The 72,089-nt window shown below is 42.2% G+C and overlaps 1 pseudogene; it reads right to left on the bottom strand.

The window, feature by feature from the left end:
- Positions 1 to 54,493: 54,493 nt before the first annotated feature.
- On the bottom strand, positions 54,494 to 56,406 carry LOC149408081 (coumaroyl-CoA:anthocyanidin 3-O-glucoside-6''-O-coumaroyltransferase 1 pseudogene; annotated as a pseudogene).
- Positions 56,407 to 72,089: the final 15,683 nt, after the last annotated feature.

Genomic DNA, 72,089 nt, shown 5'->3' with positions numbered 1-72,089 from the left:
ATAAATAAAAAAGATATAAAAAATATATTGATGAGAGAGGGAAAAAATATTAAAGGCGGAGGGAAAAAATAAAGGATAATGTATGTTATCGATATAATATAATATTAGCAATTATGATTATAATATACATAAAAAAATTATACAAAATATATTGATGAAAGAGATAGAAAAAATATAAATAAAAAAAGATACAAAATATATTGATGAGATGGGAAAAAAAATTTAAAAGTCGAGAAAAAAATAATAAAGACCGGGGGAAAGAAAAGAAAAAAATATATAAAAAAAAGTTAAAAAAAAAGAAAAAGAAAAAGAGGAAGGAAATAAATTAATATACATAAAAAAAAATTATACAAAATATATTGATGAGAGAGGGGAAAAAAATTAAGGGTCGGAAAAAAAAATGATAATATATGTTATTGATATACTATAATATAGTATTAGTAATTATAATTATAATATACATAAAAAAATTATACAAAATATATTGATGTTTGGAAGGGAAAAAAATCAAAATTGGAAAGAAAAAAAAAATCAAAATCGGAAGTAAAAAAAAAAAAATCAAAATCAGAAGGAAAAAATGGCTTCCACGTGTCGCTGCCCAGCGGCACCAGGATTCAAGTTGAAATAAAAATATATACAAAATATATTGATGAGAGCGGGAAAAAAAATCAAAGGTCGGAAAAAAAATGATAATATATGTTATTGATATAATTATGATTATAATACACATAAAAAAAAATCCAAAAAAAAATCAAAAAATTATAAATGATAATAATGTTAATGGATGTTTGGAAGGAAAAAAAAAATCGGAAAGCAGAAGGCAAAAAAAAAAAAAAAAAAAAAAACTTTAAATAAGTGAGAATGGATTAACTAGGTTACGCCACGTGTCGCCGATTGGAGGCGCCACGTGGCGGAACCTGGTTAAAAGCATTCTCTCTTCTAATATGTAAAATAATGGAGGATCATTTTAGTGAGGCATAGATAGCATTGTAAAACAAAATGCCTAATGAAACACGTCTAGAACCAAATAAATATTTGTCAAAGTAACAAGTTATTTTGGTATCAGTTTTTTTTTTGTTTTGTTTTTTGTTTTTTGTTTTTTGTTTTTTGTTTTTTGTTTTTTGTTTTTTGTTTTTTAAACAACAACCATTGGTCCACTATAAAAAAAAGTACTTAATCGAATAAACAAGTGATTTTTTTTCTTAAATTCCCTAAAAGAACCCCATTTCGTGACTCTGAAGTCACGGAACAATTCTATTTCGTAACTATAATAGACTTTTTTTCATGACAGAGTTCTCGCATTTCGTGACCAAAAGTTGTCACGAAAGTCCCAAATTTCGTGACACAGAGGTCACGAAAGTCCCAAATTTCGTGACATAGAGACACGAATGTCTAGAATTTCGTGACACAACAGTCACAAAAGTAAAAAATTTCGTGACACATAAGTCACGAAAACGATCCCAATTTCGTGAAACAAGTTTTCTTTCGATGCTTTTGATTTCATTTGTGACGTAAATACATACTTCTAGACTGTTCAATGAGTGAATTTTGGAATAACAACCTATAATATATGATATCAATCAAACTTAAGATTAAAGAGAAGTTGGATGCACTCAAAGGATTCGCTTGGATCACGAGACAACGACATGGAGTAATGTTTTACAACGTTTTTTTTTATTTTTTTTAAAGAATTTGTTATGTCTTTCCATGCAAGCTTGTTTCCATGTTTACTAACATGAATGTGATATTGATTTAGAAATCTTAATATTTTTAATCTGAATTATGTTTTTTCTAATCCGAAAATAGGGTGTTTTTTTTTTTTTTTTTTTTTTTTAAATTTTTTTTATTGTGTAATTGGTTGATGTTGTTGAAATTTGTTATAGATTTGTCATGGTTATACTTCATTTATTTGTTTTGAATCTTTTGATCATGATTTTGAGCTCATGTTATTTTTTTAACATTTAGTTATGGTTGATGTATGTTTACTCTTACTATGGGTTATGTGATATTGCATATTGAAATTTAATATGAATTTAGAACATGTGTTATGGATTAATGGAATTAAATGTAGAATATGTGATATGTAATTATGGAATATTGGAAATAAATTTTGAATATGTGTTATGGATTAATGGAATTGCTTGGATCTGATGTTTGGATCTGATGTTTACTGGACACCTTGTGCCAGTACATTGCTTGGATCTGATGTTTGAAGACATCGAAAAGGGAGACTCAGTAAAGGGGACAATCAAAGCTGCGAGGGACGCGACAAAGTTTATCTACAACCACGGCGCGGTGTTGGCCAAGCTACGAGAAGTGGCCCTAGGTGAAATCATCCGTCCAGGGGCAACACGATTTGCTACGAACTACCTCGCCCTAAGAAGTCTTCAGGAGAAAAAAACGCGTTGAGGTCGTTGTTCACTAGTCAGTGGTGGGACGACGACATATTGAGCCCAACGCCTGCCGGGATATCCATCACTGAGACCGTTTTGAACCCACGGTTTTTGCAATCCGTCGATGAGTTGTGTTCAATTTTCGAGCCTATGTACACCACTTTTCGATTGGTTGATACCGAAGTGCATCCGATGATGGGTCTATTGTACTACGTGTTCCACGAGATGAAGAAGAAGTTATCGGCGCTCAACGACAAGAAATGGGTTCTCGACATCGTGGAGCGTAGATGGACTAGTCAGATGTGTCATCCATTACATGTTGCAGGTGAACTACATTTTGCAATAATTCATTAACATTTTCTTTTTTGTAACACGTGCTTCTTTTGCAGCTTTCTTTCTCAATCCAAAGTTGCAATATAACGCGGACGTAGTAATGGATAACACGCATATGGCGGCTGTCACAAAGGTGTTTGATAAGCTGCATCCGGAGTTAGATGATGCTTCACTGGATAGAGAGGTATAATCTTGAACTCTATATTATTCAATGACTTGTAAAACCTGTACTCACATCGACGTTATCCATTATAGTTGATCGCATTCTGAGAAGCTAGAGGGGACTTCGCACAAAGAAGTGCTATCTTGGCACGAGGGACGTTGTGTGCAAGTAAGGGTTACATATACTGTTATATGAAGATTATGCCATGAATTCTAATGAGATGAAATTATATGACTTATTGTGACATTATTACAGTTGAATGGTGGGAATGTTATCGGAGCACTTTCGCCTTGATCCACACCAAACAAAGGAACTGCCTAGCATATAAGAGGCTAGAGAAGCTTGTCTTCTGCTCGTACAACATGAAGCTGCAGATCAGAGAACTGACCCGGATCCACGACAACTCGACAACCCCGATAGAACCTTTGGATATCATTGAAAGAACTTTAGAGCGTTCGGGGCATGATAATGAAGGAGACGATGAAATGCTTCGGTGGATTGACTCAGTTTCACTAGAAGACGTCAACCACCCGGATCCGACGGTAGCTTAAACGGCCTGAGAGCTTGGACTTGATCCAGAGCGCGTGTTAGAGGAAGAAGTTCTTCCTCAACGAGAATCTAGCCGCAGTTCTGATTCCGATGACGGTGAGGGCGGTGATGGTGGATGGGGTGGTGGAGGTGGAGGGGGTGATGGAGGTGGAGGGGGGGTGGTGACGATCGAGGTACCTACAGTGGTGGTGGTGACTATGGCTCTAGTGGTGCTGGTGTTAGTGGGGATGGACGTGGAGGCTCCTACAGTGGCGGTGGTGGTGGGGGTGGATAAGTACCAAGTGAGGAATTCTATAACTGTTTCCACCGGACTTTTTTTGACACAGGTTATGGGGGCGGCCATGGTGGAGGAATGAATGATGCCATGTCATTTACGTCTAGCAATGACGTTGATGATTTATCGACCAACTTCGGATCGGTGACATTTACTCCTCAAGACATGGGGTACCAGTATTATGAAGGGTCTTCCTCTTACCGCAACAACGACTATTGTCCACCACCACAAATCATCATGACCCCAGTCCGACCGCAACAAGGTTATCCCGCATACTCTTTATCTACAGGTATGACGCAATGGGAATACGACAACCATTTGGAGACGTACCAAACTACATACGTTCATTTTTTGAGTTGGTACAATTATTGTATGACCGTTAGTCGAGGGATATTACCCGAGTAGTCATTTTTAGCCTATGGTATGTAATAAAGATATTCTAAACTATTTTCTTTTTTAGCATATGGTATGTAATAACAATATTGTAAAAAATATTTTTAGTCATTTGTTGTTCACTGTATAACCCCTCGGAAGTCCGATATTTGCCGGTAAACCACATCGGTTACAGTAAGTTCACCGGCACGGTGTACCCTAAGTTTCACTGGATACCCTGGTAAGTCAAGGGCTTCTTTCGGGAACCCATCAAAATCTGAGTCTCGATAAGACATCGGTAACGATATTTGATTCCTTGGTTTAGACTATATCATATTATGTAAATTTTAAAATGATAACATTAGAAGAATAAATGTTTGAAGAAAACATTGTAAGATATAACCTCATGCCACTGGTCCCCTATAAAGTACTTAATCGAATAAACAAGTGTTTTTTTTCCTAAATTCCCTAAAAGAACCCCATTTCGTGACTCTGAAGTCACGAAACAATTCTATTTCGTGACTGTAATAGACTTGTTTCATGACAGAGTTCTCGCGTTTCGTGACCAAAAGTTGTCACGAAAGTCCCATATTTCATGACACAGAGGTCACGAAAATCCCAAATTTCGTGACATTGAGGTCACGTATGTATAGAATTTTGTGATACAACAGTCACGAATGTCCAAAATTTCGTGACACATAATTCACGAAAACGACCCCAATTTCGTAAAACAAGCTTTCTTTCGATGATTTTATTTTATTTGTGACGTAAATACATGCTTCCAGACTGTTCAATGAGTGAATTTTGGAATAAAAACCCTATAATATATGATACCAATCAATCTTAAGATTAAAGAGAATTTGGATGCACTTAAATCAAATTCTCAAATCTCGTACCCTACGGTGGGAAAGCAGATCCCGCCTATCACATCCAGCACTACGAAACCTGGATGATGATGCAAGGTGTCACTCCTGGGAACATGTTTCAAGCTTTCTGTCTCACACAGAATCGGCTTCGAGTGGTTCATAAACTTAAGATCGAGAAGAATCTAATGATTTAAAGAATGTTCTGACATGTTTCGCTCCGTCTATTGTTCAAAAGAAGACCAAGATGTACTTGTTGTCCGCAAGAGAGTGGCTAGTCTCTTAGAAAACACCTCGCCCGATAAACAGAAGAATCGAATAAGATCGACCGCGTTGACAAAGATGACGTAGTTTGTTGGCATTGGTGCCCACAAGAAGAGTAGTAGTTGTTACTTATATGCATTTGATGTAATAAAGTCTCACGAAGACTCTTGCTTGTAACTGCTGAATAATTAATAAAGAGTTGAAACTTTCATTCATTCTTCCTTGTTTATTTCAAGCTTTATGATAAACCTTAGTCTTTAGTCCTTAAACTAACCTAACAACAAATGAAGAGTCAAATAAAGATTTGCATGAACAAACTCTTCATGGTTTGCTTAAAAACAGTATATTCACAAACTCTTCATGCTATTGATATCAGTATGATTGTTAGGAAAACCTATGATGTCTGGTTATGAGACATAGAGAGTTGGAGACTCTATAATTCTTCCTAGGTATCTTCTTAAGATACTGAATTGACGAGTGCATTTCTAGAGACATTGTAAGAGCAAAACTATTTAACCTCTTCTGTCTCAAAGTCACTATGTATGAATTGCATCATGCTTACCTAAATCTTTAAATGACACATGTAATTTTATAGCTTACATATTCTCATTTAAGAAAGTCAGAGTTCTAGATTCACTATGTGATATAGACAAGACCTATTGATGATGTACTATGTTATGAAGATGTCATGAACAACTTTGTGAAGATATCGTAGATATGGAATTCATGTACGAGATTGCTGAAATGCAATGTATATCACGTCATGCTTTGTTCCTTGGAATGTGAATATATGAACTGCCCAGTGTCCAAATTGAGTCATGATTCTTTTGGATGAATCAATGTGACTTGTTAGGTCCTCGTCAATAGATTGTTTCTAACTTCTTCATAAGTGACAAATGAGTTGAGAAAATAACAACTAGAAGGGTAAAATGGTTATTTTATAAATCCCATCTAGTTGATGATATTCATAAAGGGTAAACATAGATAATATTCAATGGATCCACTCATCATTAATTAGAATTTTGAGTAGAAAATATGTTCATTTGAGCCGAGAGATTGTCAGTGTCAACTCTTTAGTAGAGTCGGTTGACATTAAGCTAGAATTTGGAAAAAGTTTGTGAACTTTTGTGTCCAAGTATGCTAGCTCAAGCTTTGTTCATTTGGATCCATGAGGTCACTACCACAAGTCATTAGAGTAGGATTCGTTAAACTAGCAGCTAAGTCAAAACAAGTTTAAGTGTTGAACTAGACGAATTTTACTAAAATTGTCTAGAGGGTAATTTCGTCCATAAGGACATAAGATGGTATAAATATCAAAATAAGATTTTGGACATTGTTATATGATGACAATGTAAATGGATCCACACGGCCAACATTGGTATTTGGGCCTTGAGGATTGAATTTCATTTTATGGAATTTTATGTGAGAATTCTACATGGGCCCTTTTCTTGTATTGTCATGAACAAATAAAGAAACATCTAGAAACATGTTCTAGAAGAAATAATCGTGGCCTCCATCAAAAGAAAGTGAAAATTATTTTGTGCATTGATGTATGAAGATACTTGCCAAAAAGGAAAAGAGGAAACAAGTTTTATAGCATCAATGATATGATATGATGTTGGACGGCCAACTAGAGGGAAAAGGGAAACAAATTTCCAATATTGGTATTATCATCGTAGGAATGGAAAATAAAGACTGTGCTCATGAATATGTGATATTCAATAGTAAAGAAGTAACTACCTCTTCAAGGCAATCCCTTCTCCTATAAATACCACACCTCATTCACAATGTTGAATATAAGTTTTTGAGATTGAGAGCTTCTCTCTAGACTTGGTCGACCCTCTCTCTCTGTTCTTCTTGCTCTTTTGTTTTGGCACCTAGGTCCTCATTAGACCTGGTGTTTTGTATTAGTTCTTTGGCTCTAAGACTAGTTCTTGAGTCATTGTGTTTATAGTGTCCACACACTAAATCCTTTCTAAACTCGAAGACTCTAGTGGTAGAAACTATCGTGGTTACTCGGATTCAAGAAGACACGAAAGAGACAAGCTAAGTGGGGAGACGAGCGATTCAACTTTTCCAAAAGCTTCTCAACGCTCAAGCTTCAAGCGAGGTTGATACAGAGTGAAAGCTCATTATGGTTTTAATTTTAGATTACATGTTCATGCACTTTGTCTAGGTACTAAAATTGTTTTACATGTTCTTAAAGAATTTTTTTATTTTCCGCCGCTTGCTAGAAGCGATAAATCATTATTAATCCTAGATCTATTCAAACACAGTTGTGGCAATCATCGAGGGCTTGGGCATCGGCGAAGATTACTCGACAGCCAAAAGAGCAACAACCGAAGCTCGTCGAGACGAGCCTAGCAACGACCAGGGCGACTCTCGGAAGACAAGAAACAAAGGATTTCAAATTTCCAATAGTCAACCTCCCATGTCCTAGTAGCCGCGACTTGCGGAAGAGTTCAAGGGATACTCCTCATTCACACCACTGAACACGAAGCCGGACCGAATCTTGGCACTAGCATGTTACAAGTTCAACATCCTGGCTCCAACAAAAAAAAGACCCCACGACTAGCATCTGGTCCAAGTATTGCGAGTTCCATTGAGATCATAGCCATTTGACCTCCGTATGCTTTCAACTAAAAAGGCAAATAAAATATCTAATCCAATCGGGTAAGCTCAAAGAGTTTGTGTTGCGTATGATCGGCGCAGTGGACCGCATATCGAGCAGGCCACAACCTAGTAAGGGAGGAGGAATAGCCGCCGCAACCAACCAAACCATAGTTGTTGCAACCATCAATCCACAACTCCGCGTCGTGACCACCATACTAGATGGCCCGGAAGGTGGCGATTTAGCCCAACTATAGAAGAAATTCCTAAGGGTCGCGTCTTAAGAAGGCGCCCCTAAGCAAATCAACCTCACCTATGATGAACCTCCATCTGTACTCACGAGACGATGTAGTTCACTAACGAAGAGCCAAACCGAGTTGTGCACCCGAACAATGACGCAATCATTCTTGTGATATTCAAGACCACCTTGGAGCCTATGAAACTCGGGGGCTACGCCCGACTCCAATCCAAATACCCATATTCGGGTAGACTAGAGAGAGAGTCGTGATCAAAGGCACTATCGACTTACCAATCACCTTTGGGACACTCGAGGACATCAAAATTGTCCACATGGTCCTCTTCCTAGTAGTAGACAAGCCATCGGCATACAACATCATCATCGGCTAGCCCACATTCTACAGACTAAAGGCGATTACGTTTACATATCACCTACTAGTGAAATTAGCGTTGTCTCGCCAAATGATGGCCATTAAGGGTCAAACTCTAGCCGACTTCTTGGCAGAATTCACCTACACTTTCGATATGGAAAGAGCAAAAGATAGCATAACCAATGACTTAATTATTAGTTTAAAAGAAAAAGGTCGATCCGACGTGTCCTGTTTTAGAATTACACATAGACGGAGCATCCAATGCTCGAGGAGCTGGCGTCTACATCATACTGACTAATCTCGATGGAGAAAGGTTGCGGTACACCCTCCACTACAGATTCCACGCATGTAATAATAAGGCTTAATACGAAGCCCTCATCATTGAGCTGGAGTTAGTACGATAACCCGAAGCCAAAAACCTAACATACAGTGTAACTCGCAGTTAATCATCAGCTAGGTTAAACGCAACTATGCAGTAAATGAGCCCAACACGATCGCCTACATGGTGAAGACGAATTTAAAACTTGACGACTTTTCCTTGTTCGAGATCCTCTAGATCCCGAGAGAACAAAACTCTGAGGCTAACGCTCCTGCTCGCCTCGAGTCCGGCATCAATGAAGAAGGGTTAGGAACCGTCCCAATCGAATAATAACCACGACCGTCTGTCTTATGTGACGAAGTCGGAGTAATTTAAGATACGCATCTGCGAACTTGGATGAGCCCAATAACGAAATTCCTACGAAGAAGGGGACTCCCCAAAGACCGCATGTAAGCTAAAAAATTTGAGAGCCTTAGCATCCAAGTACACGCTTAGAGACGACATACTTTACAAGTGCGGTTACTCAATGCCGCTACTCTGATGCCTCAATAGAGCTGAGTCAACCAAGGTCCTCCGCAAAATTCACAAAGGAATCTGCGGTATCCACTCCGCATGACTCTCCCTCGTACAAAAATCTCTCAAGCAAGGCTATTTAGGCCTACCCTGAAGCAATACGCAATGGGAAAATAATGCCTCCGACATCCCGAAACAGTCACCTACCTCACTGAGGAGCATCGTCGTCTCGTGACCCTTTTCCAAATTAGGCTTGGACATCATTGACTGTTGGAATCGATCTAGGGTTTAAGAAAATAATTAACGCTTCGGTAAGCGGCAGAATTTTAAAAATTTTCTTTTACAAGTAAAACAGTTTTTACTAACCTAGACAAAGAGCAAGTACATATAAATAAAAACTATTATGAGCTAAGAAGTTTACTAACCTTTCTTGAAGCTTGAACTTTGAGAAGCTTTTGGAAAGTTCGCAACGCTCGTCTCCTCGCAGCACGTCTCTCTTTCTTTCCTCGGCACCTCGAGCAACCACGATAGTTTCTATCACTAAATCACTCGAAATAAAAGGAATTAGTGAGTGGGCACTTTTAAACACTACGACTTAAGAACGAGTCTTGAAGTTGCAGAGCTAAACTCTAGGTCAAATGAGGACCTAGGTGCCAAAACAATAAAACGAAATTGACTAGAGAGAGAGAGGAGAGGGGTGGCCACAAGTTCTAGAGAGAGAGACTCTCAATCTCTAACTTATGTGGAATGAATGAAATGAGAGGAATGAGGTGGGATATTTATAGGAAGAGGATTACCTTCAAAAGGTAGTTTCCTCATACCTCTTGCACGTCCAAATGAGCTTCTAGAAGCCTTTGGATTTGTTTCCTCATTTGCTTTCTCTCTTAGTTGGCCGAAAATGCACTTTCCTTCTAAAGGAAATTTGTTTCCTCTTTTTCTTTTGGCAAGTATCTTCATACATCAATGCACAAAATAAACTCTCTTTTTTCTCTACGGGGCTGCACGAAATTAGTCTCCCATTCTCTTGGGTTGGACGGCCAAAGGGCTTCTAGAAAGACTTTCTAGATTTTTCTTTACTTGTTCATGACAACATAAGAAAAGCCCATTCAGAATTTTCAAGTAAAATTCTATGAAATGAAATTAATCCACAAGGCCCAATGAACACATCATGGCCATGTGATCTAGGCCATCATATGACCATGTCAAAAAATTTATTGACATTCATTTCATGCTATGTCCAAAAAGACAAATTTACCCTTTTGACAATTTTCGTAAAACTTGTCTCGTTCTTGTTTTGACTTAGCTTCTAGTTTAACTATTCCTACTCGATATGATTTGTGACAGTGACCTCATGGATCCAAATGAACAAAGCTTGAGCTAAACACTTGGACTCAAAAGTTCACAAACCTTTTCCAAGTTTAGCTTAATGCCAACTGATTCCACTAAAGAGTTGACACTGAAAATCTCTCGGTTCAAATGAATTTATTTTCTACTCAAGAATTCAACCTAATTATGATGAGCGCATCCACTGAATATTATCTGTGTTTACCCTTCATGAATGTCATCAGCTAGTCGGGATTTACAAAATTACCATTTTACCCTTCTAGCTGTTATTTCCTCAACTCCTTTGTCGCTTGTGAATTAGTTAGAAACAATGTATTGATGAGGAGCTAACAAGTCACATTGTTTCATCCAAAAGAGTCAAGACTCAATATGGACACTGGCCAGTTCATTTATTCACACTCCAATGAACAAAGCATGAGGTGATATACATTGCATTTCAGCAATCTTGTATACATGAATTCCATATCTATGAGAACTTCACAAAGTTACTCATGACATTCTCAAATGAGAATACTAAGGTGTGAAATGACATGTCTCATTTCAGGATTAAGGTAAGCACGATGCAATTCATACGTAGTGACTTCGAGACATAAGAGGTTAAATGGTTTGTTCTTATCTTGTCTCTAGAAGTGCACTGGTCAATTCAGTACCTTCGGAAGATACCTAGAAGAACTATAGAGTCTCCAACTCTCAATGCCTCATAACCAGACATCATAGATTCTTCTAACAATCATACTGAGGTCAATAGTCCTTTGACCCTTAGATTGCGAATATACGTTTTAAGCAAACTACGAAGAGTTTGTTCATGCAAATCTACATTTGTCTCTTCGTAAGTTGTTTAGTTTTTTTATGGACTAAAGACTAATGTTTTATCATAAAGCATCAAACAAGGAAGATTGAATGAACGTTTCAACTTTTTATTAATGGATAAGCAATTACAAGCAAGAGTCTTCATAAGACTATATGACATCAAATGTACATAAATACACACTACAACTCTTCTTGTGGGCACCATTGACAACATTGACAAGCTCCCAAGAGCACCAAAGCAGTACGAATATGCCATCGTTGCCATCGACTAATTCACCAAATGGGTGGAGGCCGAGCCGCTGGCCAAGATAACCGAGGAAAACACAAAAACTTTATCCGGAAGAACATCATTTGACATCATGGAATCTCGGCCTCGATTATGACCAGAAATGGAACACGATTCGACAACGCGCGAGTACGAGTAATCTGTGTTGAACTCAATATACTCATCGCCATGTCATCCACGGGCCAACGTCGATGTCAAAGCACGCTCTAACAAAATAAAAACGCAAAGAGCGTATCGAAGCACTTAAGTCTCTACCCGGTCACAAATAGGAACAAAGAATTGAGTTACAAGATGGTTCAATACTGAAAGGCTACATCCTTAAAGCCATCACTAATGATGCACTAAAGATGCCCCTAACGGTGTACCATAAGCTGTCACTAACGACGTACATAAAATAACGGCGCACCATAAGACGTCACTAACGATGCACCTAAAGACGTCCCTAATTATGCACCAAATCCATCACTAATGACGCACCAAATATGTACCTAACAGCGCACCATAAGTCATCACTAACAACGCACCTACGACGTCCTTAACGCCGCATCAAAAGAGCCATACACGGCGTAACCTAAGACGCCCGTAACGGCACATCAATACCGGCATACACAGCGTAATCTAAGATGCCTAAATGGCGCACCATAGCTGCTATACAATGTGCACCTTAAGTCGTCCACTAAACCTCACCCTAAGCCGCGACACACAGCACATAGGGCATCCACGTCGCCATAATTGGCGCATCCTAAGCTATTCCTCGAGGTGCACCTAAGTCACCCTACTGAGCGCAGTTCAAAGCCATCTCACACGATGCACCAGGTAGCTACGCACGACACACTCAAAGATGCAAAATATGGCGCTCCACTTTCGTAACACCGCGATAGACCTATCCTAACCCAAATACGTGACATGCTCTCTCGAGAACAAGGATAGGAACCATACAACTGTTTTTGTGCCAAAGGAAAGGGCGACATGCCCAACCAACCGCTGAAAAACAATGTCTCAGGCCTAACCCGCGCAGAGGCAAACATGCCAAAGAACCAATACAATTGCTTAAAGAAATAAGAGCTGAATCCCACCTAGAGCGGAAAATTTACAAGCCAATTGAAAAGAAAACTCGCCTACCAAAACACGCCACGGCTAATCAGGATAAAGAGCACATATCAAAGATCAATATTTGCAAACTTGCTCAAAGATCGACATAGCGATAGCATTCGAACTCGAAAAAGAAAAAATATATCACGTAAATAAAAGGAGCAATGCTCCAAAATTCCTGCAAAGCAATCGCTAAGACAAATTCGTTGAAAAGGGAAAACTCCTAAAAAAACAAGCTCTAAGACATATGTGCTGAAAGGAAAAATCCGAAGAAATCAATGCATTAAACACTTGCGCGAAATAAAAATTGACTACTTGAAGTCGACCAACTCATCCTCTTTGCCACTAGGTCAGGGTCAGCCCCGTGGAGCGGCGGGAACCAAGAGTTGAAGAAGTTTAACGTTATCCCACGAGAGACATTCTCGACCGTGGTAGCATCCCAACACTCTATCGTTGTGGAACATCGCGCCTCCTGGACCCTAACGTCGAAGTTGTCTTGCCTGTCGGATACAAGTTGCACAACCTCAAACTTCTCCTGGGCAAGCCGAGCGACTTCCTCCGCCAAAGAGCCGTGTTTGCGCTCCATCCGAACACGTGCAGCCTCATTCGTCTAGAGTTAGCCCTTCACGATGTCCACCTCGTCCGCACAATTATCTAATTTCCGCTTAAGTTCCTACACCTCGCTGCAAAAAACCTCCAACGTTCGGCTGCCCCCTCGAAAGCCTTGTGCTCCACAGACAGCTCGCTCGCCATCTTTGTGACCGATGACTAAGCACGATCGTACTAGTCACGGACGACTCCCAACTCCATGTGACTCCGCTGAAGTTCCTCACAAAGTCTTGCAAGCTCCACCCTAAAGTGGGGACCCTCCTCGGCCCGAGCTAGCTGAGATTTTGTTCGAGCCAGCTTCTCCTGGATAGGTCTTATATGGAGAATAAAGAGAGAAGGATCTTCTCACCCCGAATAGTGTTGGAATTGATCTAGGGTTAAGAAGAGATTTAACACTTCTAGCAAGCGGTGGAAAATAAAAAATTTCTTTAAACAAGTAAAACTATTTTTACTAACCTAGACAAAGAGCAAGCACACGTTAGGTTGTGCTTTAGTTGGGGTAAAAATAGTTCTTACAGATGAGGTAGAAGCATCCTCACCCAATTTTTCTTCAAGCACAGTTTTGCTTCTATGTTTTACATCTTTCATAAAGTCCTCCTCAAGGAAATGAGCGTTCGTGCTAACAAAAGTCTTGTCGTCCTCGGGACTATAGAATGTGAAACCTTTGGTTTCCTTTGAATATCCAATGAACAGACATAATTCTGACCTACTAGCCAACTTGCTAGTCTTTTGCCTTAGCACATGTGCAGGGCAACCCCAAATTCGAATGTCACCTAGATTTACTTTACAGCTAGTCCATCGTTCAGAAGGAGTATAATGAACCGTTTTAGACCGAACTTGGTTTAGAATGTAAGCTATTGTTTCAAGGGCATATCCCCAAAAGGAAAGAGGGAGTGATGAGTAATTCATTATTGTTCTAAACATCTTCATTAGAGTTTGGTTCATTCTCTCTGACATTCCATTTTGCTGAGGTGTGCCAGGTGCTGTAACCTGAAAAGTAATACCTTCTTCTTTAAGAAAGTCATCGAACTCACCACACGTGTACTCACCATTTCAATCAGATCAAAGGGTTTTGATCTGTTTGCCAGTTTTATTTTCCACTGAAGCCCGAAAGACCTTAAATACGTTAAAGGTCTTGGATTTATTTTTGAGCAAATAGGCAAAACCGTATCTTGAGTAATCATCGGTGAAGGTAACGAAGTATTCGTATACTCTTCGTGCCTGTGTACTGAGCGGACCACGTGCATCAGAATGTACAAGTTCCAGTAATTTAGTGGCTCTTCCACCCTTAGTTGAGAAAGGTCGCTTAGTCATTTTTCCTTCTATAAAAGATTCACAAGTAGGTAGTGAACCTAATGCAGAGGTTTGGAGTGGAACATCCCTCACAAGTCTCTTAATCCTGTCTAGAATGATATGACCAAGTCTTAAGTGCCAGAGATAAGTTAATTTTATTAGATCAGAGGAATCAGAAAGTTTGATCCTCTTTGGCTCCATAATTAGATCATTATCTATTTCGGTGTCTAATAGAGAAGGTTGGTGTTGGAATCGATCTAGGGTTAAGAAATGATTTAATGCTTCGAGCAAGTGGCGTAAAATAAAAATTTTCTTTTAAACAAGTAATACAGTTTTACTAACCTAGACAAAGAGTAATCACATGTTATTATTAAAACTATCTAAAAGCGATTACACAATTACTAACCTTTGTGAAGCTTGAACGTTGAGAAGCCTTAGGAAGGTTGAAACGTTTGTCTCCTGACGCTGCTCTTCTTTCTTCGTTCTTTGAAAACTCGAGTAACCACGAAAGTTTCTATCACATAAATCACTCAAGATAAGAAGGAATTAGTGTGTAGGCACTTTTAAACACGACAACTAAAGAACAAGTCTAAGAGTCGAAGAGCTAAAACACTAGGTCAAATGTGGACCTAGGTGCCGAAACAAAAACAAAAAGAACTAGAGAGAAAGGGAGTTAGGTGGCCATAATGTCTAGAGAGAGAAGCTCTCAATCTCTAACTATCGTGGGATGAGAAAACAATGAGAATGAGGGCCCTATTTATAAGAGAGGAAATACCTTCAACAAGGTAATTTCCTATTCTATAGAATATCATATATTCTAAGCAAATACTACCCTTATATCCCTTAAGTCACACGGCCAAGAGAGCGTCTAGAAGCCCTTGGATTTGTTTCCTCTTTTGCTTTCTCTCTTGCTTGGTCGCCCACCTTGTTTTCCTTGTAGAGGAAATTTGTTTCCTCTTTTTCTTTTGGCAAGTATCTTCATACATTAATGCACAAAATAATTTCTCTATTTCTCCTTTATCTGGACGTGTAACATGCATCTAGAAGGTAGTTCTAGATGTTTCTTCATTTGTTCATGACAACATAAGAAAAACCCGTTAAGAATTTTCAAGTAAAATTCCATGAAATGAAATTAATCCTCGAGGCCCAAATTCCTTAACTTGGCCGAGTGATATTTATCATCATATCACAATGTCAAAAAATTTATTCACATTCATTTCATCCTATGTCCAAAAAGACAAAATTACCCTTTAGACAATTTTCATAAAACTTGTCTAGTTCTTGTTTTGACTTAGCTTCTAGTTTAACTAATCCTACTCGATATGATTTGTGATAGTGACCTTATGGATCCAAATGAACAAAGCTTGAGCTAACATACTTGGACTCAAAAGTTGACAAACCTTTTCCAAGTTTAGCTTAATGTCAACTGACTCCACTAAAGAGTTGACACTAAGAATCTCTCGGTTCAAATGAATTTGTTTTCTACTCAAGAATTATACTTCATTGTGATGATGGATCCACTGAATATTATCTATGTTTACCCTTCATGAATATCTCAATGTCCCATAATAAAACATCATAGATTCTCCTAACAATCGTACTGAGATCAATAGTCCTTTGATCCTTCGATTGCGAATATATTGTTTTAAGCAAACCATGAAGAGTTTGTTCATGCAAATCTACATTTGTCTCTTCATACGTTGTTATGTTTGTTTAAGGACTAAAGACTATAGATTATCATAAAGCTTCTAACAGACAAGGAAGAATGAATGAACGTTTCAACTTTTATTAATAATTCAGCAGTTAGAAGCAAGAGTCTTCGTGAGACTATTTTACATCAAATGCACATAAATAGACACTACTATCTTTCTTGTGGGCACCATTGATAACAAACTCCAACTTGACTCAAAGAAGATGTGAGTAGTCCTTCATGCCTAATCCCTTCCGATGATGGTGGAAGACCTTGTTTGCTAGGGCTTTGGTGAATGGATCTGCCAGGTATTCCACCGTTGAGAACTTTTTCACCACCACGTCTCTGCGCTGCATGATCTCTCAAATCAAATTGTATTTCCACTCAATATGTTTAGAGCGCTTATGGGTTCGAGGTTCCTTTGAGTTAGCGACAACCCCACTGTTATCACAATAAAGGGTCATGGGCTCGTCAACGTTTGGAACGACTTCCAAAGACTTAAGGAATTTTCTAAGCCATACAGCCTCCTTGGATGCTTCACAAGCAGCCACATATTCTGCTTCCATTGTGGAGTTAGCAATGCAAGATTGCTTAATACTCATCCACAAAAAAGCTCCACCATTAAGGATGAACACAGATCCCGAAATGGATTTCCTTGAATCCTTATCCGCTTGAAAATCGGAGTCGGTATATCCCGTCTTAGTCAGGTCAGTACTTGAATATGTAAGCATCAAGTTCCTAGTTCTTTGAAGATACTTAAGAAGATGCTTAACATCAATCCAATGCTCGGGTCCAGGGTTGGATTGAAAACGGCTAACTACGCGAACTGTGAAGCAGATATCTGGTCTAGTGTAAACCATAGCATACATAAGACTTCCTACGACTGAGGTGTAAGGAATTTTTCTCATGTCTTCAATCTCTTGTGCAGTCTTGGGAGAATGGTGTTTAGAGAGTGAGACTCCATGCCTAAAGGGTATTTGGCCCTTCTTGAAGTCTTGCATCGAAAAGTGATCCATCACCTTATTAATATAACATGCTTGAGAGAGCGACAGAGTCCGGTTCTTCTGATTTCAAAAGATTTGGATCCCCAGAATGTACGCCGCTTCTCCTAGATCCTTCATATCGAATTGCTTTGCTAGCCAGACCTTAACCTCGGATAACGTACCAACATCATTACCTATGAGTAATATATCATCGACATATAGTACCAGAAACACAACCTTGCCTTCGTGTATTAACTTGTAAACACACGGCTCATCTATTGACTGTTCAAAATTGAAGTTCTTCACAATTTCATCGAATCTTATAATCCGAGACCTAGATGCTTGATTTAATCCATAAATGGACTTAAGTAACTCACAAACCTTGGTCTCTTGACCTTCTTCCACGAAATCGTCTGATTAAGCCATATAAATGCGCTCGTCAAGATTGCCATTCAAGAAGGCAGTCTTGACATCCATTTGCCAGATCTCATAATCGAGAGCTGCAGCTATGCATAGAAGTATACGGATGGATTTCAGCATCGCGACTGGCAAGAAGGTTTCTTCATATTCAATCCCTTCCTTTTGGGAATAACCCTTAGCCACTAGTCGTGCTTTGAACGTCTCGACGTTCCTATCCGAACCCCTTTTCTTCTTGTATATCCACTTACACCCTACGAGTTTAATCCCTTCAGGAAGGTCTACAAGTTTCTAGACTTTGTTGACATACATCGAGTCCATTTCAACTTTCCTGGCGTCAAGCAAAACATTTGATTCAGAACAAGCCATTGCTTGGCTATAGTGTCTCCATAAGGCATGTACCTATCAGACTTTTGAGTAGCCCTCCCACTACGTCGAAGTACTACTTGACGCGGTTCTGATGAGTTTGGTTGTGTTTCAGTTGGGGTAAGAACAGTTCTTACAGATGAGGTAGAAGCTTCCTCACCCAACTTTTCTTCAAGCACAATTTTGCTTCTAGGTTTTACATCTTTCATAAAGTCCCCCTCAAGGAAACGAGCATTCGACTAACGAAAGTCTTGTCGTCCTCGGGACTATAGAATGTGAGACCTTTGGTTTCCGTTGGATATCCAATGAATAGACACACTTCTGACCAACTAGCCAACTTGCTAGTCTTTTGCCTCAGCACATGTGCATGGCAACCCTAAATTTTGATGTGGCCTAGGTTTACTTTACGGCCAATCCATTGTTCATAAGGGGTACCAGGAACCGTTTTAGACGAAACTTGGTTCAGAATATATGCGGCTGTTTCGAGGGCATATCCCCAAAAGGAAAGAGGGAATGATGAATAACTCATCATTGATCTAACCATCTCCATAAGAGTTCGGTTTCTTCTCTCTACCACTCCGTTTTGTTGAGGTGTGCCAGGTGCGGTAAGCTGAGAAACGATACCTTCTTCTTTAAGAAAGTCATCGAACTCTCCAGACATATACTCACCTCCTCGATCAGATCGAAGGGATTACTGTTTGCCAGTTTGCTTTTCCACTGAAGCCCTAAAGACTTTAAATACGTTAAAGGTCTCGGATTTGTATTTTAGCAAATAGACAAAACCGTATCTTGAGTAATCACCGGTGAAGGTAACGAAGTATTCGTATCCTCCCTGTGCCTATGTACTGAGCGGACAACATACATCAGAATGTACTAGTTCCAGCAACTCAGTGGTTCTTTGACCCTTATCGAAGAAAGGCCGCTTAGTCATTTTTTCGGTCTATGCAACATTCACAAATAGGTAGTGAACCTATTGCAGAGGCTTGGAGAGAACCGCCCCTCACAAGTCTCTTAATCCTGTTTAGACTAATATGACCAAGTCTTAAGTGCAAAAGATATGTTGAGTTTGTTAGATCGGAGGAATCAGAAAGTTTGATCCTCTTTGGCTCCCTAACTAGATCTATATCTATTTTATTGTCTAAAAGAGAAGGTCGAGTGGGATAAATGTAAAAAAGAATATTCTTCATACGTGCATCAGTGACAAAAGAATTCTCAAGAAACGAAATACGAATTCCATTCTTAATAAACTTTAAACAATAATTTTGCTCAAAAAGTCGAGCAATAGATATTAGGTTTTTCCCAAAGGAAGGAACATAACAAACATTATTCAAATTTAAAGTGCGGTCTTCAAAAGACAGCGTTACGGATCCCACAGCCTTCGCAGACAATAAGCTCCCATCACCCCACTTGAAGCAGAAGTTGCCTTCCTCTAAGCTTTTGATTTTCCTAAAACCAGTCAAGGAGCAGCAAATATGGTTAGTAGCAGCGGAGTCAAGAATCCACAATGATACATTATCAGCTACTAAGCAAGCTTCGGTAATAAGTACAATACCTTTTTCCTTAGTTTTGAGGTAGGCAGGACAGTTCCTACGCCAGTGATCAGGTTCATTGAAGTGGTGGCATTTGTCGTTAGACTTGTCCACCTTAGGAACCTTTGGCATCTTCTTCTTCTTTGGAACGTCAGGTTGGTTCTTCTCTTCGGCCTTGCGAGGTCTCTTCTTAGATCCAGAGGTGGAGGCAGTAGCATGTATCTCTCCTTGAGTCCTCTTTTTCTTAGTGAGACCCTCAGCGGTGCGAAGTTCCTTCATAAGCTCAGTAACAGTGTACTCTAGCTTGTTCATGGAGTAGTTCTGCTTGAAGGTATCAAGAGAATTGGGGAGAGTTTCCAAGATCATATCTATTTTGGTATCCCCATCAATATCTGATCAAATGATCTCCATTTCGTTTAGATAACTAATGATCAGCAACATATGATCTTTTACGGGAGTTCCAATCTTTATACGAAAGTTCATAAATTGTTGGACCGGTTGTTGCCTGGCTTGACGTCCTTGCCGTCCAAACATCTCATGGAGATTGTAGAGCATGTCGGCGGCAGTCTCGATGTCACGATGTTGTTGTTGCAACACATTCTTCATTGATGCTAAGATATAGCACCTCGCAATCTCAACATATCGGAGCCAGGCCGCCAGGGCGTCTTTTTCCTCTTGTGTCGAATCATCATTCGTTTGAGGACAGGGGATGGTGAGTACCCATTTGTGCTTGTCGACGGTGAGGACTATGTCTAGGTTACGTTTCAAATCGACGTAATTTTCCCCTTCGAGTTTATTCGAGGAAAGGATGGTTGAGAGAGGATTGAGAGACATTATGTCTATAAGAGTTGAAACAAGTTTATGATTAGTCTTTGGTTTATGATTTAAGTTTTTAAGATTTGATAAAATCCAAAGGTGTTATAAACAAAATGATAATCAACTCCTTTAATAAGTAAATGACACATCATTAATGCTTAGCCAAGATGTCAATACACCAATTTTAACTAGCCACCTTTTAAATTGGTTTTATCACTCACATCCTTTCGCAGAGCCTCAAGAGAGGATTACTAGGGATTGAGTCTAAGTGTGCAACTAACCACTTAGTAAAAAATGTTAACTTTGAAAAAACAATCCCCCAAGAGGAGGCCGTGTCTTCATCGTCTCATTGAGCAATGATCAAAGCAAAAACGCCAAAGAGTACTCTCATTAAAGAGAGAGCCACATGAGTGACTATTAGTCAAACGTTTAATTGCTTCTTTCATTAGAGTTGGGGATCGTGGGTTACAAACGACAAGTGTAACCCTCCCACTTAGTTTTTAGAGCTGGCACATCGTCTCTTATAAGTTCGGAAACAAATTTCCTAGTTATAGAGCGATAGAGTGGACTTCTAGAAAGGAATCCTAGATCTTCATGTTCAAGGAAGAGCAGTGTTAGTGCATAAAGGCACAAGGTACATACTCGGACATTTTCCTATTTTCTATTCAGGAAAGTGCATGAGGGAAGTGTGAACTTCAACTCACTCGAACACTTGAAAGTTTTGAGATTACACATCTTTATTTTTCGGCTCGTCTACGAGGAGAGCTCCCACTCAAAATTTTAAGAGCATATAGATTTTGAACATATGTGATATAGATATAGTTTTGAAAACATTTTGAAAACTTATTTGATTAAGATGACAAAGTATTTTCAAGTTTGAAGGTGAAAACGGTTTTTCAAAATTCAAACTAGTTTTGTAAAAATTCAATTCAAGTAAATTTTTTCAAAAAAACAAAACATTTTAATCTTTCACATTATGTTTATTATCTTATGAAAAACAATTTTGCTCAAGGAAATTTTCTCATTACAATTCTATAACTCATGGAGTGGGGTCGAAAATCCGGAATTCAAAAATTCTAAGAAGTTGGACTTTCGGAACAGTCGCGCACCTCAGAGTAAAATCGCCATAACTGGTGGCTCCAACGTCCTTTTGATATAAAACCAATTGCATTGGAAAGAGGACAAACAGTCCTTTAATTTCATTTAAGAATCATTGAATTTCGAATTCTGAGTAGAGAGTTATTCCACTTTCGCTGCGGGTTGTTCTCGAGATCGAAGAAAATTGGAAATAATTAAAGTTTGGACATGAGTGCAAAAGAATCGAGTGTAACAGAACGTTTTAGAGAGTTTTTAAAACTCTTATATGTGTTTTATTAACATCGTAATAAAATGGTATTAAAGTAAATAACAACAAACATAAAATGAAACGAGTAAATAAACGAAACTAGTAAGAAAATATAACTAGTCACAAAATTACCCGAAATTTCTCAAACTTTAAAAAACACGTTTTTCATTATAAAAAAATAAAAATAAAAACTTTTAGAACTGATTTTAATGTGTTTTAATAACATCCCAAGGTCATAGAAAATCAACATGATTTTTAAATTAAAGGCACGAGCAATAAATTAAAAAAAATCTAAGGTATCAATCCTAACTAGTCAAAAAACGAGTAACCTTTTGAAAATGATTTTCAAACTCATAGTTGCTCTGATACCATTTGTTGGAATTGATCTACGGTCAAGAAAAGATTTAATGCTTTGAGCAAGCGGCGGAAAATAAGAATTTTCTTTTAACCAAGTAAAACAATTTTACTAACCTAGACAAAGATCAAGCACATGTTATTATTAAAACTATCTAAAAGCGATTACACGATTACTAACCTTTGTGAATCTTGAACGTTGAGAAGCCTTAGGAAGGTTGAAACGTTCGGGAACTCGAGTAACCACGAAAGTTTCTATCACATAAATCACTCAAGATAAGAAAAAATTAGTGTGTGGGCACTTTTAAACACGATGACTCAAGAACAAATATAAAATTCAAAGAGCAAAATCACTAGGTCAATGTGGACCTAGGTGCCAAAACAAAAGCTGTTGTCGCTGATTTTTGGACAACTATTTAGGAGCCCAGAGTGGTTAGATCCAAGGCCGGACCAAGTGGTCTCACTTCGGCTCGAGCGTGTCGGACTTGATATCTCAAGTCGTCCCTTAGCTGTCAATGGTGGTTATCTCGTCCTGGTACCTGAAAAGCAAGCAGGAACACGTGAACTACAAAGGGGAAATAGAGGGGGTGCCTCTATTTACCTCTCCGACGCTCAACATTAGTGGGATTGAGGTGGATGTTGAGGGTATAGGTGTTTAGAGGCCAAAGCTTGAGAGAAACGAGCTACGAGTTCGGCAGCGTTTCAGTACTCAAGAATGGATTACCTGGACTAGGGGAGTGGCCCCTGTATTTATAGGCAGCCGAAGGGTGGTTTGAAGACCCCTTGGCCGAGTGAGCAAGGTTGGGTCGGCCATGGAGAGCCGGCCATGGAGGAGGGCCGGCCTTGGAGTGCCGGCCTTGGAGAGCCGGCCATGGAGGAGGGCCGGCCTTGGAGTGCCGGCCTTGGAGAGCCGGCCGTGGAGGAGGGCCGGCCTTGGAGTGCCGGCCTTGGAGAGCCGGCCATGGAGGAGGGCCGGCCTTGGAGAGCCGGCCATGGAGGAGGGCCGGCCTTGGAGTGCCGGCCTTGGAGAGCCGGCCATGGAGGAGGGCCGGCCTTGGAGTGCCGGCCTTGGAGAGCCGGCCATGGAGGAGGGCCGGCCTTGGGGTGCCGGCCTTGGAGAGCCGGCCATGGAAGAGGGCCGGCCTTGGAGTGCCGGCCTTGGAGAGCCGGCCATAGAGGAGGGCCGGCCTTGGAGTGCCGGCGTTGGAGAGCCGGCCATGGAGGAGGGCCGGCCTTGGAGTGCCGGCCTTGGAGAGCCGGCCATGGAGGAGGGCCGGCCTTGGAGTGCCGGCCATGGAGAAGGGCCGGCCTTGGAGGGCCGGCTGAGCATATGGCCGGCCATTGGCCGGCTGACCTTTGGACCGGCGACAGGCCGGCCAAGCATATGGCCGGCCGCTGGCCGGCTGACCTTTGGACCGGCGACAGGCCGGCCAAGCATATGGCCGGCCGCTGGCCGGCTGAGCATGTGGCCGACCGCCGGCCGGCTGACCCTTGGCCCGACCATTGGTTTGGGCCAGCCAAAGGCCGAGGCAAGGTTTCGCCACTCGAGGCCTTGCACCGGTCGCATGGGTCGAGGTGAGGCCTTAGTCCCTGTCGGTCCGAGACGGACCGACAACATTAGCCCCCCGAGTTTCCGGTCGAGCGTAGATTGAGTGGAAACTCAAAATCTACTCTTTATACGGATGCGGCACGAACGCTCTCGGGTTTGCGTCATGAGGAATGGCCGTTGGGCGTCGCGAGGGACGACTTATTGTTTCGGGTTGATCGTGCGCGGCTTATTTTCTCGATCTACCAGTGAGGGCGTGATCGATTAGCACGGCTTTATTGCGTTGTGCGCGTCTTGTTTTCTCGACTTGCCAATGAAGGCATGATCGATTTGCACGTCTTCTTTGTATTGTGCGCGTCTTATTTTCTTGACTTGCCAACGAAGGCGCAATCGATTTGCACGTCTTCGTTGTGTTGACGCAGACCTTGAACCCATTTATAACTCGTTGCCTATCGGCCGACGAGCTGGGCGGCGAGCGCGATGCCACATTTGTGTGGCGAGGCTTCCCATGGACGCTGGCTAGACCAGATACGCCCTGCGGACGCAGACCTTGAACCCATTTGTCACTCGTTGCCTATCGGCCGACGAGCTGGGCGGCCAGCGCGATGCCACATTTGTGTGGCGAGGTTTCCCGTGGACGCTGGCTAGACCAGATACGCCCTGCGGACGCAGACCTTGAACCCATTTGTAACTCGTTGCCTATCGGCCAACGAGCTGGGCGGCGAGCGCGATGCCACATTTGTGTGGCGAGGTTTCCCGTGGACGCTGGCTAGACCAGATACGCCCTGCGGACGCAGACCTTGAACCCATTTGTAACTCGTTGCCTTTCGGCCCACGAGCTGGGCGGCGAACGCGATGCCACATTTGTGTGGCGAGGTTTCCCGTGGACGCTGGCTAGACCAGATACGCCCTGCGGACGCAGACCTTGAACCCATTTGTAACTCGTTGCCTATTGGCCGACGAGCTGGGCGGTGAGCGCGATGCCACAGTTGTGTGGCGAGGTTTCCCGTGGACGCTGGCTAGACCAGATACGCCCTGCGGACGCAGACCTTGAACCCATTTGTAACTCGTTGCCTTTCGGCCCACGAGCTGGGCGGCGAGCGCGATGCCACTTTTGTGTGGCGAGGTTTCCCGTGGACGCTGGCTAGACCAGATACGCCCAGCGGACGCAGGCCTTGAACCCATTTGTAACCCGTTGCCTGTCGGCCGACGAGCTGGGCGGCGAGCGTGATGCCACATTTGTGTGGCGAGGTTTCCCGTGGACGCTGGCTAGACCAGATACGCCCAGCGGACGCAGGCCTTGAACCCATTTGTAACTCGTTGCCTATTGGCCGACGAGCTGGGCGGCGAGCGCGATGCCACTTTTGTGTGGCGAGGTTTCCCGTGGACGCTGGCTAGACCAGATACGCCCAGCGGACGCAGGCCTTGAACCCATTTGTAACCCGTTGCCTGTCGACCGACGAGCTGGGCGGCGAGCGTGATGCCACATTTGTGTGGCGAGGTTTCCCGTGGACGCTGGCTAGACCAGATACGCCCAGCGGACGCAGGCCTTGAACCCATTTGTAACTCGTTGCCTATTGGCCGACGAGCTGGGCGGCGAGCGCGATGCCACATTTGTGTGGCGAGGTTTCCCGTGGATGCTGGCTTGACCAGATACGCCCTGGCGGACGCAAGCCTTGAACCCATTTGTAACTCGTTGCCTATTGGCCGACGAGCTGGGCGGCGAGCGTGAATTAAAGACTCAACTCGAGGGCTCATGTAGAGCTTGCACGAGGGGTTTTGTGAAGAGTTGGTGCGAGGAGTATCGGTCGACTCGCGGACTCGTAGATCATCTCGAGGCATGAATTCATCTCGAGGAGACATGTGAAGAGTTGGAACGAAGAGTATCAGTCGACTCGTGGACTCGAACTCGACTCGAGGACTCACGTAGAGCCTGCACGAGGAGTTTGCGAAGAGTCGGCGCCAGGAGTACCGGTCGACTCGCGGACTCGTAGCTCGACTCGAGGAATGAATTCATCTCGAGGAGACATGCGAAGAGTTGGCACGAGGAGTATCAGTCGACTCGTGGACTCGAACTCGACTCGAGGACTCACGTAAAGCCCGTACGAGGAGTTTCGTGAAGAGTCGGCGCGAGGAGTATCGGTCGACTCACGGACACGTAGCTCAACTCGAGGAATGAATTCATCTCGAGGAGACATGCGAAGAGTTGGCACGAGGAGTATCAGTCGACTCGTGGACTCGAACTCAAATCGAGGACTCACGTAGAGCCTGCACGAGGAGTTTACGAAGAGTCGGCGCGAGGAGTATCGGTCGACTCGCGGACTCGTAGCTCGACTCGAGGAATGAATTCATCTCGAGGAGACATGCGAAGAGTCGGCACGAGGAGTATTAGTCGACTCGTGGACTCGAACTCGACCCGAGGACTCACGTAGAGCTTGCACGAGGAGTTTTGTGAAGAGTCGGCACGAGGAGTATCGGTCGACTCGCGGACTCGTAGCTCGACTCGAGGAATGAATTCATCTTGAGGAGACATGTGAAGAGTTGGCACGAGGAGTATCAGTCGACTCGTGGACTCGAACTCGACTCGAGGACTCACGTAGAGCCTGCACGAGGAGTTTTGTGAAGAGTCGGCGCGAGGAGTATCGGTCGACTCGCGGACTCGTAGCTCGACTCGAGGAATGAATTCATCTCGAGGAGACATGTGAAGAGTTGGCACGAGGAGTATCAGTCGACTCGTGGACTCGAACTCGACTCGAGGACTCACGTAGAGCCTGCACGAGGAGTTTCGTGAAGAGTTGGCGCGAGGAGTATCGGTCGACTCGCGGACTCGTAGCTCGACTCGAGGAACGAATTCATCTCGAGGAGACATGCGAAGAGTCTCTCTTATTTTTATTTTTTGAGTTGTTGTTGAATTGTTTTTTGATTGAGCGTTGGTCCCTGTTAGCCTCCCGAGTTTCTTGCGTTTGTGAGACAAAGGTTGAGAAACTCTCGTGTTAGAGGTATACAATAGTATGCGTTACATTTTTTTCATGTGTGAAATAACTCTTTATTGCAATAAGGGGGTCATTACAGTTTGTCATGGCACTTGGCCTTCTTTGAAAAAAGGAAATTACATTTTCGGAATGAAAGTGACCACGAAGCCGATCGAGTTCGGGCGTGAATTTAAATGTAGTCGCGACAATCACGGCTCGCTAACAGATGCGACGAATTCCCTGAGATTCCCAACTCGAATTAGGGAATCAATTCGCTTCTTAAGCTGCTTGCATTCGATCGTCACATGCCCGTGATCTTTGTGGTATTCGCAGAACCTGCTTCGATCTCACTTCGCGGGGTCCTTTGTGAGTGGAGCGGGGCTTCCCAGCTCATCGCGGCGTAAGCGCAGGATCCGGTCGGGCGTTGTGTTGAGCGGGACGAAGGATCGCTTCGGGGTCGGAGAAGGGTGGTCATTAGGGACTTGACCCTTCCGGCGCCTTTTCCTTCGTGACTCGGGACCAACGGCCGGTTTCACACCCACGGCTGCGCGCTTTTGGTTGGGTGCTTGATCAGTGTTGGGTGGTTGCTGCCCCAAGACGATCGCGGTCTCACGTTGAGCGTCGAGTTTTTCTCTCAAGTCGAACTCGTGATTCTCTCTTTGAGAGTTGAGGCGGTCTCTCAAGTCTCCGGAGGCCGTCCCTATCACCCTTGTTAAGGGTGCGTCGTTCAGGCGACGCCTTTGGCGGGGGCCGAGACCATCGACGTTGTCACCTTCACAAGGGTTTTGGACGCGGATGGTGAGCTTGGAGCGTCCCTTTCGGGACCTCGAGACCGAGCGTCCTCGGGTACTGTGCGAGCTTCGACGCCTTGACGTGGTTGCCCGAGGGTGTCCCCTCGAGGGCGCGTGCGCGTGCTCATCGGAAAGTTGACGTCTTGACGCGGTCGCCCGAGGGTGTCCCCTTGGAAGCGCGCGCGCGCGTCCACTTTCGCGAACAGCGTGGTCGAGGTTGGTCTCGTGGTTGATTCGCCGACGTTGTTGGAGTCGAGGAGGTCGGCGATGAGCGCGCCGGTGACGCCGGGGCGGTCTAGGAGTTCGGCGAGCCTTCGAGCCGTGTCCTCTCAGACTGCGGCTTCGGGGTCATTCACCGGGTCTCGGGGCTGGCTCTCATTATCATGAGGTTGCCCTTCGAGACGGTGCGCGGAGCTTTGGAGGTCGCGCCTCGAGCTAGTCGCTCGGGCGCCCATGGAGGTGGCGGGGCTACGACTCATCTCTCGAGAGTCGTAGAAGTGAGAAGAAGACTGGTATAGGGGATGTGTTGCCAAGGTCGAGAGAGCCCCTCCTTCTATCGCCAAAATGTTGTCGCTGATTTTTGGACAACTATTTAGGAGCCCAGAGTGGTTAGATCCAAGGCCGGACCAAGTGGTCTCACTTCGGCTCGAGCGTGTCGGACTTGATATCTCAAGTCGTCCCTTAGCTGTCAATGGTGGTTATCTCGTCCTGGTACCTGAAAAGCAAGCAGGAACACGTGAACTACAAAGGGGAAATAGAGGGGGTGCCTCTATTTACCTCTCCGACGCTCAACATTAGTGGGATTGAGGTGGATGTTGAGGGTTTAGGTGTTTAGAGGCCAAAGCTTGAGAGAAACGAGCTACGAGTTCGGCAGCGTTTCAGTACTCAAGAATGGATTACCTGGACTAGGGGAGTGGCCCCTGTATTTATAGGCAGCCGAAGGGTGGTTTGAAGACCCCTTGGCCGAGTGAGCAAGGTTGGGTCGGCCATGGAGAGCCGGCCATGGAGGAGGGCCGGCCTTGGAGTGCCGGCCTTGGAGAGCCGGCCATGGAGGAGGGCCGGCCTTGGAGTGCCGGCCTTGGAGAGCCGGCCGTGGAGGAGGGCCGGCCTTGGAGTGCCGGCCTTGGAGAGCCGGCCATGGAGGAGGGCCGGCCTTGGAGTGCCGGCCTTGGAGAGCCGGCCATGGAGGAGGGCCGGCCTTGGAGTGCCGGCCTTGGAGAGCCGGCCATGGAGGAGGGCCGGCCTTGGAGTGCCGGCCTTGGAGAGCCGGCCATGGAGGAGGGCCGGCCTTGGGGTGCCGGCCTTGGAGAGCCGGCCTTGGAGTGCCGGCCTTGGAGAGCCGGCCATGGAGGAGGGCCGGCCTTGGAGTGCCGGCGTTGGAGAGCCGGCCATGGAGGAGGGCCGGCCTTGGAGTGCCGGCCTTGGAGAGCCGGCCATGGAGGAGGGCCGGCCTTGGAGTGCCGGCCATGGAGAAGGGCCGGCCTTGGAGGGCCGGCTGAGCATATGGCCGGCCATTGGCCGGCTGACCTTTGGACCGGCGACAGGCCGGCCAAGCATATGGCCGGCCGCTGGCCGGCTGACCTTTGGACCGACGACAGGCCGGCCAAGCATATGGCCGGCCGCTGGCCGGCTGAGCATGTGGCCGACCGCCGGCCGGCTGACCCTTGGCCCGACCATTGGTTTGGGCCGGCCAAAGGCCGAGGCAAGGTTTCGCCGCTCGAGGCCTTGCACCGGTCGCATGGGTCGAGGTGAGGCCTTAGTCCCTGTCGGTCCGAGACGGACCGACAACAAAAGAGAAAAGAACTAGAGAGGGAGAGGGAGTTGGGCGGCCACAATGTCTAGATAGAGAAGCTCTCAATCTCTAACTTATGTGGGATGAAAAAACAATGACAATGAGGGCCCTATTTATAGGAGAGGAATTACCTTCAACAAGGTAATTTCCTCTTCTATAGAATATCACATATTCATGAGCAAATACTGCCCTTATATCACTTAAGTCACACGGCCAAGAGAGCTTCTAGAAGCCCTTAGATTTGTTTCCTCTTTTGCTTTCTCTCTTGCTTGGCCACCCATCTTGTTTTCCTTTGTAGAGGAAATTTGTTTCCTCTATTTCTTTTGGCAAGTATCTTCATACATTAATGCACAAAATAATTTCTCTCTTTCTCCTTTATCTGGACATGTAGCATGCATCTAGAAGGAGCTTCTAGATGTTTCTTCATTTGTTCATGACAACATAAGAAATGCCCAATAAGAATTTTCAAGTAAAATTCTATGAACTGAAATTAATCCTCAAGGCCCAAATTCTTTAACTTGGCCGAGTGATATTTGTCATCATATGACAATGTTCAAAAATTTATTGACATTCATTTCGTCCTATGTCCAAAAAGACAGAATGAACAAAGCTTGAGCTAACATACTTGGACTCAAAACGTCACAAACCTTTTCCAAGTTTAACTTAATGTCAACTGACTCCACTAAAGAGTTGACACTGAGAATCTCTCGGTTCAAATGAATTTATTTTCTACTCAAGAATTCTACTTAATTGTGATGAGTGGATCCACTTAATATTATCTATGTTTACCTTTCATAAATATCATCAGCTAGTCAAGATTTACAAAATTACCATTTTACCCTTCTAGCTGTTATTTCTTCAACTCCTTTGTCGCTTCTGAATAAGTTAGAAACAATGTATCGACGAGGAGCTAACAAGTCACATTGATTCATCCAACAGAGTCATGACTCAATTTGGACACTGACCAGTTCATTTATTAACATTCCAAGGAACAAAGCATGAGGTAATATACATTGCATTTCAGCAATGTTGTACATGAATTCCATATCTATGAAGTCTTCACAAACTTACTCATGACATTTTCATAACTTAGTACTTCACCAATAGGTCCTGTTCATAATCACATAGTGAATCCAAACTCTGACTTTCTCAAATGAGAATACGTAAGTTATGAAATGGCATGTCTCATTTCAGGATTGAGGTAAGCATGATACAATTCATATCTAGTGACTTTGAGACATAAGAGGTTAAATGGTTTGTTCTTATCTTGTCTCTAGAAGTGCACTAGTCAATACAGTACCTTCAAAAGATACCTAGAAGAAATACAGAGTCTCCAACTCTAAATGTCCCATAATCAGACATCATAGATTCTCCTAACAATCGTACTGAGATCAATAGTCCTTTGATCCTTCGATTGCGAATATACTATTTTAAGCAAACCATGAAGAGTTTGTTCATGAAAATCTACATTTGTCTCTTCATACGTTGTTAGGTTTGTTTAAGGACTAAAGACTATAGATTATCATAAAGCTTCAAACAGACAAGGAAGAATGAATGAATGTTTCAACTTTTATTAATACTTCAGCAGTTCCAAGCATTATTCTTCGTGAGACTATATTTCATCAAATGTACATAAATAGACACTACTACTCTTCTTGTGGGAACCATTGACAACAGTTGAGTGGGATAGATGTAGAAAAGAGCATTCTTCATACATGCATCAGTGACAAAAAATGATCAAGAAACGAAATACGAATTCCATTGTTAATGAACTTTAAACAATAATCTTGCTCACGAAGATGAGCAACAGATATTAAGTTCTTCCCAAAGGAAGGAATGAAATAAACATTATTCAAGTTTAAAGTGTGGTCTTCGAAAGACAGCATCACAGATCCCACAGCCTTCGCAGACACCAAGCTCCCATCACCCCATTTGAAGTAAAAGTCGCCTTCCTCTAAGATTTTGGTTTTCTTGAAATCAGTCAAGGAACAACAAATATGGTTAGTAGCAGCGGAGTCAAGAATCCACGTTGATACATTATCAGCTACTAAGCATGATTCAGTAATTACTACGATACTATGTTCCTTTGCTTTGAGGTAGGCATGACAGTTCATCTTCTCGGCCTTTTGAGGTCTCTTCTTAGATCCAGAGGCGGAGGCTTTGTGCTCAGTAGCATGTGCCTCTCCTTGATTCCTCTTTTTCTTAGTGAGACCTTCAGCAGTGTGAACCTCCTTCATAAGCTCGGTAATAGTGTACTCTAGCTGGTTCATGGTGTAGTTCAGCTTGAAGGTAGTGAAAGATTCGGGGAGAGTTTCCTAGATCATATCTGTTTTGGTCTCCTCGTCAATCTAAGATCGTAGGATTTCCATCTCATTCAGGAAACTAATGATCAGCATTATATTATCCCTGACATGAGTCAAAGCCTTCATGCGACAGTTCATGAACTGTCTGACTGCTTGTTGTCTGGCCTGACGCCCTTGCTCTCCAAACATCTCATGGAGATTGTAGAGCATATCGGCCGCAGTCTCTATGTCACGATGTTGCTGTTGCAGCACATCGTTCATCGATGCTAAGATATAGTACCTCGCAATCTCATCGGAGCGGAGCTAGGTCCCCAATGCGTCTTTTTCCTTTTGTGTCGAATCATCATTCGTTTAAGGACATGGGGTGGTGAGTACCCATTTGTGCTTGTTAAATGTAAGGAAGATGTCGAGGTTACGTTTCCAATCAATGTAGTTTTCGAGTTTGTTCAAGGAAAGGATGATTGAGAGAGGGTTGAGAGACATTTTTTCGAAGTTGAAACAAGTTTATAATTAGTCTTTTCGTTTAGGATTTAAATTTGTTTAAGTTTTTAGGATGAACAAGACAGGAAAAATCCAAAGGTGTTACGAATGAAATAACACTCTACTCCTTCAAGGGAATGCCGCAAAGAGTCTTCTTTCATAAGTAAATGACTCGTCATTAATGCATAGCCAAGATTTCAATACATCAAGCTTAACTAGCCATCTTGTTAAAAAGTTTGATCACTCACATCCTTTCGCAGGGCCTCGAGGGAGGATTACTAGGGATGGAGTCTAAGTGTGTAACCAACCACTTAGTCCAAGAGATAGACTTTTAAAAACAATCCACCGAGGGAGGTCTTTGTTGTCAATGGTGCCCAGAAGAAGAGTTATAATCTTTATATTGTACATTTGATGTAATAAAGTCTCATGAAGACTCTTGCTTGTAATTGCTTATTCATTAATAAAAAGTTGAAACGTTCATTCATTCTTCCGTGTCTGTTTGAAGCTTTATGATAAAACATTAGTCTTTAGTCCATAAACAAACTAAACAAATTACGAAGAGACAAATGTAGATTTGCATGAACAAACTCTTCGTAGTTCGCTTAAAACGATATATTCGCAATCTAAGGGTCAAAGGACTATTGACCTCAGTATGATTGTTAGAAGAATCTATGATGTCTGGTTATGAGGCATTGAGAGTTGGAGACTCTATATGTCTCGAAGTCACTACGTATGAATTACATCGTGCTTACCTTAATCCTGAAATGAGACATGCCATTTCACACCGAAAGTCAGAGTTCGGACTCACTATGTGATTCCGAACAAGGCCTATTGGTGAAGTACTAAGTTGTGAGAATGTCATGAGTAAATTTGTGAAGTTCTCATAGATATGGAATTCATGTACAAGATTGCTGAAATGCAATGTATATCACCTCATGCCTTGTTCCTTGGAGTGTGAATAAATGAACTGGCCAGTGTCCAAATTGAGTCTTGACTCTTTTGGATGAAACAATGTGACTTGTTAGCTCCTCATCATTACATTGTTTCTAACTTATTCACAAGCGACAAAGGAGTTGAGGAAATAACAACTAGAAGGGTAAAATGGTAATTTTGGAAATCCCGACTAGCTGATGATATTCATGAAGGGTAAACACTGATAATATTATGTGGATCCACTCATTACAATTAGGTTGAATTTTTTAGTAGAAAATAAATTCATTTGAACCGAGAGATTTTCAGTGTGAAGTCTTTAGAGGAGTCACTTGACATTACGCTAAACTTGGAAAAGGTTTTGTGAACTTTTGAGTCCAAGTGTTTAGCTCAAGCTTTGTTCATTTGGATCCATGAGATCACTGTCACGAATCACATCGAGTAGGAATAGTTAAACTAGAAGCTAAGTCAAAACAAGAACTAAAATTGTCAAAAGGGTAAATTTGTCTTTTGAGACATAGGATGAAACGAATGTCAATAAATTTTTTGACAAGGTCATTTGATGACTTAACATCACTCGGCCAAGTAAGTTTAATTGGGCCTTGTGGATTAATTTCATTTCATAAAAATTTTATTGAAAATTCTTAATGGGCCTTTTTCATGTTGTCATGAACAAATGAAAAAGCCTATAGAAGCTCCTTCTAGAGAGCATGATAGGCACCCAACATACCCAAAGAAATAGAGATTATTTTGTGCATAAATGTATCAAGATACTTGCCAAAAGAAAAAGAGGAAACAAATTTCCTCTATGAGGAAACTAGAATTTCGGCCAAATGAAGCAAGAAGAGAGCAAAGACTAAATGAGGAAACAAATCCAAGGCTTATTGAAGCCTATGTTGGACGTGCAAAGCAAGGGAAAAAGGGGAAATTAGATTTTCTCATAAAGGCTTGGAAAATAAGAGGAAACTACTTCTTTCCAAGGCCAACCCTTCTCCTATAAATAGGACCCTCATTCCTCTCATTCTATTCATTCCACATAAGTTAGAGATTGAGAGACTCTCTCTCTAGACCTTGTGGCCGAACTCCTCTCTTTCTCTCTATTCAATTTCGTTTTATTGTTTTGGCACCTAGGTCCTCATTTGACCTAGCGTTTAGCTCTGCGACTTCAACACTCATTCTTAAGTCGTAGTGTTTAAAAGTGCCCACACACTAATTCCTTTTCTCTCGAGTGATTTAGTGATAGAAACTTTCGTGGTTGCTCGAGTTGCCGAGGAAGGAAGAGAGACGTGCTGCGAGGGGAGACGAACGTTGCAACCTTTTTCCAAAAGCTTCTCAACGTTCAAGCGTCTAAAAATGTTAGTAAACTTCTATTCCCATATTAGTTTTTATTTACATGTGCTTGCTCTTTGTCTAGGTTAGTAAAAACTGTTTTACTTGAAAAAGAAAATTTTTAAAATTCCGCCGCTTAACGAAGCGTTAAACTTTTTCTTAAACCCTAGATCAATTCCAACAGCCTTGTCTCACTGTCTCACTCTCAGACGTAGCTCATTGAGCAATGATCAGAGCAAAGCGCCGTTCAGTACTCTCATTTAAGAGAGGGCCAAGATGGTGACTCTTAATCTGGCGACAATTACGTTTTCATTATTATTGTGGATCGTGGGTTGTAAACAATAAGTATAACTTGGAAATTTTCCTATTTTCTATTCGGGAAAGTGGATGAGGGAAGTGTGAACTTCAACTCACTTGAACACTTGAAAGTTTGATTACACATCTTTTTTCGGCTTGTCTTCGAGGAGACCTCCAACTCAAAGCTTCAAGAGCATATAGATTTTGAACATATGTGATATAGATATAGTTTTGAAAACATTTTGAAAAACATATATGATTTGAATGACAAAAAAATTTCAAGTTTTGAAAGTCAAAACGATTTTCTACAATAAAACTAGGTTTTAAAGAAATTCAATTTAAGTAAATTTTTCAAAAATCAAAGCATTTTAATCTTTCACATTATGTTTACTATCTTATGAAAAACAATTTTTCTTAAAGAAATTTTCTCATTACAGTTCTATAACTCATGGAGTGGGGTCCAATATCCGGAATTCAAAAATTCTAAAAAACTAGACTTTCGGAACAGTCGCGCACCTCGGAGTAAAATCGCCATAACTGGCGGCTTTGACATCCTTTTGACCTAAAACACGCATTGGAAAGAGGACACACAAACCTTTAATTTGATTCAAGAATCATTAAATTTCGAATTCTGAGCAGAGAGTTATGCCACTTTTACTGTGGGTTTTTCTCGAGCTCGAAGAAAATTGGAAATAATTTAAGTCCGGATTTGGGTGCAAAAGAATCGAGTGTAACGAAACCTTTTAGAGAGTTGTTAAAGCTTTTATATGTGTTTTATTAACATGGTAATAACATAGTATAAAAGTAAATAACAATAAACATAAAACAAAACGAGTAAACAAACAAAACTGGCAAGACAATATAACTAGTAATGAAATTACCCGAAATTTCTCAAACTTAATAAAACATGTTTTTCATTTTGAAAAAATTAAAAACTTTTAGAACTGATTCTAATGTTTTTTAATAATATCCCAAAGTCATACAAAATCAACATGATTTTTGATTGAAAGACATGAGCAATAAATTAAAAAAAATATAAGAAAACAATTCTGACTTGTCAAAAAACGAGTAATCTATCGAAAACGATTTTCAAGCTCACAGTTTTAATCACATGTACACGGTTAACTTTGACCATTGCTCTGATACCGTTTGTTGGAATTGATCTAGGGTTAAGAAAAGATTTAACGCTTCTAGAAAATGGAGGAAAATAAAAATTTTCTTTAAACAAGTAAAACGATTTTTACTAACCTAGCCAAAGAGCAAGCACATGTTATTATTAAAACTATCTAAGAGCGATTACGCGTTTACTGACCTTTTTGAAGCTTGATCATTGAGAAGTTTGTGGAGGTTGAATCGCTTGTCTCCCCACGCAGCTTGTCTTTCTTCGTTATTCGGGAACTCGAGTAACCACGAAAGTTTCTATCACATAAATCACTCGAGGTAAGAAAGAATAAGTGTGTGGGCACTTTGAAACACAACAACTCAAGAACAAGTCTTAGAGTCGAAGAGATAAAACAAACGCTAGGTCAAATGTGGACCTAGGTGCTAAAACAAAAACGAAAAGAGTTAGATAGAGAGAGAAGTGGACGGCCAAGTATTCTAGAGAGAGAAACTCTCAATCTCTAAAATTTTGGGATGAGAAACAATGAGAATGAGGGCTCTATTTATAGGAGAAGGATTACCTTCAAAAGGTAGCTTCCTCTTCTCAATTGAATATCACATATTCATGAGCAAATCCCTTGTTTCCCTCTTTCTCTTTGGACGTGCAAGCTTATGCTTCTAGAAGCAAGTTTGTTTCCGCTTTTGCTTGCTCTCTCATCACCGCCTAAATCAATTCCTCCTAGAGAAAATTTGTTTCCTCTTTTTCTTTTGGCAAGTATCTTCATACATTAATGCACAAAATAATCTCTCTTTCTCTCTTATTTGGACGTGTAAGGGCTTCTAGAAGGGGATTCTAGATGTTTCTTCGTTTGCTCATGACAACATAAGAAAAACCCATTAAGAGTTTTCAAGTAAAATTCCATGAAATGAAATTAATCCTCAAGGCCCAATTACACTAATATGGCCGTGTGTTTAAATTGCTTGTCATCATATGACAATGTCAAAACACTTATTTATTTACATACATCCTATGTCCAAAATTATAAAAATACCCTTTAGAAAATTTTCGTAAAACTTGTCTAGTTCTTCTTTTGACTTAGCTTCTAGTTTAACTAATACTACTCGAAATGACTTGTGAGAGTGACCTCATGGATCTAAATGAACAAAGCTTGAGCTAACATACTTGGACTCAAAAGTTCACAAACCTTTTCCAAGTTTAGCTTAATGTCAACTGACTACACTAAAGAGTTGACACTGACAATCTCTCAGTTCAAATGAATTTATTTTCTACTCAAGAATTCAACTTAATTGTGATGAGTGGATCCACTGAATATTATCTGTGTTTACCCTTCATGAATATCATCAACTAGATGGGATTTACAAAATTACCATTTTACCCTTCTAGCTGTTATTTCCTCAACTCCTTTGTCGCTTGTGAATAAGTTAGAAACAATGTATTGATGAGGTACCTAGAAGAACTATAGAGTCTCCAACTCTCTATGCCCCATAACCAGACATCACTGATTCTCCTAACAATCGTAGTGAGATCAATAGTCTTTTGATCCGTAGATTGCGAATATATTGTTTTAAGCAAACCATGAAGAGTTTGTTCATGCAAATCTATATTTGTCTCTTCATATGTTGTTAGGTTTGTTTACGGACTAAAGACTATAGATTATCATAAAGCTTCAAACTGACAAGGAAGAATGAATGAACGTTTCAACTTTTATTAATGACTAAGCAGTTACAAGCAAGAGTTAACAACTACTCTTCTTGTGGGCACCATTGATAACACATAGCACTTCCTAGTACCTAAAAGCGATCAAAGGCATGAGTTAACAACACGCGACTCGCGTCGAAGCTATAACAAAACGAACGAAGTGAACTTACCTTCTTGGCGTCAGCTACGCCGTTATGAAAGAAATCCACGTCATTGCCCGCCATGACATCCTTCCACACCTTCAAAGGCTTTGAGAGCATCGACCTTTGACGTACAAGGCGTCCTCCATAACCATCAAATGCGCACGCTTCGAGTCTAAAGGCACATTCGAGGGTTCCAAATATGATAACCACTTCAAGGAAGTGCGAGGGTCAGGCTCGACCGAGCAATTGGTCCCAGAGCTTTCACGATCAGAACGTTGCAATCCAAGAACGAGTCGCTGCTAAGGCACTCGAGTCTCGAGAAGACTTTGGCAGTCACATACGAGCCCTATCTCTAGATGATGAACCTACAAAAGCAACAAAGATCATAACACTGATCAAAGACACAAAGCCGCACAAGACGAAGACGAAATGATGATAAACCAAGACTCAGAGGAGACAATGCAATGCAATAGACTTCATCTGCTCGTGGAACAATCCTAGGACCGGGACGAAACGACGGGAACCACCCAGTCGACACCATTAGCTCCTTCGAGCAAAAATGCTCGCCCGCCCCTTTTGAGCGTCTGACATGTCTCGATTCACCTCCAGGAACATGAGACTATCTACTCCCATGTCGACCAAAAATTCAGCCAAGGGGCCAAACTGGAGCGGCGCAGATCCAAAGGCCATAATTGAGACCCACTCCCAAGTCCTCCTCCTAGTGGTCTTAGTGTCGGTGATTAGCTTGGCATTGCGACGGTCACAAGCCATGTGAAATCCGGGTTAACTCGGCACCAAGACAATGACGAGACTGTGAAATTCATCTACGGTCATGGCACATCGCAACTAAGCGATAAAAATCCGAGCTCATCTGACTAGCATGCACCTTAACCGTGGAAGGAGCTGTTGGACGATGGGTTGAAAGGACAAGCGCAACCTACACTAAAGACTCGCCATATGCACCTTAGAAAAACCACGCCTCGGGAAGAAAGGTCGATCTCCCAAAAGCGGACAAAGAAGCGCCACCAAAGTCGAGATGGTATAAGTCTCCCGAAAACCGATGAATGTGTGATGCGTGATCAAGCTTCTAACGTCAATCCTTGTGCAGTCGAAGCCCTCCGGAGCAGCAAGGTCCTCGATCGGATACCATTTCTTTTTCTCCAAGCACTTAGTCGAAGCAGCGGTTTTCGCATCCGAGACCTCGAAGCAAGCACACCTCGACACCACGTAAGAGAAGTTGCCCTCGAATATGGTCAAAACAACGGCCATGGTCATCCCCGGACATTCCAAAGTGGAACCCGTGGCCCTTGGAAAATTTTTCAAGTCGTCGCCAAACTCCTCAGACTCCGGCTCAAAGATATCATCAAAACAAAATATCATCAAGAAAAGACTCCAACGAGACCAGGCTGAAGATCACCGGAACAAATTGATCACTGGTTTCTAGTGCACTGTCAGCATCCAAGTTGGACACCTAGTGTTGCGCCAGCCTCAACGCGACGTGCCCCTCGACACTGCCTCGGCCGCAGTGCGCATGCCACGCGTAGCCAAAACGATCACAAGGTGCAACATGCCCTCCCTCGATGCGCCGCGCCAGTCTGCTTCCTCGGTTGTGCCACAACTAGTCGGCGTATGCATGTCTTCCCGCTCCAAAGGCTAAGCGACGGACGCAGTCGCATCTGCCTCGCCCACATTGAATCACTGCTCCAATGTACTTGGATCCTCTTCCATATGCAAAGAAATCTTCTCCAATGTCGCAAAAAGATCACTCCATACATACTTATGGTCCAAAAGCAAGTAAGAAAAACCCACCTCTGGATCTTCGGTTGAGAAAGAGATTTTATTTTCCATCGTGCACTTGTGAGACGGAAAAGTGAGAGAGAGCACTTTCAATTGATAAAAGTAAAGGAGCCATTCCATTTATAGGCACATAGGAGGGAAAGAAAAGTAGGATTTCAAAAAGAGGAATCATACCCCTACTCCAACAAGGAGGAAAAGAGGAAACAAGGAAAAGGGGAAAAAGTCCCACAAGACCTGTTGGAATCGATCTAGGGTTTGAGAAAATAATTAACGCTTCGTTAAGCGGCGGAATTTTAAAAATTTTCTTTTACAAGTAAGACAGTTTTTACTAACCTAGACAAGTGCAAGTACATGTAATTAAAAACCAATATGAGTTATGAAGTTCACTAACCTTTCTTGAAGCTTGAACCTTGTATAAGCTTTTGGAAAGTTGCAACGCTCGTCTCCCCTCGCAGCACGTCTCTCTTTCTTTCCTCGGCACCTCGAGCAACCACGAAATTTTCTATCACTAAATCACTCGAAAAGAAGGAATCAGTGAGTGGGCACTTTTAAACACTACGACTTAAGAACGAGTCTCGAAGTCGCAGAGCTAAACACTAGGTCGAGTGAGGACCTAGGTGCCAAGACAAGAAATAATCGAAAATAAACTAGAGAGAGAGAGAGAGAGGATTTTCGGCCAAGTTCTAGAGAGAGAGTCTCTCAAATCTCTTAAACTTGGATGAATGAAATGTGAGGAAATGAGGCTCCTATTTATAGGAGAGGTCTCACCTTCAATAAGGTAGTTTCCTCTTCTATAGAATATCACATATTCATGAGCAATTTCCTCTTTTTTCCCTTTGAGACACTCGGCCAACTCAAGGCTTCTAGAAGCCTTGATTTGTTTCCAATTTTGTTCAAGGCCTTGCCTTGTCTCTCACTTGGCCGATTCCCACTTTCCTCTTGGAGGAAATTTGTTTCCTCTTTTTCTTTTGGCAAGTATCTAAATACATTTATGCACAAAATAAACTCTCCTATTTCTCTATTAGGGTAGGCGCCCAAGTCTCTCTAGAAGGAGCTTCTAGAAGCTTCTTCATTTGTTCATGACAACATGAGAAAGGCCCATTAAGAATTTTCAATAAAATTCTCATGAAATGAAATTAATTCACAAGGCCCAGTTAATCATATTATGGCCGAGTGACATTAAGTCATCAAATGAACTTGTCAAAATTTATTGACATCCATTTCATCTTTATGTCTCAAAAGACAAAAATACCCTTTCGACAATTTTCGTTCTTGTTTTGACTTAGCTTCCAGTTTAACTATTCCTATCGATGTGATTCGTGACAGTGACCTCATGGACCCAAATGAACAAAGCTTGAGCTAAACACTTGGACTCAAAAGTTCACAAACCTTTTCCAAGTTTAGCTTAATGTCAACTGACTCCACTAAAGAGCTGACACTGAAAATCTCTCGGTTCAAATGAATTTATTTTCTACTCAAGAATTCGACCTAATTATGATGAGCGGATCCACTGAATATTATCTATGTTTACCCTTCATGAATGTCATCAGCTAGTCGGGATTTACTAAATTACCATTTTACCCTTCTAGCTGTTATTTCCTCAACTCCTTTGTCGCTTGTGAATAAGTTAGAAACAATGTATTGACGAGGAGCTAACAAGTCACATTGTTTCATCCAAAAGAGTCAGGACTCAATTTGGACACTGGCCAGTTCATTTATTCACACTCCAAGGAACAAAGCATGAGGTGACATACATTGCATTTCAGCAATCTTGTACATGAATTCCATATCTATGAGAACTTCACAAAGTTACTCATGACAGACTCACAACTTAGTACTTCACCAATAGGCCTTGTTCGGAATCACATAGTGAGTCCGAACTTTGACTTTCTCAAATGAGAATACTAAGGTGTGAAATGGCATGTCTCATTTCAGGATTAAGGTAAGCATGATGCAATTCATACATAGTGACTTCGAGACATAAGAGGTTAAATGGTTTGGTCTTATATTGTCTCTAGAAGTGCACTGGTCAATTCAGTACCTTCGGAAGATACCTAGAAGAACTATAGAGTCTCCAACTCTCAATGCCTCATAACCAGACATCATAGATTCTTCTAACAATCATACTGAGGTCAATAGTCCTTTGACCCTAAGATTGCGAATATATCGTTTTAAGCAAACTACGAAGAGTTTGTTCATGCAAATCTACATTTGTCTCTTCGTAAGTTGTTAAGTTTGTTTATGGACTAAAAGACTAAGGTTTTATCATAAAGCTTCAGACAAGGAAGATTGAATGAACGTTTCAACTTTATTAATGAATAGATATGCAATTACAAGCTAGAGTCTTCATGAGACTTTATTACATCAAATGTACGAAATAAAGACTACAACTCTTCTTGTGGGCACCATTGACAACAAACTCCCACTTGACTCAAAGAAGGTGTGTGTAGTCCTTCATGCCTAATCCCTCACGATGTTGGTCGAAGACCTTGTTCGCTAGGGCCTTGGTGAATGGATCTGCGAGGTTGTCCACCGTTGAGATCTTCTTCACTTCCACGTCTCCGCGCTTCACGATCTCTCGAATCAAATGGTATTTCCTCTCAATATGCTTAGAGCGCTTATGGCTTCTAGGTTCCTTTGAGTTAGCGACAGCCCCACTATTATCACAATAAAGGGTCATGGGGTCGTCGACGTTTGGAACAACTTCCAAATACTTAAGGAACTTTCTAAGCCATACAGCCTCTTTGGATGCTTCACAAGCAGCCACATATTCTGCTTCCATTGTGGAGTCAGCAATGCAAGATTGCTTAATACTTCTCCACACAACAGCTCCACCATTAAGGATGAACACAGATCCCGAAGTGGATTTCCTGGAATCCTTATCCGCTTGAAAATCGGAGTCGGTATATCCCGTCATAGTCAGGTCAGTACCTGAGTATGTAAGCATCAAGTTCCTAGTTCTTCGAAGATACTTAAGAACATGCTTAACAGCAATCCAGTGCTCGGGTCCAGGGTTGGATTGGAAACGGCTAACTACGCCAACGGCGAAACAGATGTCAGGTGTAGTGCAAAGCATGGCATACATGAGACTTCCCACAGCAGAGGCGTAAGGAATCTTTCTCATGTCTTCAATCTCTTGTGCAGTCTTGGGAGACTGGTCCTTAGAGAGTGAAACTCCATGCCTAAACGGTGTTTGACCCCTCTTGCAGTCTTGCATCGAGAAGCGATCCATCACCTTATCAATATAAGATGCTTGAGAGAGCGACAGGGTCCGGTTTTTCCTATCTCGAAAGATTTGGATTCCCAGAATGTACGCGGCTTCTCCTAGATCCTTCATATCGAATTGCTTTGCTAGCCAGACCTTAACCTCAGATAACTTACCCACGTCATTACCAATGAGTAGTATATCATCGACATATAGTACCAGAAACACAACTTTGCCTTCGTGTATTAACTTGTAAACACAAGGCTCATCTATTGACTGTTCAAAGCCGAAGCTCTTTACAGTTTCATCGAATCTAATATTCCATGACCTAGATGCTTGCTTTAGTCCATAAATGGATTTAAGCAACTCACAAACCTTGGTCTCTTGACCTTTATCCACGAAACCGTCTGGTTGAGCCATGTAAATGCGCTCGTCAAGATTGCCATTCAGAAAGGCTGTCTTGACATCCATTTGCCAGATCTCATAGTCGAGAGCTGCAGCTATGGATAGGAGTATGCGGATGGATTTAAGCATCGCGACTGGCGAGAAGGTTTCTTCATAGTCAATCCCTTCTTGTTGGGTATAACCCTTTGCCACAAGTCGTGCTTTGAACGTCTCGACGTTCCCATCAGGACCCCTTTTCTTCTTGTATATCCACTTACACCCTACGGGTTTAATCCCTTCAGGAAGGTCTACAAGTTTCCAGACTTTGTTGACATACATCGAGTGCATTTCAACTTTCATGGCGTCAAGCCAAAGGTTTGATTCAGAACAAGCCATCGCTTGGCTATAGGAAACAGGGTCATCCATGTCGGAGACGGCTACAAGAGAGTCTCCATAAGACATGTACCTGTTAGGCTTTTGAGTAGCCCTCCCACTACGTCTAAGTACTACTTGACGAGATTCTGATGAGTTAGGTTGTGTTTCAGCTGGGGTAAGAACAGTTCTTACAGATGAGGTAGAAGCTTCCTCACCCAACTTTTCTTCAAGCACAATTTTGCTTCTAGGTTTCGCATCCTTCATAAAGTCCTCCTCAAGGAAACGAGCATTCGTGCTAACGAAAGTCTTATCGTCCTCGGGACTATAGAAAGTAAAACCTTTGGTTTCCTTCGGATATCCTACAAATAGGCACAATTCTGACCTACTAGCCAACTTGCTAGTCTTTTGCCTCAGCACGTGTGCAGGGCAACCCCAAATTTGGATGCGGCCAAGATTCACTTTACGGCCAGTCCATCGTTCATAAGGAGTACCAGGAACCGTTTTGGACGGAACTTGGTTCAGAATGTAGGCGGCTGTCTCGAGGGCATATCCCCAAAAGGAAAGCGGGAGTGATGAGTAAATCATCATTGATCTAACCATCTCCATAAGAGTTCGGTTTCTTCTCTCTGACACTCCGTTTTGTTGAGGTGTGCCAGGTGCGGTAAGCTGAGAAGCGATACCTTCTTCTTTAAGAAAGTCATCGAACTCTCCAGACATATACTCACCACCTCGATCAGATCGAAGGGTTTTGATCACTTTGCCAGTTTGCTTTTCCACTAAAGCCCTAAAGACCTTAAATACGTTAAAGGTCTCGGATTTGTGTTTAAGCAAATAGACAAACCCATATCTTGAGTAATCATCAGTGAAGGTAACGAAGTATTCGTATCCTCCACGTGCCTGTTGGTTGAGCGGACCACATACATCAGAATGTATTAGTTCCAGCAACTCAGTGGCTCTTCGACCCTTATCGGAGAAAGGTCGCTTAGTCATTTTTCCTTCTATACAGGATTCACAAGTAGGTAGTGAGCCTATTGCAGAGGCTTGGAGTGGACCATCCCTCACAAGTCTCTTAATCCTATCTAGACTGATATGACCAAGTCTTAAGTGCCAGAGGTATGTTGATTTTGTTAGATCGGAGGATTCAGAAAGTTTGATCCTCTTTGGCTCCCTAATTTGATCGTTATCTATTTCGGTGTCTAAAAGAGAAGGTTGAGTGGGATAGATGTAAAAAAGACCATTCTTCATACATGCATCAGTGACGAAAGAATCAGAAAAAGAAATACGAATTCCATTCTTTATAAAATTTAAATAATAATCTTGCTCGAAAAGTTGAGCAACAGATACTAGGTTTTTCCCAAAGGAAGGAACATAATACACATTATTCAAATTTAAAGTTCGATCTTCAAAAGATAGCGTCACGGATCCCACAGCCTTCGCAGACACCACGCTCTCATCACCCCACTTGAAGCAGAAGTCGCCATCCTCTAAGCTTTTGCTTTTCCTAAAACCAGTCAAGGAGCAGCAAATATGGTTAGTAGCAGCGGAGTCAATAATCCACGATGATACATTATCAGCTACTAAACAGGCTTCAGTAACAAGTACAATACCTTTTGCTTTGGTTTTGAGGTAGGCAGGACAGTTCCTACGCCAGTGACCAGGCTCGTTGCAGTGGTGGCACTTGTCTTTAGACTTGTCCACCTTCGGAGCCTTTGGCGCCTTCTTCTTCGTTTGAACCTTAGGTTGGTTCTTCTTCTCGGCGTTGCGAGGTCTCTTCTTAGATCCAGAGGTGGAGGCAGTAGCATGTACTTCTCCTTGAGCCCTCTTTTTCTTAGTGAGTGCCTCAGCGGTTTGAAGTTCCTTCATGAGCTCGGTAACAGTGTACTCTAGCTTGTTCATGGAATAATTCAACTTGAAGGTATCAAAGGTTTCGGGGAGAGTTTCCAAGATCATATCTATTTTAGTCTCCCCATCAATCTCAGATCCAAGAATCTCCATCTCGTTGAGATAGCTAATGATCAGCATCATATGATCTCTAACGGGAGTTCCAACCTTCATACGACAGTTCATGAATTGTCGGACCGCTTGTTGCCTAGCTTGACGTCCTTGCCCTCCAAACATCTCATGGAGATTGTAGAGCATATCGGTGGCAGTTTCATAATCACGATGTTGTTGTTGCAACACATTGTTCATCGATGCCAAAATGTAGCATCTCGTAATCTCATCGGATCGAAGCCAGGCCGCCAGGACGTCTTTCTCCTCTTGCGTCGAATCATCATTCGTTTGAGGACAGGGGGTGGTGAGAACCCATTTGTGCTTGTCGACAGTAAGGACTATGTCGAGGTTACGTTTCCAGTCGACGTAATTGTCGACTTCGAGTATATTCGAGGAAAGAATTGTAGAGAGAGGGTTGAGAGACATATTGCCTATAAAAGTTGAAACAAGTTTATGATTAGTCTTTGGTTTAGGATTTAAGTTTCATTAAGACTTTTGTAAAATTTAAAGGTGTTATAAACCAAACGATAATTTACTCCCTCAAGAGAAGGCCGCAAAAAATCTCCATTTATAAGTAAATGACACATCATTAATGCTAAGCCAAGATGTCAATACATCTATTTTGACTAGCCACCTTGTAAATTGGTTTGATCACTCACATCCTTTCGCAGAGCCTCAAGGGAGGATACTAGGGATTGAGCCTAAGCGTGCAACCAACCACTTAGTCCAAAAGATCAGCTTTGAAAAACAATCCCCCAAGGGGAGGCCTTGCCATCATTGCATCACTCCCGGACGTAGCTCTTTGAGCAATGATCGAAGCAATAACGCCTTGGAGTACTCACATTTAAGTGAGGGTCGCAAGTGCGGCTCTTAGTCCCACGTTATTGCATCTTTCACTAGTGTTGGGGATCGCGGGTTACAAACAACGAATATAACCCTCCCACTTAGTTTTTGGAGTTGGTTCATCGACTCTTATAAGTTCGGAAACAAATTTCCTAGTTAGAGAGCGACAGAGCGGACAACTAGAAGAGAATCCTAGATCGACATGTTCAGAGCAGTATTAGTGCATAAAGGCACAAGGTACATACTCGATCTTTTCCTATTTTCTATTTCGGGAAAGTGCGTGAGGGAAGTGTGAACTTCAACTCACTCGAACACTTGAAAGTTTGAGATTACACATCTTTTTATTTTTTCGGCTTGTCTACAAGGAGACCTCCCACTCAAATTTTCAAGAGCATATAGATTTTGAACATATGTGATATAGATATAGTTTTGAAAACATTTTGAAAATTTATTTGATTTGGATGACAAAATATTTTCAAGTTTGAAAGTGAAAACGGTTTTTCAAAATTCAAACTAGTTTTGTAAAAATTCAATTTCAATTAAACTTTCAAAAATCAAAACATTTTAATCTTACACATCATGTTTATAATCATATGAAAAACATTTTTGCTCAAGAAAATTTTCTCATTAGAGTTCTATAACTCATGGTAGTGGGGTTTGAAAATCCGGATTTCTAAAAAACTGGAGTTTCAGACAGCCGCGCACCTCGGAGTAAAATCGCCATATCTGGCGGCTCCGATGTCCTTTTGAGCCGAAACCGGTGGAATTGGACAGAGGACAGACAGAGCTTTAATTTTATTCAAGAATCATTAAATTTAGATTTCTGAGCAGAGAGTTATGCCACTTTTAATGCGGGTTTACTCCAGCTCGAAGAAAAAGAAATAAATTAAAGCTTGGTCCTATTTAGGTGCGAAAAAGAATCAAGTGTAACGGAACGTTTTAAGATGTTGTTTAAAGCTTTTATTTGTGTTTTATTAGCAGGGTAATAACATAGAATAAAAGAAATAACAACAAGCATAAAACGAATACGGTAAATAAAAGAAACTAGAAAGACAAAGTAACTAGTCACAAAATTTACCGAAATTTCTCAAACATTTAAAACACGTTTTTCAATATAAAAAATTAAAAACTTTTAGAACTGATTCTAATGTGTTTTAAAAACATCCCAAACTCATAGAAAATCAACATGCTTTTTAATTTAAAGACAAGAGCATTAAATTAAAAAAAAAACCTAAGATTACAATTCTAACTTGTCACAAAATTAGTAAACTTTCGAAAACGATTTTCAAGCTCATAATTTTAAAAAACATGTACATGCTAATCTTTGACCATAGCTCTGATACCATTTGTTGGAATCGATCTAGGGTTTGAGAAAATAATTAACGCTTCGTTAAGCGGCGGAATTTTAAAAATTTTCTTTTACAAGTAAAACAGTTTTTACTAACCTAGACAAGTGCAAGTACATGTAATTAAAAACCAATATGAGTTATGAAGTTCACTAACCTTTCTTGAAGCTTGAACCTTGTAGAAGCTTTTGGAAAGTTGCAACGCTCGTCTCCCCTCGCAGCACGTCTCTCTTTCTTTCCTCGGCACCTCGAGCAACCACGAAAGTTTCTATCACTAAATCACTCTAAAAGAAGGAATCAGTGAGTGGGCACTTTTAAACACTACGACTTAAGAACGAGTCTCGAAGTCGCAGAGCTAAACACTAGGTCGAGTGAGGACCTAGGTGCCAAGACAAGAAATAATCGAAAATAAACTAGAGAGAGAGAGAGAGAGGATTTTCGGCCAAGTTCTAGAGAGAGAGTCTCTCAAATCTCTTAAACTTGGATGAATGAAATGTGAGGAAATGAGGCTCCTATTTATAGGAGAGGTCTCACCTTCAATAAGGTAGTTTCCTCTTCTATAGAATATCACATACTCATGAGCAATTTCCTCTTTTTTCCCTTTGAGACACTCGGCCAACTCAAGGCTTCTAGAAGCCTTGATTTGTTTCCAATTTTGTTCAAGGCCTTGCCTTGTCTCTCACTTGGCCGATTCCCACTTTCCTCTTGGAGGAAATTTGTTTCCTCTTTTTCTTTTGGCAAGTATCTAAATACATTTATGCACAAAATAAACTCTCCTATTTCTCTATTAGGGTAGGCGCCCAAGTCTCTCTAGAAGGAGCTTCTAGAAGCTTCTTCATTTGTTCATGACAACATGAGAAAGACCCATTAAGAATTTTCAATAAAATTCTCATGAAATGAAATTAATTCACAAGGCCCAGTTAATCATATTATGGCCGAGTGACATTAAGTCATCAAATGAACTTGTCAAAATTTATTGACATCCATTTCCTCTTAATGTCTCAAAAGACAAAAATACCCTTTCGACAATTTTCGTTCTTGTTTTGACTTAGCTTCCAGTTTAACTATTCCTATCGATGTGATTCGTGACAGTGACCTCATGGACCCAAATGAACAAAGCTTGAGCTAAACACTTGGACTCAAAAGTTCACAAACCTTTTCCAAGTTTAGCTTAATGTCAACTGACTCCACTAAAGAGCTGACACTGAAAATCTCTCGGTTCAAATGAATTTATTTTCTACTCAAGAATTCGACCTAATTATGATGAGCGGATCCACTGAATATTATCTATGTTTACCCTTCATGAATGTCATCAGCTAGTCGGGATTTACTAAATTACCATTTTACCCTTCTAGCTGTTATTTCCTCAACTCCTTTGTCGCTTGTGAATAAGTTAGAAACAATGTATTGACGAGGAGCTAACAAGTCACATTGTTTCATCCAAAAGAGTCAGGACTCAATTTGGACACTGGCTAGTTCATTTATTCACACTCCAAGGAACAAAGCATGAGGTGACATACATTGCATTTCAGCAATCTTGTACATGAATTCCATATCTATGAGAACTTCACAAACTTACTCATGACAAACTCACAACTTAGTACTTCACCAATAGGCCTTGTTCGGAATCACATAGTGAGTCCGAACTTTGACTTTCTCAAATGAGAATACTAAGGTGTGAAATGGCATGTCTCATTTCAGGATTAAGGTAAGCATTATGCAATTCATACATAGTGACTTCGAGACATAAGAGGTTAAATGGTTTGTTCTTATATTGTCTCTAGAAGTGCACTGGTCAATTCAGTACCTTCGGAAGATACCTAGAAGAACTATAGAGTCTCCAACTCTCAATGCCTCATAACCAGACATCATAGATTCTTCTAGCAATCATACTGAGGTCAATAGTCCTTTGACCCTAAGATTGCGAATATATCGTTTTAAGCAAACTACGAAGAGTTTGTTCATGCAAATCTACATTTGTCTCTTCGTAAGTTGTTAAGTTTGTTTATGGACTAAAAGACTAAGGTTTTATCATAAAGCTTCAGACAAGGAAGATTGAATGAACGTTTCAACTTTATTAATGAATAGATAGGCAATTACAAGCTAGAGTCTTCATGAGACTTTATTACATCAAATGTACGAAATAAAGACTACAACTCTTCTTGTGGGCACCATTGACAACAAGACCATCCTCCCCATACGCGCGCAGGCCCATCTGCGCGCGCATGCGCAGTTGGAGCCCGTGCCACCCCAACGCGTGGCGCGCCAAGAAGAAAATAAACTCTCTTCGCGACCGTGAAGACCAGGAAATCCATTTTCTTCCTACATCCGGTGTAAGACGACTTAAATTCATTGCATGGGTCCTCTGAATGGTGAACTTGGGGGGCTAATGTTGTCGACCATTCTTAGAAAATTGGAAGCATTAAATTCAACGCGGCTCGCATTGAATTCTGAATCTTGATGCCCAATTGGTCGGGCCCCTAAAAATCCCATCAAGGCCTAAGAGAGCCAAGGCCCACTCAAAATAGACCCAAAGTACAAGATCAAGCCAGACCTCGAGTTAGAGCACACACGTGCGCCACACCAAGGCGCGTACACAAAAGGACTCGCACGCCGCGCCTCTTTCCAGGAGCGCCAGGCCTGTGTGAGAAAGAAAACCCCTCATCATGCGCTCCTTAAAAATTAGTTGCGCCTCAAAAGTCAGGAGCGCGCGCTGCTCCATGCGCCCGCACTCACCAAATTACGCCGCGCACTCCATGTTAAACGACCAAGAGGCTCTCCTCAGCCTTCCAAGCACTATAAATACTTCTCCTTAGAGAGGGCAAGTCCACACACAATCCTCTCTCAAGATTACTCGATTTTAGAGTTCTTAAATGTTGCCGAGGACCCACCGAATTCCGTTTCCTCTGTCGAGCATGCAATCTATCTAAATAATCACTAACAAATATTGACCCCCACCTCACATAGCAATCAGACTAATGTTGAGCGTCGGAGCGCGCGTCATAGACACTGCCTATGCGTCCCTATAAGCTTGGTCTCTTTTGTTCTTATTCTAAGATCTCCACGACGAGCAAAGAACGCATCGAGTTAGAGGAGCGACAACTCGTGACGTTTGAGTTTCACCCGGTTGGCTCGGAAAGCATTAAATAGTTGTTCATTTTTATGCGCAACAATAAATATTCAAATAATATACACTATTTATTTATTTATCATATTAGCATATATTATTAAAGCAACTGAATAATATAGAATATATCCTTGTATTTTCATTAACTAATGTAATCAATACATTATATACTTATCATTATGAGATATATTATTCTCTAAATATAACAATAGAGAATATTCCCATGAAACTCTGATAAATAATTATTGTATCAAATATTCGCCAAATCGGATCATATTTAATATGTAATATTTATTTATTATTTGAGAAAAGTCGCAATCCTGTTGGGTTTTGATCAAACAAATTCAAGGCCCATGTACTATACTGTGCACACCTACCACAAGTCTAATTGGCCATTTTTTAATTTAAATTGCTCTTTACAAGCCTATTTAAATATCAGTGATATTTCAAAGTTATTTATCAAATAATAACATATATGTAAAGTACTTTATTACGAATGCGAAATATATTGCAAGCAAGTTGCAGTAGTGTGTAGTCAAATTCACATATTTACTACAAGAGTATTCCGAATCATTTTACTGTTCCTCTCTTACTTTTGTTTCATCAAATCTTGGTGATATTCCATTAAAATATCAATACTAAACATCTTAAAGTTATTGGAATTATATTTACTTGATCCTTAAAAACTCACAGTATGCAGAGAAGTATGAAGGCGTGTGACAAATGTTCTCTCGAAGTAAATGAACAGATTAGTGTGTATCTTTTCTCCGTATATTTTATCCGTACTCAGTAGATGATTACATATAGATAATTAATAGGAAGAGGATAGGTAGGTCTTAGTCCAGTCAACTTTGAAGAAAGTGAGACTGGAAGAAGATGTTGAACAATGTATGGCACAACAAGAGAGTCTCGGTGAATCTTTAGCGGGGTCTCTGCTGTAACACTAAGCATCTCATGGCCCATCCTTATACGATAATTCCAGTTTTCCGTAGCAAAATATCGATTAGATTGACAACCGAGAATGGAAGAAGAAGCTGAGAAAAACCATAAGCAACTTCTTCATTCACGAGTATGTTCTAGCATAATGAGAGCTCACATCATTTCTATAACATGATAACGTCTATTATGCTATTTAGTGAAATTATTTCATTTTGATGGCATATTGATGGAACCTCAAGAATTTGATATTTAATATTCAAATATTTAGTTTTTTTTTTTTTTTGCGTGTTCAAACATTCGATTAGCATCCCTATACGACATCCATGACACCTATCAAGATAGGGGGCATGAGGACGTGCTAAAGTATGTCAAGGATCAAATATCAGCTGGGAGAGGTGTGTATGCACGATTTTAGATAATGGTTGGATGACCCACCGTGCTAAGAATTACAAACATTATGGTGTACTATGCTGCCACAACCATGTTCTTGTATTCGATTGACGTGTCTAACAAGAAAAAGAGTGAAGACTACATCTATGGAATCCTTAATTTTTTTTTGTTAAAGATGTCGGGAAGCACAATGTAATTCGGATTGTGATTAATTATTGCTCAAACTACAAATCCGTTGGATAGAAGTTCATGAAGAGGTTCAACTTATATTGACTGGACCATATGTGTCGCACATTCACACAAACTTGATGTTCGAAGATATCGAGAAAAAGGAGAGTATCAATCTCATCATAAAAATAGCTCGGTTTATATCAAAGTTTATCTGCAACCATGGTCAAGTGTAACCCAAGTTGAGAGAGAATTCTTAGGTTGAAAATTGTACATCTTTGGAAGAAAGGTTTGCTACTTACAATTTGGGGTTTAGAAGTCTCCGCAAAAAAGAGATGAACTAAATTTGTAAGAACTCAAATTTTCAACGATTTTGGCACACGGTTGATGACATGTGCTCTATTTTTTAGTTGATGTACAGTATGTGTATGATTGGTCGACACCAAAGTTCAACCGACCTTGGGATTATTATAATCAACAAAAAAAGAGTTGTGCTAAAGTAGCTGTTTACATGTCAATGGTAGGACGAAAACAAGGTAGCTAGCTTCTTTAGCGATATGTAAATTTAGTATGGAGAAGTCAGTGTCCCAACAATTTACCACGGGATCTACGATATTTGCTCTATTTTTAGCCGATGTTACAGTAGTCTATGATTAGCCGATGACAAAGTTAATTTGACATTGGGATTATTATACTATATATTCCATGAGATGAAGAAAAAATTAGAAGGAATTCATGCAAAAAAAAAAAAATAATAATGCATTGTCGACATTGTCGAGAAAACGTGAACCAATCAATCTAGTCGTCCATTACGTGTAGTGGGTAACGATTTACGTTAAATATTTACTGTCTAGTAGTTCACATCAATATTATTTAACAATTAACCGAATTCTTATGTAGTTTTATACTTTAATCTGAATTTACAGTACAATAGAGACGTTTATATATATAGTACCCATATGGCAACTATGATAATACTATTTGTACTTTTTTTTTATCTCGCATGATGACTCATCTAGGCATGAGAATAATGTATGACTTAATAAAAAATGAATTTTATTTTATTTTGTAATACTTGATATATGATACTTCTCGTCAGTGACGGATCTAGGTGGGGGCCAGGGTGGGCCAATGCCCCCCTTCAATTTTTGAAAATTATTTTTTTAACCCCAAATTTTTATATTTTTTATAATTTTACCCCTAAATTTTATTAATAATTATGTTTTTGACCCAAATTTGTAAGTTTTTTTTCAATAATGCCCCTCCTAAAAAATATTTCTCAAATTTGCCCCCCCTTGATTGAAATCCTGGATCCGTCACTGCTTCTCGTAGACAGTTAATTGCGTTTCGAGATACCAAAACTTGCGTGTCAACCTCTCCACACCTATATACTCGAACTGTCGTTTTGATAAACCATGTTATCGCTCTTTCGCCTTTAAAACGCAAGTTTTAATTATTTAATACACTTCAACTTTGAATGTTTTCCGGACATCTGTGATTGAATTGAAGGTTGGAAATACTTAAATCATATTTCTTAGGCTTTACTTGTCCACAAATTATATGTACTTATTAGTTTGGATTAACTGAGATAATATATACACATCATGCCGATTTTGCAAACTAATAAGTACATATATTTATTGTAAGTATATGAATTGTCATCGAAACTTTATATGATGTGTTTTTCTATCCGAATACTTTGCTAAGACTAACTGTTAGTAACACTCAATGATACGGTATCAACAACCTCTTCATATTTGCAAAAATACCTATTTATTTTCAAAAATTTATTTCAACTAGTTATTCCTCTAGCTCATTTCAAAATTTTAGCCAAAATTTAATTTTATTATAAAAAAAAATAGTACACCAGGTTCGTAGTTAACTAATTAACAAAATTAATATTTACTACGGACCCGGATGACTATTTCTTAATAATATGAAACTTTAACTACTTTTTAAAAAGAGTGTGAGTTATTGGACTACTTACCTAATTTCACCATTAATTTTAGAATAATAGGGTTCTTTTATATTTTTTATTCCGATAATACCTAACATTTATTTTACATGAAAGAAAAGACATTCATTTACAAACAATTTTGGAATTAACATAAATGCTTTAAATGAGGTAATTGTGTCTAGTTCTCTTTTTATTTCAGGTCTATCGTTTTTATCGTAGTGCGGTCTTGAGCATTGAATTTAGAAAATATCAAGAATTTGTTCTAAATAACCCATTCTTTTAGCTACTTTTAAGATTTTAGTCAAAGTTTTATTTTATTAAAAAAAATAACCCACCAAGTCTGCAATTAATTAATTTACTCAAATATATTATTATTAATAATAAATTAATGCAAAAAAAAAAAAAAAAAAAATCTAATTGTTGTATACCTTAAAGGACATCATGCAATAATGCAATGACCCAGAAAAAAAAAACAAACAAACAAAAACAAAAACTTCACTCAAAATCAACTTTCAAGCTATGTTCCAATACGGCAGTGAAAGTGCTCATATTTTCCTTGCCCATGGCAAAACCAACCTCAATGCCACCAATCTCGTCGTTCCTATTCTCAACCACGGAAAACCCATCTGAACCGTCCGTTTGCAACATCTCGTTCCGTATCGGCCTCCCGAACCCAAAATCAGTGTCATAACTTTTGAGCTTTGCCGATCCCGCTACGCTGACGATGCGTTGACCTGACTCGGCCATATGTTTCCACAGGGAGATCCGATTCTCAGCGTCCCTCAAATATCCTCCACTCTTCCCCAATTCCGAGATTCTCTTCGCTATGGCTTTCGCTGCTAAGACTATCGCGTTTTCCCCGAGAAGTTCGTTTAACTTCAGCTCCACGAAGCACAACGACAAGCAGTTTCCGAAGTACGTCGTTGGCACTGCAAACTCGAGCCGGCCTCGACAGTCAGCGACGAAGAGAAATGAACAGGATTTGTCGTCGTTATCGTTTCTTTTCTTGTCGTTTTCATTTGATTTGATCAGACAAACCCACATCAAAGCGCAAACAGAGACGAACGAGGAAATTACAACGCATTCCTCCTCGTTGGTGTGTTGAATTCTTCCCACGATCCAGCCTTTTAACATCTCAATTTGGGCTCGGCCCATAACCAATGTGATTCGGGATAAATGGCGGAGTGAGTCATTGGTCGGGCCTTCATTTTCTATATGCGATGAGGACAAGGTCCACCAATCCTTTAATAGCTCCATGCCCAGCCCATTGGGGTCCTTGATGGCTGACCTATCGTGGGAAGGAACTGGGATTGGTGCTTCCGCCGCTGGAACATCGCTAAACTTGCAAATCCAAGCCCAATATCTCATGAAGTGGTTCCACGACCTTCCATCGGATGCCACGTGTCTAAATCTGACCCCGATACTAATTCCCTTATTGGGGAATATCGTTACCTGAAATATATGCAAAACGATTACCAAGATAACGATCAGTGCGTAGCTACAATTTTTAGACAAGGGGGAAATTTGATTATTATTTTTTTTCTAAACTCTCTAAAGGGTGTTTAAGAAAAAATATTCATGTGGGGTAAATTTGAAAACAATTATATAATTTTTGGCTAAAAATATAAAGTTTTGGGGTAAAAGTTGTAAATTTATAAAGTACGTGTAAGAAAAATAAAATATAAAAGAATGAAAAATATGAAAAAATTATATAATTTTGCGCTAAAAATATAAAATATCATATGATAAAAAAAAATTATTTTTAAAATTTCAGAGGGGCATTGGCCCACCTTAGACTTAAATAACCTCAGCCCTCGGTGATAATATATGTTCAACTATGAAGACGTACTTGCAAAGCCATAAGGGGGGACACACGTGTGTCGCCGTCCACACGCGCGGGGGGGAAATTCGGGACAAGCGAGTGTAGCTCCGGAACGTGCCTGGGATGGTTAGAGAAGAGCGAGTCAAAGTCTCCGGCGGACTTAGCCACGGTGAAAGAGACAGAGTCTCCGTCGGAGAAGTGGATGCAAGGCATCTCCGGCGGCGGAGGGGTGATGAGGTTTCCGGCAAAGGGGAAGAAGTGGCGGAGGGCGAGGGAGAGAGAGTGTTTGAGGGATGGAATGAGGAAAGAGTGGTCGTGACTTTGAGAGAGTGGATACAAGTACACTCGTTTTGTGGGGTGGATGAGAAGCCATGGCACGTCGAAGAACGTCAGAGGGAGACAAGTTTCTGGGACCGATCCTGCTGGCGGAGACACATGGCACTGCTCCACCACCTTGGCCATACTTATAATAATCTCATTCAAATACCAAGGATATCACCTGGTACTTATATAACGTCACATAGCCACTGAAACGATTTTGTCATTTATTTCCAATCCAATGCTTTAATTGACTTGAGATTTTTTTTTTCCCCATAACTTTAAACTTATCTTTATCATAGGCCATGGACTTATCTATTACAAATTTATGAATCAGATTTCTCTAGAATATGTTTCTAGATATACAGATTCCTATTTTTGAACTCTTAAGCTTTGGATTTTTTACATCAAACAACTAAGGTTCGAAATCTGGAGCAATGCATGAAGGTAATGTTTTTACATCATAAAGTCGTTAGAAATCTCAACAGAACACGACTTTTGCAATTTCACTTTAACAAAATTATTTCTGCACGCACGTATTTAATTACTAATAACATTGATGTGGCATACTTAATGTCAATAAATCTATAAGTTACCCTTTTACAGATTCCAAGTGTAAACTTATGCATGGGAAAATATTCTTAAAAGCATTTTCTATTATTTTTTCTCTTTTCTTCGAGAGTTTTTTCTCCTACCTTCTGTGTGAGTGCTTTTTTGTCTTCCCTTCCCTTCAAGAATGGATGATATGATCGGAAAACTTCAAGGGGTTACTCTCTCAGGCGAGGATGAGATTGTCGATCTAGACGACGCTTGGATACAGAAGGGGTTGGATGAGGTCCGGTTCAGCCTCTTAGGGAATCTTTTCACGACTAAACCAGTACGGCTAAACTTCTTCAAGGACCTCTTCACCTCGCTCTGAAATCGTAAGGGTCGCGTTGTTATTTCTCAAGCAGCGGCCAATAAATTTCTATTCAGTTTCAGCAACGAGTCGGATTGTTGTCAATGATGCCTACAAGAAGAGTAGTATTGTCTATTTATGTACATTTGATGTAATATAGTCTCACGAAGACTCTTGCTTGTAAATGCTAAATCATTTAAAAAAAGTTGAAACGTTCATTCATTCTTACTTGTCTGTTTGAAGCTTTATGATAATCTATAGTCTTTAGTCCTTAAACAAACCTAACAACATATGAAAAGACAAATGTAGATTTGCATGAACAAACTCTTCATGGTTTGCATAAAACTGCATATTCACAATCTAAGGATCAAAGGATTATTGATCTTAGTACGATTGTTAGGAGAATCTATGATGTCTGGTTATGGGACATTGAGAGTTGGAGACTCTATAGTTCTTCTAGGTATCTTCTGAAGGTACTGAATTGACCAGGGCACTTCTAGAGACAGAATAAGAACAAACCATTTAACCTCTTATGTCTCGAAGTCACTACGTATGAATTGCATCATGCTTACCTCTATCATGAAATGAGACATGTCATTTCATAGCTTACGTATTCTCATTTGAGAAAGTCAAAGTTCGGATTCACTATGTGATTCTGAACATGACCTATTGGTGAAGTACTAAGTTATGAAGATGTCATGAGTAACTTTGTTAAGATCTCATAGATATGGAATTCATGTTCAAGATTGCTTAAATGCAATATATATCACCTCATGCTTTATTCCTTGGAATGTGAATAAAGGAACTGGCCAGTGTCCAAATTGGGTCATGACTCTTGTGGATGAATCAATTTGACTTTTTAGCTCCTCATCAATACATTGTTTCTAACTTATTCACAAGCGACAAAGGAGTTGAGGAAATAACAGATAGAGGGGTAAAATGGTAATTTTGTAAATCCCGACTAGCTAATGATATTCATGAAGGGTAAACATAGATAATATTTAGTGGATCCACTCATCACAATTAAGTTGAATTCTTGAGTAGAAAATAAATTCATTTGAACCGAGAGATTCTCAGTGTCAACTCTTTAGTGGAGTAAGTTGACATTAACCTAAACTTTGAAAAGGTTAGTGAACTTTTGAGTCCAAATACGTTAGCTCAAGATTTGTTCATTTAGATCCATGAGGTCACTAGAAGAACTAGACAAGAACTAAGTCAAACTAGAAGCTAAGTCAAAACAAGAACTATACAACTTTTATGAAAATTGTCTAAAGGGTATTTTTGTCTTTTTGGAGATAGGACGAAATGAATGTCAATAAATTTTTTGACACTCACATATGATGACAAATGAACTAAACCACTCGGCCATAAAAAGTTATTTGGGCCTTGAGGATTAATTTGATTTCATGAAATTTTACTTGAAAATTCTTGATAGACTTTTCTTATGTTGTCATGAACAACTGAAGAAACATCTAGAAGGTCCTTCTAGAAGCTTTCTACTCCTCTAACCTAAGCAAGAGAAGAGAATTATTTTGTGCATTGATGTATGAAGATACTTGCCAAAAGAAAAATTGGAAACAAATTTGCTCTAGAAGGAAGGTATTTGGGCGGCCAACTAGGAAGCAAAGCAAAAGAGGAAACAAATTTACTTCTAGAAGCTATACCTTGCACGTCCAAATGAGAAAGGGAAATAAGGAATATTTGCTCATGAATATATGATACTCTATAGAAGAGGAAACTACCTTGTTGAAGGTAATCCCTCTCCTATAAATAGAGCCCTCATTCCTCTCATTTTCTCATCCCACATAAGTTAGAAATTGAGAGCTTCTCTCTCTAGACATTGTGGCCGCCCATCCCCTCTTTCTCTCTCTCTAGCTCCTTTCGTTTTTGTTTTGGCACCAAGGTCCACATTTGACCTAGCGTTTATTTTAGCTCTTCGACTCTAAGACTTGTTCTTGAGTCGTCGTGTTTAAAAGTGCCCACACACTAATTCCATTTAGCTCGAGTGATTTATGTGAAAGAAAGTTTCTAGTTACTCGAGTTCCCGAAGAACGAAGAAAGACGAGCTGCGTTGGGAGACGAGCGATTCAACCTCCACAAGCTTCTCAACGATCAAGTTTCATAAAGGTTAGTAAACGTGTAAGCGCTTTTAGATAGCTTTAATAATAACATGTGCTTGCTCTTTGTCTAGGTTAGTAAACTCATTTTACTTGTTTAAAAGAAAATTTTTATTTTTCGCCGCTTGCTAGAAGCGTAAAATCTTTTCTTAACCCTAGAACAATTCCAACACGGACATGGCGTGGGTCCTTGCAAACGAACCTTGGCGCTTTGATAAAGCGTTGCTAATCCTGAAACAACCTGACCGGGACATTGAGTTGGACAATTTCTTCTTTACAAAATTGCGGGTTCAAATCCACTCCTTGCCGATTTTCGCGATGAAAAAATCGAAAGGACTCTCAATTGGGAACCAGATTGGAGAAGTTCAGGACATTGACATAGATGAGAGAGGTCATTGTTTTGGGCGTTTTATCCGTGCTCGAGTCCAATTCGACGTGCGTTTCCCCCTGAAAAAGAGATACAAAAATCAGACTTGGTTCGAAGGGCGAGGTGATTTGGGTGGATTTTAAATATGAGAAATTACCTACATTTTGTTTTGCTTGTGGTCTGCTCACCCACACGGTCAAGGATTGCCCATTCCTAGCACGCCGACACTGAAGGACAAAGGCCAGCTCCCTTTTGGCTCCTTCTTGTGTGGATCGAACTTCAGAATGGGCCACGCCATAGGCTCCTCCCACACCAAATCGCGGGAACAGCCCCGAACCAGGCCCCTCTCATTGGCGTCTCACAAACCACCGCCTTTGGTGCACGCAGATCCTAGCGTGGTCGGTGTCCCGCCGATATCACAGCCCGCTGAGAGCGGGCTTTTTCCTCCTCCGCCGAAAACGAGTCACTCCGCCGTTTCAGCCCAGGTTTCACCTACAGTTGAGGAGAAAAATTTCAGCAAATCGAAACCTACCTCTCCCGTGGTTTTCGGAGTTCCTCATTCAAATCACGTGGATCCTTGGAGTGATGAGCGCGATTCGGGGACAACCTTATCTCCCACGCTGATCTTTGGGGATTTTTGAATTTCAAACCCCCTCCCTCCAACTCAAGAATTAATGAGGATAGGGACCAGACCCATCTTCAAAGTCCGGGTGGGTGCCCCTCTAAATAGGATCCGACCCGCCAGAGCCCACCGGGTTTCCTAAAAAAACCACGGATCCACAACAGTGCTTCGGGGCTCTTGTCTGGGGTCTCTTTCCAGAGTGCGACAAGCAGTGATCCCAGCTCTCTCCCCCCCTTTGCCGTTAGCCCCTCCCACGGTGGGGGAAAATCCATGAAATCTACATGGAAGAAGAGAGCTCGGGAGGGGCTGCACTCTACTCCGACGTCTAGCTCATGTTCCCTGGTAACTAAGAGTAAAGAGGTTGGCGCTGGAGATGGGGGAAAAGGAGAAAAACAGAGGAAGGTCGCGGATGATGCTGTCATCTCCACATTGGTATCGGTGGAGGATGCCACCCACCCCCGCCGAGACCAATGAATTGCATAACGTGGAATGCGCGGGGGGTGGGGAGCTCCGCGGCATTCCTGAAGCTTCGGAAGATGCTTCAACAACTATCCCTCGGAGTGGTTTTTGTGTGCGAAACTCAACTCTCTGGTTGGAAAGTACGCGATATTAGCGGTCTGCTCGGCTTCTCTCGCTGCTTGGCGGTGGATAGCAGAGGCAGGAGTGGTGGGTTATGTTGTCGCTCGTTTTTGGACAACGATTTAGGAACCGAAAGCGGTCAGACCCAAGGCCGGACCAAGTGATCTCGCTTCGGTTTGAGCATGTCGGATTTGGTATCCCAAGTCTTCCCTTAGCTGTTGGTGATGTCTATCTCGTCCAAACACCTGAAAAAGTAAGAAAAGTGGTGTGAACTACAAAGGGGAAACAGAGGGGGTGCCTCTGTTTACCTCTCCGACGCTCAACATTAGCAGGATTGAGGTGGAATGTAGAGGGTTTAAGTGTTTAGAGGCCAAAGATGAGCGAAACGAGCGAGTTATGAGTTCGACAACGTTTCGGGACTCAAAATTGGATTACCTGGACCAAGGGAGGGACCCTTGTATTTATAGGCGACCAAGGGGTGGTTTGTAGACCACTTGGCCGAGTGGAGGACGAGTAGGGGACGAGTGGATGTTAAGTCTCGACCTCCCAAGCGTCGGCCAGGCAAGACAACCTCAACCTCCCAGGCGCTGGCCGAGCAACGGCCGAGTTGAGGCCGAGAGAAGCAAGCCTCGACCTCCCGGGCGCCGGCCGAGCGCTGGCAGAGTGGAGGCCGAGAGGAGCAAGCCTCAACCTCCCGGGCGCCGGCTGAGCAATGGCCGGGTGGAGGCCGAGGGGAGTAGGCCGAGTGGAGGCCGAGAGGGGCAAGCCTCGACCTCCCGGGCGTCGGCCAAGCACTGGCCGAGTGGAGGCCGAGAGGAGCACGCCTCAACCTCTCGGGTGCCGGCCGAGCAATGGCAGGGTGGAGGCCGAGAGGAGCAGGTCTCGACCTCCCGGGCGCCGGCCGGGCGAGGAACGCTCACCCTCCAGAGCGCCGGGCGAGTGTTGGCTGGGTGTTGGCCGAATATGGAGCCTCTGGCTTCCCGGGTGCCGGCCGAGCCCCGCCCGGGTGGACCGGCCGTAGGCCTCTCGGCCATGGCCCGGCTATTGGCCGAGTAGGGTTCCCCCGGGCTTCTCCAGGCATGGTCGACCCGGGACGGGCCGACAACATGTTGGTTCTTATGTGGAGGGACGAGTGGATCGTAGATGTGAGGAGCTACTCGTCATGGCATATCAACTCACATGTTACTGACCCGGCGGGACGTCGTTTTCGCTTCACTAGAGTTTATGGCCATCCACGTACAGAGGAAAGACGACACTCGTGGGAGCTTCTCCGTTGCCTTTCGGCTCTTGACAAACTTCCGTGGTGTTGTGCGGGTGACTTCAACGAGATCCTGGAATTCAGAGATAAGGTGAGAGGGTCATCAAGAGTCCGCCAAGGTATGTATGATCTCATCGATTGCTTGGAATTCTGTGAACTCCGTGATTTGGCGTTTTCAGGAGAGAGGCTTACTTGGGAAAATGATCAACACAGAGAGTCATCAATTCGAGAACGTCTCGATAGGGCAGTGGCAAGCAGCTCTTGGGTAAGCCTCTTGCAAAATTATGAGCTGGTCCACAAAGATTTCTGGGGGTCAGACCATCGAGTGATTCAAATTCTTTTAGACTTAAAGAAAGCCCCTCGAGCTGACAGGCCCTGCCTTTCCCGCATTGAACCCTGGTGGTTCACCGATAAGGAGAGTCTGAACATTGTGAAGGCTTCATGGGACTCTTCTCCCCACGACGGGGACGCCTCCTCTTTCATTGGCTTCCTAGAAAAATGTGGTAATGATCTTCGGGAGTGGAGCTCGGCTAAGTTCAGAAAGATCCCGGCCAGAATTCGCGAGGCCCAGGCGCGCATTTTGCACCTCTGGGCGGGGGACCGGTCTAAGTCTAATCTAGGGCATATCACCGAGGCTGAGAAGACTCTCTCTAATCTCTTGATGTTATAGGAGTACTATTGGTAGCAACGGGCCCGCTCGTATTGGCTAAAGGCAGGAGAAATGAATACCAAGTTCTTCCATTCGAGGAAAAAGAGTCGAAAAAAGAAAAACATGATCAAAGGCTTAGAAGACGACCTCGGAGTTTGGCATGAGAAGGAATCAAAGGTAGTTGAGATCATTGAAGATTATCTCTCCACGATCTTCAAATCATCTCAACCCACCAACGAGGACTTTGTACCTTTCATCGAGGCGATTGGCCCGGGTCTCATCGAGCCACAGCGTGCTGCGCTGGAGTCCCATTTCATTGCTAAACATGTGAAGAGAGCGGTCTTTGATATGGCCCCTGATAAGTCCCCGGGTCCGGACGGTGACAAGGTGAAATGGGACTCCATAATATGTGGGATATTGTGGGTGACGAGGTGACCATAATATGTCTTGGGGTGCTTCACGGATCCTCTTCGGTCAAGGCTTTCAGCCGCACTTTTGTGACCCTTATTCCGAAGATGACAACCCCCGAAGGATGACTTTAGACCGATTAGCCTTCGTAACGTGATTTACAAAATCATCACGAAAACTTTGGCTAATCGGCTGAAACATTTCCTTGACCCTATTATTTCCCAGAGCCAAAGTGCGTTCGTCCCAGGCCCGCTGATCACAGATAATGTTACGGTGGATTTTGAGCTTCTTCATTTCATGGGGAAAAAGAAGAAAGGCCCCAACGGATGGGTGAGTCTCACGCTCGACATGAGCAAGGCATATGACAGAGTTGAGTAGGGCTTCGTTCTCGTAGTGATGCGAAAGCTTGGTTTCAGTAATATATGGTATGACATAGTCTTAGACTGCCTCTCCTCACCGGTGTACTCCTTCATAATCAATGGCTCCCCACGTGGAGAGGTTGTGCCGGAACGGGGGCTACGCCAAGGCTGCCCTCTATCGCCTTACCTTTTTCTTCTGTGCGCGGAGGGTCTCTCTTCCCTCCTATCTTCTACGGCGAGGGAAGGCGGTTTCTTGGGCTTTGCTGGCAGCCAGTGGGGACCTCGGGTTACCCATCTCTTCTTCGCGGATGACTCGATGCTGTTCTGCCGCACAAAACACGGGGACATAGCGACAATAAGAAAAGTGCTAGAGCTCTATGCCACGGCCTCAAGCCAGCGGATCAACTTTCAAAAATCGACTATGAAGTTCAGTTCCAATGTTGGCGCTGAGGTGAGAGTAGAGCTTGCCGTCATCTTGGGGGTTACATATGCGAACGCCTATGCAAGTATCTGGGCCTGCCCTGCTTGATTGGAAGAGAGAAGAAGAGTACCTTCAGACTGATTAGAGACAGAGTTTGGAAGCGTCTCGCACAATGGAAAGGGAAAATTTTCTACCACGCCGGGAGAGAGATTCTTATAAAAGCAGTGCTCTTGCAATTCCGACGTACTCGATGGGGATTTTCCAGATCCCTGTCTCTCTTTGCCGTGAACTGGAGTTGATTATGGCACGCTTTTTTTCGGGAGGTGACCATTCCCAGTGGAAGATGCATCGGAGGTCGTGGGAGAAGTTGTGTCGACCGAAGGCAGCGGGCGGCCTCGGTGTCAAGGATCTGGGAAAGTTTAATCAAGCCATGCTCGCAAAACAGGCTTGGCGGGTTTTATCTCGCCCTTCATCTCTGGCGGCGAGGATTTTAAAAGCCAAATACTTCCTAAATGCCACGTTCCTTGAGGCTGCAGTCCCAAACTCGGCGTCCCATCTGTGGCGGTCTATGGTGTGGGGCCAGGAGACAATCGAGTGAGGCTATCGGTGGCAGGTGGAGGATGGACATATGATCTGAGCCTTCAAAGACCAACACTGGCTAATGAGAATCTGATGGTTAATTCCCTCATCTGGGAGAGGGATGGCGATTAGGATGAGACAGCGCTTGGGGAAGTGTGCTGGCTGGTGGACCACGCAACAATTAAGATTATCTCTCTCAGCCACGCTCCATCTCCAGACCGGGTTATATGGCACTACGAAAAATCGGGGGAGTATTCGGTGAAGTTGGGGTAGCATTTGGCCACAAGGAATGTCTGTGCAACGGCTCCTTCTTCCTCCATCTCATGGTTGTGGAATAGGGTGTGGCAAATGAAAACCCCTCCAAAGGTGAAAGTCTTTATGTGGAGGGCGCTAAACGGCTGCATGCCTACGTTCAAGGCTCTGTCTCGCCGAGCTATTGATTGTACAACTTATTGCCTTTCTTGAGGAAAAACTGAGACCTCGACGCATGTGTTCTTGGAGTGCTGGAAGACGTGAAAGATGTGGAGAGATTCGGTCTTCAGAGATCGACTTCCGGCATGTGAAGGGGCTGGATTCTGGGACATCGTGGAATATTTTTGGCAGAACTTCTCAGGGGAAGAACGCGAGGTTTTCAGCACCATTTGTTTCCTTCTTTAGGGTGCCTCAAACAACTTCGCTCATGGGTCTAAGAACCCCCCACCAATTAACTTCCCGGCCACCGCAAGTGAATGGCTTGCTGCCTTCAACTGTGCGCAGGGCCGATGTGGATAGAAGGGTGGCAACATGGTCAGGGAGTAGGGAATGTTGTCGGAGCTCTCTGCAAAAGTGTCTCCAACGCCTACGTGCCTCTCATCGCGGAGTTGACCGCCATCAGGGAGGGCCTATCCTTTGCTGGACGACAGGGTCTATGCATCAGTTCGGTGGAGACCGATTGCCTTCTAGCAGTCTTGGCAATCGACAAAGAGAGCCATTGCCCGGCTGTTGCTGAGTCTCTAGTAGCGGAGATCCAGTGTTTTTTCACCAATGTCGGAGTTACGCCTTGTTACTTCTTACCTCGCGAGGGGAACCGGGTAGCTCATGTCTGTTTGTTAAGTCTTTTCATTTTCAATCCAATGTTGAATGGATGAATGAGTATCCTTCTTGTATTCTCTTAAATGTATAAGATTCGAGGTTGGATATATTTCGGTGGATCACAAAAATTCATCGTAATAAATTGAGAAATAACTATAATAATAAGGGATATAATCGAAATGATATGTTGTATTGATAATCAGTGCATGATACAAATAAATGTACTAATAAGCAATGGAATACAAGAAGATTTGAATTGAAATGATAAAGCTCAAAATTGTAGGTATCGCATATGTCCCTCGAGAATGAAATACACTCCTATATTTATAGTTGAGCTCCTCTTATCTCCAGCGTCGATGTCCAGGACACGTGTTTGAACTTCATTGTTTCAGGGCGCACGATCATGGCTCATCATTGAGGGAAATCCAGAGTCAACCTTCTTTTCCGGATTGACCTGGGATGAGGTCGAAGTGGCTAACCGACTCATCCTTGCTGAGATAAGAATTCCCGGGCTGAAGCTTCGTACACGGGTTGGGCCTTCGAGCTAGAGCCCATTGACGCGAGCTGGGCTAGGCTGAGCTGTAGCCCGAACTTTCTCATTTGGGCTGAGGTTCGATTCATACGGGCTGATTTATGAGCTGGGCCCATAAAACTCTCTGAATTGAATTTCAGTGGAATTAATTAAAAAGATTCTAATTAATTTTAGTAAATGGGATAGATCGATTTCTATACCCACAATTAGTCCCCCAAAGTATACTTAATTTATGGAAATATTGAGTACACTTTAAATTTCTAAACTTAAATTAAACCGAGAATTTCTCAGAAATAACGAACTTATTATTTTTTTGTGAACTGAATTCCGAGCTCGCATGTCCACATGTTGTAGTCATAACGTTCACTTTGGCAGGTGTCAAACTGACTTTCAATTTTCCAAGCCGAGTCAGTTGAGATTCCTATTTGAGTGGAATTTGAAACGAAACTAACACACCATCATTATTAATAAATAGGGCCTTTCATATTCCAATCGATTCATTTGCTTTTAATCCCTCGAAGATTCAAAATCAGGTATTCCTCATTTCATCTTTCTTTTTATTTCTATGAGAGCTTATCTCTCTAGGTTTTACTTTGTCAGTTCACTTCGGTTTTCGACCAGGTTACTCGGAAATTCTCTCGAACCCATCTCTGAAATGTCTGTCCAAAGCACTCCTGAGAAACTCGATGAAATTTCAAAGGATCTCAGAGGCCCCACCACGGTTTCTGAGGATGAACTCGTCGGATTCTTCGACGAGTACAATATTCCTCACAATATGGCCTTAGATCTCCCTAGTCCCGATTTTACAGCCTCAGACACCCACCTCTGCAGGCTATTGTTGTGTGTATGAAATATTCTTCAAGGACTGTGGGCTTAGGCTTCCCGTGAACCCTCTAATTTTAGAATACCTAGAGGCCCTAAAAATATCCATTCCCCAAATGTGCCCTAATTTCCTTATGAAAATCTCCGGGTTGATTACCTTGGCCATGGAGAACGAGGTCAAGCTCACGGTAGCTGACCTAGTTCGCTTAGGTCATATTAAACGTAACTCCAAACTCACCTCGGTCACATTTTATCTTGCTAATGTCGTGGGTCGAGGTGTTTTAGAAGGGTTACCCGAGAAAGACACTCATTGGGGCGGAAGAAGATTTTTCTTTGAGATAAACAAGTATTCTGTTGGCTCGTTTCATCAAAAGTTACGCCATGAATGGGCTACTACTACGGGTATAAAATTAGATTGGAAGTATTTCAGCTCGAATCGCTCGAATCGCCGAGTTCCTTGAAAAGCTCGAGGCACTGCGAACTGGGAGTTTAGATTGGAAGTATTTCAGCTCGAATCGCTTCATCTAGTCGGGCTATTGGACTCGCCCAGAGAGAGTTCGAGGTCTTCCTAGTGAGTACAAATCTAAAGCCTGACTAAGCTTGCATGGTGTGTTATATCAAAATACTTAGTATTTTTGTTCATATTATTTTTTATATATATTTTTTTAGACAAAGATCACGAGGAGGGTGACATGGATGCCGAGGTTGATTACGTGGCCGAGAAGAAGAGACTTCGTCAGGCCAAGAAGAATGCTCAGAAGGGCTAGGCGTTTCAGGCCAGTGGGAGTTTGACCGCTCCAGAGCAGTCGTCGGAGAAGGAGGCTGCTCGCACGGCGAGCTCACCCAACCCGCCTGATAGCGTCGATGCTGATGGGCGTACTGATGTAAGCCTTCAACCTGTTCGGGCTGAATCCGAGGTGGCACCGCGATTGCCCGCGAGTGTCGTGAAGAGGAAGGCCAACGCGGCTAAGCCGGCCTCCGAGGTCGAGGTCACCCATGTGGCCAAGAAAAGCAAGGGGAAGAAGTCCTCAAAGGAAGGTGTTTTCATCACGGCCGACGAGGTCGAGAAAGAAGAGAGGCGGAGAGAGAAGAAGAAGAAGGAGAAGGAGGAGGTTGTGGTGCCAGAAGGCACTGTGGGAAGCGGCGGCGAGGCGACTGCCCAACTGCCGGAGTCGGCTGTACCAATCGAGTCCACCAAGAGCACCGGGGTCATGGACGCTAAAGGGAGGTCTCCCCCGGATGTCGTTGCACCGAAGGAGAAGGGCGCGGGGGTCTGTCCCAACGAGCTGACTTCCTCAGGTCCCACGTCTCCTGACGAGGTACCCAGGTCCAACCTGAAGCCGAACAAGGTGGTAATCCACTTTGAGCGCAACCCCCCCATCTATGAGGATGGCAGCTCATTAGCTTTCCTAATGAGGCAGATCAGGTACCCTACTGCGCCTTTAGGCAAGGCAAGGGCTCTAAGGGGTGCCAGCATCTATAGGTGGATGTCCATGGCGGCCACCAAGGTACCAAAATTTATTTGAGTTATTATTGTAAAGTCATTTTTTTATTGTTGTTCTCATCTCGTGTTTACCTTAATACAGTACCAAGCTGATATCAACAAGGGGGTTTACGCTTATGAGCACAAAATCCGAGTGGCGGAGAAGAGGATTCGCGAACTGGAGCGATCCTTGGAGGCTTCAAGGGGGCGGAGTGCCGAGGTGAGGGCTCTGGAAGAAAAAGTGGCCGGGCTCAAGGGCGAGCTCGCAAAGAAAAAAGATGAGCTGAAGCATGCTCGGCTTGACCAAAAGATGCTCCGCGACCTCGAGTTGAGGCCCAAACAGCTCGTTCCGAGCTAAAAGAGAAAGAGCGGCAGCTCTGCATCGCTCAATCGCAGATCGAGGAGTACCAGGACCAGGTCACCTCGCTGGAATCGAGCAACAAAGATTTAAGTGCCTTTTCCAACCGAGCTTTTGCTGACTTCAAGCGGGCTAATGCTCACATCGCCCAGCTGCGGAAGAGCGCCAAAACGATCAAGATTCAGGCCACTCGGTCTGGCCGAAAGGCAGCCTCCGTGAAGTACCGGAGCGTCAACTCCAAATACCAGGCTACCTCGCAGCCCGTGAAAAGAAAGCTGTGATCGTGCGGAAGCTCGATCAGTGTCGTGCTGTGGCCGGGGTGCTGGAAGATGTTGTTGCTGACGAGCTCGATGATGCCCCTGAGGTCCTTCAAGAGGCATAGGATGACATCGCCAAATTCACCGCGGATTTGTCTGCCGAGCCTCTCCCCGACCTCGCAGGTGCGGTGGATATGACTTTGACCCGGAACTCGGAGCGGGTTTCTCTCGAAGGCGGCCTCGAGGATGTCTCGGTCGCGATGGACATCGATCAGTATGGCTCGAACGCCGACCTGACCATGGCGGGAATTCCCAAGGAAACCGAGGTCGTCCAGGACGTCCCCGAGTCCGGAGCGTGAGGAGATTTTTAATAATCATGGGCCCATTTGTTTTTGGGCGAGACTATCATATATTTTGTAATAATTATTAGCTCTGATGATTTTGGCCGCGGGGTCATTTTCATCAAGTTATACTTTTGTTTAACTCCGGGGTGGGAGTTTTGATTTGATGTTATGCATGTTTATGATTTCTCAAAATTTGGCCAAGTCTTTTTAGCTCGATCAACGATGTTGACGAGCTGGATGATTTCGATCAACGCTTGTTTGCTTGATCCAATTAATAATTTTGCTGATTAGAAATCTTGTGAGAACTGCTAAGTGTTTTAGCTCGATCAACTATGTTGATGAGCTAGATGATTTCGATCAACGCTTGTTTGCTTGATCCAATGAATAATTTTACTGATTTGAAATCATGTGAGAACTGCTAAGTATTTTATATCATTTTGTTGGAATTGATCTAGGGTTTAAGAAAAAGTTTAACGCTTCGGGTAAGCGACGGAATTTAAAAATTTTCTTTTTGACAGGTAAAAACGATTTTATTAACCTAGACAAAGAGCAAGTATTCTTTTTCTTTTTCCTATGCTTCTTCTCCGGGACGTGACAGTCTGATCTTGATTGTTCATCAAAGCTTCGCCGTGAATCCATGGATGGGGGGAAGTGATTTTCGCCTGATATCTTCGGTGATTCACACAGCTAGGTAAAAACCCATGGAAATCCCTGTTTTTCCTTCGAAAATTAGGGTTTTTTTTATTTCAAATTTGGAGCTTTTGCTTCTATGTTGACTCTGCGATTTACTGTATTTACTTGAGTCTAGATTTTGCTCGAATATGTGGAAATTGTGAGAAAGAAATATCAGTTTCCGAAATTGTTTGTTTGGCCCGAATGTCTGTGTGTTTATATGATAGTTTGAATTTTGGAATCGGGGCTTTAGTTTCATCGAGTTGATTTCTTAATCGTGATTCTGTTGGGCTCGGATTCTATATGATTCCGTGAGATGGAATTGTTATATCTTCGGACGCCGACTCAGGTGGCGAGTCACGCTCTGAAGTACTTTCTCCGGAGAAGTAACAACAATCGCCAGCGACGTAGATCTAGTTTCTTCGGTGAATAAGAGCAGTGCTCGGATTGCTACTGGTGTTACGATTTGGGGCTTTCTTTGTGTTTTTAGATGGGAAGCTTTGGAGAGGTGAGCAATAAGGCCATCAATGCTTCAGTGGAAGGGTTGGTTTAGGAGAGAAGAAAAAGAAGAAGAAATGGAGGGGACATGCCTCGGAGAAGGAGAAAGAGAAGAAGATAAGAGAAAGAAGAGTTTTTTTTAAATTTATTATTATAAAAATAATAAAACGAGGGTATATTAATAATTGCACATATTTTAAATCTCACGTGCCAAAAAAACGTGACATTTAACATCTAAAATTAGAGAGAAGTGGCAACGTGTAATAACGCCATTACTTAAGAGATTCTCAATGTAACATTTTCGAGTAGAGGGGGCGAAATGTAACCGAGGTACGAGTCCAGGGGGTAAAAATGGGATTTATTCTTTAAAATTTACATAATATGATATAGTCTAAACTCATAAACCTTGTAATTTAGGTACTTTAAAACATTGTAAACATTACTCCATGTCGTTATCTCGTGATCCAAACGAACGTGTAGATCTCAGAATATATTTGGGTGGTAAAAGGCAAGGAGTTCTCCACAACGACCCCGTAGGCATTGCCGCCTACACTCTATTTTCGAAAGTCTTGCACTTCGTTTTAAAGATTCTGGATCCTGGTGACCACGTCAAGACCAATAGTCGGAGTAACTCCCTGATCGAGAGAGTTACTTATCGCCTTTCGTTTGACTCTTGGTCCGTGCGGCGATTTTCGGTAGTAGGAACCGTAGGAGGTGCGTTAGATCGAGAACTTAGTCATTCTCTTAGGTCTTTGCCATGCTCGTTGCATTGGATGGTTAGCTAATTCTAAGGATCTGGGTTTGTAACGCGAAGGCGTGAGCTTTGTCTACGACGTTTCACTCTTTGCATCCCCTGAGTTTCCACAAACGTCTTCCCCTTTACCAAGTGGGTCACGGGCAAGACGTCGAGAATTTCCTTCTTGGGAAACGGAAGATGTGTTCCTCATCTTAGGCTGGAGATTTCAGGCTGTTTGAGTCGGGAAGTCCCATCATTCTAGTGCCAAAATATTGTCGCACGAAAATGAACAACTATTTAATATTTCAGGCGATTCGACCCAATGCTGGACCAAATAGTCGCACCCGAGTCATCTGCATGAAACTCAAAAGTAACGAGTTGTTGATCCTTTAGCTCGAAGGCTATCTTTGCTCGTCACGTAGTTTTGAGAATAAGAAGAAAAAAATCAAACTTAGAGGGGCGCAGAGGCAGTACCTCTAGCATGTGCTCCGACTCTCAACATTGTCTTATTGCTATTAGAGGAGGGGGCCGATATTTGTTAGTGAATATTTAAAAAGATTGTATGCTTGACAGAGGAAACGGAGTGTAGAGGGTCCTCGGTATCATTTCAAAACTATAAGATCAAGTAATCTTTAGAGAGAAATGTGTACACCATTCCTCTCTGAGGAGGGGTATTTATAGTGCTTGGGAGGCTGATGAGAGCCTTTTGGTCGTTTAGCATGGAGCGCGTGGCATAATTTGGTGAGTGCCGGCACAAGGAGTAGAGTGCCACGCGCCCCTGATTTTTGAGGTGCACA

The sequence above is a fragment of the Urtica dioica genome, chromosome 1 (genome assembly GCF_054948205.1).
Source record: "Urtica dioica subsp. dioica isolate 48M chromosome 1, U.dioica_male_clone48M_v1_H2, whole genome shotgun sequence".
Taxonomy (NCBI): Eukaryota; Viridiplantae; Streptophyta; class Magnoliopsida; order Rosales; family Urticaceae; genus Urtica; species Urtica dioica.
Note: the sequence above shows the minus strand (reverse complement) of the source record. Positions and strands in the feature narration are given on the sequence as shown.